Source organism: Galendromus occidentalis, unplaced genomic scaffold (genome assembly GCF_000255335.2).
Source record: "Galendromus occidentalis unplaced genomic scaffold, Mocc_1.1 scf7180000077182, whole genome shotgun sequence".
Taxonomy (NCBI): domain Eukaryota; kingdom Metazoa; phylum Arthropoda; class Arachnida; order Mesostigmata; family Phytoseiidae; genus Galendromus; species Galendromus occidentalis.
In genome coordinates this window covers 133,460-203,155 of record NW_003805170.1, presented here as the reverse complement: position 1 = coordinate 203,155, position 69,696 = coordinate 133,460, and the positions used below count along the sequence as shown (strand labels likewise).

General features: G+C 51.0%; 5 protein-coding genes across 5 annotated transcripts; 4 read left to right on the top strand and 1 right to left on the bottom strand.

Annotated features, from left to right (window-relative positions):
- Positions 1-18,726: 18,726 nt before the first annotated feature.
- On the top strand, positions 18,727-20,747 carry LOC108863986 (protein krueppel-like). Its single transcript, XM_029110950.1, has 7 exons — positions 18,727-18,919; positions 19,025-19,249; positions 19,359-19,558; positions 19,658-19,727; positions 19,875-20,076; positions 20,243-20,455; positions 20,570-20,747. The coding sequence occupies exons 1-7, from the start codon at positions 18,727-18,729 to the stop codon at positions 20,745-20,747; spliced, it is 1,281 nt and encodes a 426-aa protein (XP_028966783.1).
- A 20,111-nt stretch (positions 20,748-40,858) lies between these two features.
- On the top strand, positions 40,859-46,043 carry cu (NADP/NADPH phosphatase nocturnin). Its single transcript, XM_003741457.2, has 5 exons — positions 40,859-41,310; positions 44,389-44,639; positions 44,940-45,265; positions 45,391-45,605; positions 45,779-46,043. Exons 1-5 carry the CDS (start codon positions 41,099-41,101, stop codon positions 46,041-46,043), a joined length of 1,269 nt encoding a protein of 422 aa, XP_003741505.1. The 5' UTR covers positions 40,859-41,098.
- Positions 46,044-47,231: 1,188 nt separating this feature from the next.
- Positions 47,232-48,168, bottom strand: LOC100902118 (J domain-containing protein). Its single transcript, XM_003741456.1, has 3 exons — positions 47,986-48,168; positions 47,639-47,845; positions 47,232-47,429 (listed from the first exon to the last, which is right to left on the bottom strand). The coding sequence occupies exons 1-3, from the start codon at positions 48,076-48,078 to the stop codon at positions 47,232-47,234; spliced, it is 498 nt and encodes a 165-aa protein (XP_003741504.1). The 5' UTR covers positions 48,079-48,168.
- Positions 48,169-52,086: 3,918 nt separating this feature from the next.
- On the top strand, positions 52,087-53,479 carry LOC100901967 (uncharacterized). Its single transcript, XM_003741455.2, has 3 exons — positions 52,087-52,132; positions 52,880-53,029; positions 53,196-53,479. The coding sequence occupies exons 1-3, from the start codon at positions 52,103-52,105 to the stop codon at positions 53,385-53,387; spliced, it is 372 nt and encodes a 123-aa protein (XP_003741503.1). The 5' UTR covers positions 52,087-52,102; the 3' UTR covers positions 53,388-53,479.
- A 3,586-nt stretch (positions 53,480-57,065) lies between these two features.
- LOC100903693 (uncharacterized) lies at positions 57,066-66,708 on the top strand. The gene is made up of 3 exons (XM_029110948.1): positions 57,066-57,267; positions 64,255-64,932; positions 64,978-66,708. Exons 2-3 carry the CDS (start codon positions 64,472-64,474, stop codon positions 66,212-66,214), a joined length of 1,698 nt encoding a protein of 565 aa, XP_028966781.1. The 5' UTR covers positions 57,066-57,267; positions 64,255-64,471; the 3' UTR covers positions 66,215-66,708.
- The last annotated feature ends 2,988 nt before the right edge of the window (positions 66,709-69,696 follow it).

Here is a 69,696-nt window from a genome sequence, read left to right as displayed (position 1 = left end):
AAACTTCGTCCATACTTTTCCGGAGAAACTCCAGTATCAAGAAAAATGTTGATGTCCATAGAGCGCCAGGAATCTGCTCCAGAAGCGGGACGCGGTCTCCGGCTCTGAGAAGTCCCGCGCTCGGCGGGAGGGATTCCTTATGGTGTGCCCCCGATATGTGTCCACGAACCTACGTATATGCGATCACAGCCGTGACAAGCGCATCGCGCAAGCCAGATTGTTTGACGTGAAGGTTGCGGAGATCATCCTTGCGACGCTTCTTGTGTTGCTTTCCCATTCTGGATCTGTTGTTGTTGTTCTTGGCGTACGTACGTTTGTAAGCTAGAAATCAAGGAGAAGAAAGTAGCGGAAAGACAAAGAGTTCATGACCAGCTATCTCAGCAGCGAGGCAGCCGACGGTTTCCGTCGTTCATTCTTCCGCCACCAATGCAGAGAGATCGGCTCGGCAAATCACAATCGTTGCGTGGGCGGCACTTTCTACATGAGAAAGATGAGGATGCTCCACAATACTGTGACGTCTCGATATCGTTTTTTCTCGTTCATCTGGCCTCTGCTCCGTTTTACATAAACACACACAAAAACACAAAAGCTCACAGACTCCCGCAAATATAACAGCCACGTTCAAATGCGCAAACTTCTTCTCTGGAGCTGGTTTGCCGAAGGCCGAAGCGGACACAATCGTATATTGTGCGTTCGGATAATGTTCGCCGCCGCGATAGTAATGTGCCACTTCTCCTGTTCTCATCCCTGGTCTTCCCTCGCGTAGTGCCGGGGACTCGGCACATGGATCCTAACGAGGACATGGGGGTACGCGAAACTATAATCGCGACTCGGAGTCCCCGATGAGCTTTTTCAACAAAAAAAAACCCAATGTACAAACATATATCTTCCCCCCTCATAGCTTCACATCGGTTTTCTGGGCTTCATCCAAGTCTTAATCCGATCGTTCCGAAGGAGAGTTCAAATGAGACGTCGCGTCGCGAGTAAACGCATTAACCGCTGACATTTGAGGAGCGGATACTTAGTTCATGTTTCGGTTCGAGAGCTTTCTAAATCCCTCTGCGAGGAACCGTCGAGGCCTGCCTCTCCCGAAGCGTTGTGGGATGCTGCTCGACCAAAGTCCGAAATCCAGAACGAGACCGCATAAAATTCGAAGCGATTTTCTCTACATGATGCAAGCCGGTCAGTTTTTCTGTTCGGTCGTGATGTGCTTCCTATGCGACAGGATCTCATTTGCCAGAATCGCTTAGCGGTGTGAGGAACCTACATTTAGTGAAGTTAGTGTAACGGTCAAGAGCCATACCTGCGTGGTCGTCGTCGACGTCGCCGCTTTTGCTGTTTCGGGACGGACAAAGGGGGAAATTGACAGTTCTGTAGGTTGTTTGTAGAACGAAATTAAGCTGAACTAATTCATCTCATCCGAAAGACAATGTGTCGCGAACAATTCGCTCTTCATATCAGACGCGGAGCCAGCGGGTCCCGAGTGAAGTTCTTGCTCCGCAACTCAACTCCGAGGGCTGGAGAAACTAGCCATCAAGTTGCGATGAAACCCTCTGATTCGAACCGGCTCGAACATTTAGCCGTCGGAGCAGAAAGTTTGTTTGCTCAATAGTCATTGTCAGTCATGCGGCGTTGCGGTCCGATACGACTCCAGAAAAGAGGTAGAAACGAAGAGAGCTGGAAGAGAGACCATGAGACCGGATGGCTCAAAATCAGCAGCTGCAGCAGCATAAGTATCAGCTGAATCAGAAGTTGACGCATCCGAGAGTTCCTGGAGGGAATCGGCACTGGTCGTCGATTTTTTAGTTTGAAGAAAGAGATCGTGAAGAAGAGCCACACACACATAGGAAGTTTCGAACACCGCTATCGAATGGCGAAAATGTGTCTAAATTTTGCGAGCCACTGGTGTTTATCGGGTTGTTTAGCGTGTAAGCTGTTTTGTGTGAGCCTGTTGTGTGGATCCTTCGCGCAGCGGCAGCGCACCTTCTCCAGTTACTCTCCGAAGCGTATCTGACTTTCCGCGCGCGTAGGGATATTTCTCTTCTTCTTTCGTTTGTTCTGCCGATCGTTCGCTCGCGCTTCTTCTCAGGGAGCGACTGGTTTCGACTACGGGCTACCTCTATCCGTCTGTTTGTCCGTCTGTCTGTCCAGTTGGTTTGTTGCTCGGTTGGTCGAGAGCCTGTGAGTGTCCGTCTGGCCGACACAACTTAACTTGCTTAGCCAGCCAGTCAATCGAACGCTGGCGGCGGCATCTTTTTGCCCTTTCTAAGTTTTGACTAGACGAGCGCTTCTCGGTGGCCAACTGAACTCGACTGGACCGAACTATTGTGGGAGCATTCGAGCGGACTGGGAATCCATTAAAAAGCTCAAAACATCTCGCATGGTCGTCATTCTGCGCCCGCCGTGCGAATCACGCGTTCGGGATAAGATGATTCGAAATATGTCGAGAAGAACGAACTGCAACGGGAAGGATACATCTTGGAGATTTCCTCCAGAAAATGAACGGTGGAAAGCTAGTATCCACGTGAATGCTTGAGAGCGCGAAAGGTGTTGACCGTCGATCTCGATGGCTGCGGCGAGAAGAGGATCCCGAAGTCCCCACGGCAGTTCCGACGACTCGATTTCAGATTTCTCTGACCGAAAAACTCGACGAACGGTCGGTCTTCATTCCTTGGAACAATCACCCGGGGCGGAGACACCGGAGTCGTGAAGACCTGTGAACGAAATGTTGTCGACAGATTGAGATGCGACCGTGGTCGATTTTCCGCACAGCAAGCGCTGAATACTTTGACTCTGACTCCATTGCTCGCTGTTACATTCTATTCTTTATTATTTCCGACTTTTCCGTTTCATCGATCTGTCCACCGGTTCTTCGAGGAGCAGCTGCATAGTACGGTGGAACAACACGCGAGTACCTGTTTGATGCGAACAGAACAGGCATTTCAGAGAACCATCAACACGCGCTGGTGGGGGCGGCTCTGGCTCTGAATGTCCGACCCCGGGCAGAAGGCCCTTCGAAGACAAATGAAATTGGGGGAAGAGAATGGAATCATTTGATCGCCCGAGAAACGGCGTGCTCGAGTGAGGATCGGCGTCAACAGCTCCCCCACGAGGCTCGGGAGCGGATCGTGCGCTAAATATCGAAATGTCCGTATATTTCGCCTGATGCAATTCAAAATATTGATTTTGAGTATTTCCGACGCTCCTCTCTCCATAGCTAGGTCGGAGCGACTCGGGTCCCTGGTTGTCATCATCTGGTCTCACGAGGCAGGTCCGTCGATGACGATGCATTTGATTGGCGTCGCTCAGTAGCGGCTTTGCCTTTAATCCGCCGCCGTCAGCGCCCCAGAGTTCGAGTCGATCGAACCCAGAAGCTTCACAATTGGGTCATGAGGTGTAACCGAAATCTAACTCTGGATTTAGAAAGTGTTCAAGATTTATCTGCCTCCGCCATCCAAGCACACAACCATTGAGGCGGCGCAGGACCGAACGCACAGACCAGTTGACAACGTTGGAGGCGATCCTCTTTTTCTCTCGACTCCACCGTCGTTAGAGACATCGGAGGATTTCGAAGAAATGTTCAATTAGAATAAGGTTAAGCTTTTTATTGTCTGCCGCAATGACCCCAGTGACATCGACGGAACGAGAAGAAAAATCCCCGCAAGAATTGCCATACAAAATCAGATCACGCGGCAAGTCACAAAAACGACGATTGGATGGCGACCGGCGGCGAAGCGCTAGCCGCCCGAGGAATTCAACGGATCGAAGCCCAAGAACGATGTCCCTTGTGTCGTTGTTTCAGACTGCTAAAATCAGCACGGCTACAATGCTCCGAACTCCTCGAGCAGGAATGACCCGTAGACTGACCAAATGAAGGTATCAATGACGCTACGGAGAACGAAGTCAACAAAAAATATCTATGAGTAATTTCGGGAATACCCAGGAGTTCTCTTCTGTTGAAGCCGCGGAGGTTTCCCGAATCCTCCGCTGATACGTCGATTGATAGAACATTGGGAGAGTGCTCCGGGCGAGAAAGCCGAGAAGGTCATCTGGATCATGACGCGACAAATTATTAGAGCGATCGCCGCTTTATCGAAGACAAGGAGATTTGACCGGGTAGCCGATCCTGGGACCATCGGATGTAAGGAGAATTTTCACTCCTCGACATTTTGCATAGTCGACCTCTGGGGGCTCATCGAGATTAGGAGTTCACACCGGGGACGTGCGTACCGTTCTGTTGGCATCGGGATGTTGGGTACGACGCTGGCCGTGTCAAGACACCCTTTATCTTCAAAGCCATGAAATACTGAGGACAGCAACAATGTTTCTTGGGAATCTCGAAATAAGTCGGGTGGCTCTCGGTCCGGCGGGCTCCTCGCGTCCCCTTTAGGCGTCACCGGTGGCCGGCCGGTCAACCGTCGGCGTCGTGAGAAATGTCTAGGGTGCAAGTCACGCAACTTTTGAACTTTCTAGTTTGAATTCGAGCTAGCGAGCTTGATTCGACATGATGACTCTCTGGCTGGCTTCAGTTTTCCGATTCCGCCGCACCTTCCATTCCGCTATCAAATTGCATGATGCGCACTGTCGGTTTGGAGTTGCTTGCGGACGGAGGAATTAGCGACACTTTGAGCTAGTTCTCAACAATTCCCTTTTGGGTGGAACCGACGGTCACTGCTTCTTCTTCTCCTCCTTCTTCTCATTTTTCTTCTGCTTCTTGTCGTTCATTCTTTTCCCAAGGAAGCTTCCGACGCCGACAGTTGTCACGTACCGAAACTCGGAACGAAGCGAATATCATAGACACTTAGGAGGGGGGACTGGAAGTGTGAATCACTGGCTCCATTCATCGCGTTTCATGGGGCGGAGATCAGGGTCGATGCCTTCCCGATAACCCGGAGATTTACGAGTTTTCCCCCAAACTTCTGCTGGTCCTGAGTCGACCCTACAACTTCATTGGAAAAAAGGGGGGGGGCCAGTCGAGGGAAAGGAAAAGTGGCGATTCTTGCAAACCGTATGCGACGAGAGACCATGCGAATTATGAGAGCGGGCTATTGAATGGGATAGAGTAGCGCACTTCATTGGCACATAGTCTCTTCTCACGTAAGATGAACAGTCTCTCGAAGAGATTGCAAGCCGTAGAAGGGCAGAGATATCCTGTCTCTGGAAAGGTCGCCAATAGATAGGGGGTCGGCCGATATACATTCTGAAAATACTTCTGATTCCTCCGCTACGAAAGTCTGAGCAAAAAACAGAGTCGCTAGTCTCAAGACCGCTGGCAAAAACCACATCCGCACGCCCAGATATTGAGACACTCAAGCAATACAATTTGAAAGCAGGCAAAAAAAAGTGGGGAAAAATACGTGTATATAGAAAATGACAGAATATATAATCCCAGACCTTGAAATACTCATCGATCAACCCGGAGAGCCGAGCCATTAAAAAGACGATGGTCGTACCTGTGTGACTGGATGCGAGGATCTACATTTTCGGAATGCTGCCCCCATTCGCTTACTCACTAAATTTCCCCTCTTTTTCTGCCACGAGTTCAAAAAATAGATCTTCGACGATATTTATCCGGCTGCAGGGCTCCTCGCTAATCACCAAGGATCAAGCGAGAGCTGCTCAATCACACCGTCACATAAGCTCTTTCCTGGAAGTCGTCGGGATTTCAATCTGCTGATTGACTCATTGAGTGGAAGAACTATCACATAATCATATGCATAAGGAATCAGCGGACCGTTATCGACATGGCATCTTCCCGACTCGAGTTACGCTAAGGTTTACGGCTTTCGAATCTGATCTGAAGAAATGCATTCGCAGTGAGGAACACCTACAACAACCACCACTGCTGCTGCCGCCATCACCACCAACGACATCAACAACAGCTATGGGAGAAACCGAAGGACTTCGTGATAATTTTGAAGACTTATGCGACTTCGGCGACGCGTAGTCGGTCGGGGCTACAGACGAAGCGACAAAGTGGCTGAGCCGCTCCGTTTATTCGGCGGTCGCGATCGTCGTCGCCAGCGACGTCGCGCGCGCGCAGGAGTTCGCTGTTTGAGCGTCAGTTTCGCTTGCGATTCCGCCCCCTTACAGCGCATCTGCATAGCGGAAGATATCCGCGACAATCTGCTCCCAGGGCACCGTCATCCAGTCATCGCTTGCTCAGATTTCAACGAACCGAGCATTATGTTGCCGATTTGGTCTTGTTTGATCGGTTTTTCTGAAAAGTCACCGTTACACCGAGGGACAGAAATTAGGGATTGATGAACAGACCACCGGGATTCTCATCATCGGGATACACGAATGCTCTATCCTCTGCGAGGGATCATCGAAGACTCCGGGGATCCGAACCTGGTCTCGACGGCGTACCTGATTACGCGTTGCGCTTCCAAGTCGTCCCTAGACGATGATGATGGTGATGGAGACGACCTTGCTGTGAATGATACATTGATACTCGCGCCTGTGTTCTTCTCAGTCAGTCAGGCAGTCAGCCGGTCGTCGGTCGGTCTGTGTGTCTGTATATCGGTCTGTCGTCGCTTCGTTTGGTTCAAGGGTCACGGTGATACGCCGAAGAAGAGGAGGCCGGCGGAATCGCTGAACAATGACGATCAACAAAAAGCGTTCATACACACGACAACAACAAACATTAAACAATGCATCACTATTTCATGCTCAAACCGCAAGCAACACATGGAGTTACGCAGGAGCGTGGGGTGAGGGGCGGAATGAGAAACGAAAAATGAAACAAATAAAAAGTACAACCAGATACGGGACAAACGGAGAGACATATCGGGGTACGATAGCCGGCGGTTCGATATGCACTCATATATATACATACTGTGATTTCTGCGGGTGCTGCAACATTCGTTCACTTCAGTCCTGACGATGCTCGAGAAGTGAAGACTCGGAGCAAATGTGTTGATCGCTCAAAACAATGGCGACGCTTTGATCGACGACTGAGTCTTCGAGCCCGTGTTCTAGTCGAAAACCGTTGCCTTGGCCGTAAATGGCCGCGATCCGCGAATTATGGGGAGAAAATGAAAGACCATACAGAAAGAAAATGTATGCGCCTAATGGAAATCACAATGATGCTCGGAAGGCTCTAGAGCTCGCTCATGGCTCGTGTATGCGTGCTGTGGGGCTCGGAGCTAGCGAAACGAGCGAGTCCTCAGTGACACCCATGATGATGATGATGCTGCTTATAACAATAATGCGACCGTTAATCGTGAGTCATCAGGCAACAAAGAACGGTGTTCAAAAACGGTGTTATATCTTATAGCCGAGAATCCGACACTAAGCGCCTCGGTATCCTCGTAAGTGACCACCTCATTTGTTTTATACACACGATGCTTGTGGGGGATAGAGGGAGAGAGCTGCTCTTGGTCTTCCTTGATGGCTGTTTTTCTTTCGGTAATTAATGTGGACCGAACATCACGCCACCGTGTCATGAACGGAAGGACCACAAGAGCTGGGCAGGAGGACGGGAGAATATTTTAAACGACACCGTTTAGCTCGTGAGTCCGTAGGACACAAGACAGAGCATTCGGACAGAAATGAGCTGTTGCTACCTTTAACCTCGCTTGGCAATTTTTACCATTAAACATTTTTTGGATCGCTCCCTCCCGAAAGGCGATGATAGGGCGTCAGAGGAAGAAGGTGAGAATCAAAGCAAAGTCGAGACTGCCGTACCTGTCGCGTTCCCCGCATCGTCGATTTTCTCCAAGCCGAGCCCGGCAGAAGATCATGCTGGCTGAGTCTTGAGAGTCATGAAGAGATCAAAAGTGATTATCTTCGTGACGGAAAACAACCGTGAGCGGTCGTAATGGTTCGATGCCTCGTCGAGATATCGATCCGTGTATTTCAAGACATAAGATGAGCTCCCGGACTCGCTGATGTGTAAGTTCTAGGAATTGAGAGAAGTTCGCCTCCCCACAGGCGTAGAGGAGGGCGCTGGGCGCTGCAACGAGTGCGAGGTCATGATCAGGACCGTCTTGGGCTTTGACTCCAGAATATCTCGAGGGATTCAAGGGATCCTCAACCGCTCTCACCGCCGGAGCTTCGCTGTCTCAGAAGCGGGGCAAGATCGATACAGGTCGGACGCGCGGCTACCGTCGCGCTAAGTTTGGGCAACAGTCAAATGAGACGCTAGATGCCTGTTTGACCGACCCAGCGACCGCTTGGCCGGAGACTGGCCCGGCAAAGGGACTGTCCGTTCGGCCACAAAGCCAAAAACATAACAGCTGCCCTTGTCAGTGAAGTTTTATACGTTTTCCTCGCTCTTTTTTCCGCTTCATTCTGAGACTAAACGTGTTTTTCCGTCGTTCGCCTCCGCTACATTATGTACTATGCGTGCCTGCCTAGCTCCGAGTGTTTGCTTGTCCGAGTGTTTTTGAGTGTGCGAAACCGCGGTGGTGCCTCTCATTCGTTTTCTGACTGTCGTCTGGTCTGTCCGGGAATTTCTTCATTCCTCGATTCTGTCGCCTGTTGGTTTGTATTTCTGCGTGTGTGTGTGTTTTTGATTTTCCTTTTTCTTCTTGTCTCGAATTCGTTTTTGTCACCAGTGCTCCGACTTCCGCAGTAGTGGTCGGACAAGTCCAGAAATCTATCTATTAGTCAATGCCTTCCGTGGGCTGGTGGGTCGTATGCATCGCCTGTCTGACCCCCGTCATCGAAGCACTGATAGAGAATTTTTCGTTGTTTTGAAGAAAATCGTTGAAAAGTCAGTTCCGAAGTTCCGGATAGATGAGTTCATCAATCATTAATTAATGATGACGATCGTCGCTGAGGTGCGATCTTTCCAAACGTGAATTTTCGCTCTTGCACAGCGCGTTCGGCTTGATTTATTATCGATACTTTCCTTTTCTGTTTATGACAAAACCAAGTCAGGGTTATGGCAGAAGATAAGGCACGCTCTTTCTGCACTCCGGTGGACACAAGGGAAGTCGAAGAGTCGACAAGTGAAAAATCGCAAAGTGCCAGACGACACAAATAAATTTATCGGAAAAGCCACCTTCCAGCCACAAAGCGAATCAGCAGTGTCACGACGCGCGGCCCATTAAATGTCCTTTGCATTATTTTCAAAAGTGAGAATACACGATCGCCATACGTTATGCGAGCGTGTTCCTTTTTAAATCTTCATTTCGTCGTCTAACCTCTAGTTTGAAGTGACTGTACGCCGGCCACGTGGCCAATAGGTTTGCGCTGCTCAACTAGGTGACTGGATTTTTTCGCAAACCAGCCCGCTCGCCCCTGCGTTCACTCGAAGATATACGACTTGTCCATTGCATCGGTCGCAATGCTTTTTCGCGGGTACGTGCGCGCGGACAGTCGACGAGACACAGAGAAACGTTTGTGTTTGACCGGAACGCGGTGTCAGAATTGAATATACGTTTCGGTCCGTGTTGAGAATGAGGAATGAGCGAAATTTTTGACATCCATCTCCGAGGTCCGGGAAGGTAGTCCGTGCCGGATCGAGCGACTTTTCTCATTTCCCCGTCTCGACCGCACCACACAGAAATCTCTGATGAATAGAAGCGAGAGATTTGGAGTGCCATGGGATTCCGATTCTGAAGACTTCCTTCACAAACGGCCTAGTCGTCTCGAATCATGACGCGCCCAGTTTGTGCTGATCCACCTCTTTCCAATTTGTCAGACCCCCTCAGCCGACTGCACTAGACGTAAATTGATCAGTCGGCGAGCATCGGCTTCGATAAGTTTATCACAACTTTTTATCTCTTATTTTGTTCCCGCATGTTTCTTCCGGAATCTGGGGGAGACCTTCAACATACAGAACTTGGCAAGGGTGAGTGTGTTCGCCAGTCGAATGTCTACGGCACATTGTTGTTTGCGGCTCATGTTGCCGCTTATGTCAAGAGAGAAAGTCTTAATTATTCACGGGTGACCTTTTTGGGTGGGCGTGAAGATGAGCTCTCTTGTTGTCGGATCCTTGACTCTGAATGCTTTGTTATAGATACAGCGTCGGCTGTTCGATAGCTCTGAACTCCGAAGCGATGAATTGAACCGTGAAAGCAGCGACCGAATTCGGCGCTTCCTTGGGCATCAAATGAAACAAAAGAAGTTTTATCGGGAGAATTTGCGAAAGACCGCGAGCTATTGCATGGGAGCAAGTCGATCGCGAGTGACTGAAGTTCGATGTATGCGTCAAGAATTCGAGACATCGGGATTATCTTCGTGAAATGTCACAAACTTCGGACCATTGCGTGCGCTTGCCTCTGATTCTTCGAGCTTGTATAATACATCCGGCATTCAAGCGGATGGACGCTCGGTGGAATATAGTATTGGATTTCTGGTCCAGGTCCAGAACCATGTCGGAACCGCCTGGGATTTGATCGCCTTATCCGCTGGCCGGTCTCCAGATCTCCGGCCGCGGTTCGCTATCGCAGAGACTCACTTAGTCTCCCATGTAAAAATGATCGAATAGAATTTGCTGCACCCTTCCGATCATCTATTCATAAAGGCTCGGGAGAACGACCAAGGTAAGCTCGAGCGAATGAGCAAGATACTGAAGAGCAAACGGTAAGGGGGGGAGGGGGGATGGAACATCACGGTGCGACAGACTTAGTCCGCCAAGTCGTGAACCTCTATCCAAAACTCGCCAGCTGTAATTCCTCGAGTCTTCGGTAGTTTTGATACGATCGCGAAAGCCAATTTTCCAAAAGAGTCGCTCTGGCAGCCAGCAGCTCGGTAGGCTGGCTGGCGACCGGAGTCCTTTCATTGTTGCTGTCGTTGCTGTTATGTTTGTCTGGAGCGGCATCCGAAGTGATGTCGAAGCTCGCCGCGTGAAGCCGCAGGGGGTGAAACGAAGACACCGACTTGAAGGGCGTGATTAAGTGCTTATTCTCTTTTACGCATCTTTCGCATTGGAAGAAAGCTGACTGCTCCGCTGGCTAGCGCACAAAACCGCCATCCGAAGGAGGAGGAACGGCATACGGATCTGAAAGTGCGATCCTTGGGTGTCACCTTCGAAATCGGTGAGATATGTATTCCAATGATATGGTTTGTTCCTCGCTCATCGCTTCCTCGAAACCGATGGGAGAGTCGCGCGCGATACTGAGACATCAAAATGGGCGCATTCAACGGGGAGCTCAGATTCCAATCTGGGGGAGGTCTGGTGTCCAAGTTTGTCCTGTCTCTGAGCTCTCTTCATCGTAGTCACCCAGACATGAGGAAGGTCTTCTCGCGCGCGGTCAGAAGTCGTCTCTTCGGAATCGGAACGAAAAGCAGCCGCATGCGCTGTACGCTAGCCGGAGGTATTTTCTCCGTCCCATTTTTTTTTGATCGGACAACTTTTGATTGACCTTGCTCAAACTGTCTCCAATGTCGTCGCGGAGATAGACGTTTTTCCGCCCGTAATAACGCCGGCAGTTTTTTCACGCATTCTACCTCCCAGTCGCGAAGCGTCCAGTCAGGCGGACAGGCAGCCGTTCGATCGCCAGCTTCGACTCACCTTGCTCGCGGTGTCTCTGTGCATGTGTGTACTTTTTTTGTATACAATCTGTATCCGTATTTTTGTATTCGATTGTTTCTCTCCCTCTCCTCTCACTTTGTTTCTGTCGAAAGCCAACTGTCGTTATTGTGTACAGATGTCATTAGTTTTTGAGTTTCTCTCCAACTTTTTGTTTTTTGCGTGACTGCCAGCAAATCCTTCAACGCAACGTAAGGGTCGATATTTTTCAATCGAAGCCTATGCTAATCTGCGACTCCGGAATTCTGGTAATCGCTCATAACCGTATCATTAAAGTTAATGGGAGCATTCGAAGACTGAAATTCCGTGAGATCTCGAGTTCTGGGGGTTTCGAAGATTGATCCAATGCACAATGCTCGCGAAGAAGCTGATGGAACCAGACAGAATTTCCGCATAAATTCCGTGACTCTTTTCGAAGGCGGAGTTGCCCCTTCTTTCGTTAGACTTCCACTTTTTTCCGTTTTCACGTTTTAAACTCCCACTCTTCTCCCCCGTAATACAAAAAGCAGCTTCTATCGGAACTCAAGCTAAAAGTAAAACGGTATTCGCCCGGATCCGTTATGTCGGCTGATAGTCGATGCGCGCGCGCACTCTCAGACAATGGGACGCGGCGTTTAATTACGATGCGGATCGGGTATGGGCGAAAAAGATGAGAAAAACGGCGATGAATACTGAGCTTCAAAGCGTCGCGCGTGGCGGTGGCATTTGCGGTGGTGATGCACATGCTTGCGTGCCGCCCCCGTGAATCCCATAGTTCACTTTGCGGTCGATTACGTGGCGTACGTCGGTCGCATGGCGGACCATCGACGTTGCCGCCGATGATGATAGTTGTGGTAGTGATATCCTTAACGCCCAAGTGTTCCGCCCAGTTGGAACAAGAAGGCCATGGCGAGCTTGTTCTCTTGTTCATGTTCTTCCAGTCGAAGTCTTCTTGAAAAAGAAAGTAAACGATCGAGCATACATTTCATTCTTCCTCCTCCGAGATGTTTTGACCGAACGTCGACCCTTAAAACGCCTTTACGATCCTGGTGGATGCCCGTGGTCATTTTGTCGCAGGGCCGTGGCCGTCGAAGGTGGGACGCTCTTCAAGGCTCGGTCACGCGCCTAACGAAGTCTAATGATATCTGATAGAGTGGGAGGATGAGAAGAGGAGGACTGCGAGGACATGGGCCGCTTTCGAGGTGAAAAACGCAAATTCGGATCGCCATGGAGGTCCAAGTGGAATATTCGGGAGTATATTCAAAATCTTGAATGGGGGGGCTATATTCATTTCGGAAGAGCGATACAGAGACGGAAGAAGCGCCGCACTGCACCGTCAAGAAAAATCTGTCGTACCGCGCAAGACCATCGGTGCTGAATTACTGGAACTGTTGCTCATTCCGCCTTTACAGGGGGGTGGGAGTATATGAATGAGATTCCGTCCGCCGAACATCGGGCGATAGCGTTATACAGTCCCGTTGACATCTTTAGCGATGACGTATTCGTCAAACACTGCAGTCAGTAGAAATCCATCCAAAGTGGAGCTTCAAAGCCTCTCTCTGAACTCTACTCTGAACTGAGCTCTCATCAGGGAAGCCTTCCGTAGCCGAAAATTACGGGGAAAACACCCGTCCGCGCGGCAATGCGATATTCCCCGCGATCGATGCCGAGAACTTGGCAAAAACCTACCCCGAACTTGGAGGGGAATGTAGTGGATATTTACTGAAAACGGAGGTAATTCGTCCCTTGACGGGACGAGGCTTTTCCTCCCCGATCGGTTCGTGTCGACCGAGATAGATGAGTCCAGGATGTTCCCGCCGCACTCAAGCAACATATGCGAAGAGACTTCGAAAATTCCCATGGAATTCCCTCGGATCAAGCGTTTTTCACGCTCATGCGGTTTCTGACCGGCGAAGGTCGCCATGGTCGGCGAAACTGATCGGCTTCATTTGCGCATTAATTGAAATCGCTGGATTCGGCCCGTCACCGGGTCTTCGCGCCGCCGCAGGTCTGATAAAAAATGTCCGCACCAAAGACTTCCAGAAATGAGCCGTCCGACGTCCGACAACGGCGGAAAAATGCCCTGATTGCGCTGCTCGCCGCCGAGGAAGGCGACCCCCACGACCGATGGACCGTGATGGACCGTGGAGCGCGGCGCACGTGGTCGAAACCCGAGAGAGGGGCTTGACGGGCACAGAGTGCGTCGGTCGTCGAGGCCAAATACTAGTAACGCGGTCGGGCGGTACAGGTGGGGAATGCTCAGAGAGGGAGAAGCGGCTCGCGGGAGACTTCGAGACAACAGGGTTCTCGTCAGACAAATCCTGGAGGCAAATGGACATTCCCGCTTTCTGTCAGGATTCGCGCTGAATTCCGGAAATAAAACAACGGGAACGTCGCAGCGAGGCGTCCGGAGAGCGGGAGGTCTCAACCGACGCGGTATGAGGTGTCGTCATGGTTTCGACCGGTGGTTTCGAGCTACGCCAAGGGAGAAATATTGAATATTTCCTATTCGTCTGACGCAAAAACCGTACCAACAGAAGAATCGGCAGGACAGAAGGGAATAGAACGAGGAAGCGTTTGAACGTCGGGGGCGGGGTAAGAGACGGTGGGGGATGGGGAGAGCTCCAAGCGGGAGGGACGAACGAAAAACGCCGGAGGAGAGCGGAGAGCCATAAACGCAAAACTGAATTTTACAAAAATCCACCTTATTCGAGGACGACGACGCGGAGCGCCCGTCCCCCTCGCTCCCGATGCCCCCGTCGTCTTCCTCTTTTGGCGGTTTTTAGTTTTCCATAAAAATACTCTTTCTGCTGTGTGCTGCCATTCCTATACCCAGCGCATCGCCCCTTCCCGTCCTTCTACAGCTCCTCCAAGCCCGGCCCTTCCCCCTGTCCCCTCGAATCGTCCCTCGATCGCCCCGATCTCCCCCGAAGCTCCCCTCGATTCTCTCCGTTCACAAAACCCTGGCCGAAAGAAAAAGAGGATCGGGAGCGATGGAGGCTATCAAAAACTACAAAAATTCGCTTCACTTAAAAACTCCGCTTTGAGCTGCGCCTCCCCCCTCGAGTTCTTACTCTGAGGGGACCGGGCGCAGGGATGGAAAGGAAGGGAATCAAAGGGGGGAACTACCAAAAAATCGAACCAACCGCCGCGCTGGCTGGATGGATGGTTGGCTCTCGGTTCAGTCCTGAAAACGCTTTGGAAAAAACCTTCACCACTACCATCGTTGCCGCTAGTGGCGCTGGCGGAGAAAAAAAAACTTTTTTTTCAGCGTGGAGTTTTTTCAACTTTTAGTTTTTTGCCGTTCAGACAGGACGACAAGAAGCGGAAGAGCCTCCAGCGCACACGTTCGGCCGGCATGGTCGCTCGGTCGTTGACTGGATGGCTGGCTCTCTTTTCGTGCTAAAGGAGAGTCTTCCTGATTTTCCAAGATTTTTTTTCCAACATTTTTGCGTTCTGCCGTCCACCACCACTGGAACAAGCTCCAACGGTGACATCTGCAGCAGGCCTCTCAGGCTCCTCCAAAAGTCGAGACGGCGACATTGGAAGCTGAACGGCTACCGAGTGCGCCCGTAATCGAGGTCCTTCATAGCGTCGTGACAATAGGTGGAGGGATCGTATGAGAGGAGGGAACCGTTCCGTCTAATATGTTCACGGTTGCTGCTCGAGGAGTTTGTAGGAGTAACGAGTAACAATCTCGGGGGGAGTCGATTGCGCGAGCCCATCTCCCCTCTTCCCACGAACTCCCATTACAAGAAAATTCACGAGGGGCGATCTGGTTGCTGAGAAGATATCGCGAATATCATTGCCAAACGAAACGGAGGGAAGAGACGGTCGGGTTCTGAGGAGGAAATTCGGCTCGAGAAGTTGAAGAATCCAAACTGAGGGGCACGACGACGGGACACGGCGGGGGCGCTGCGGGGCGCGACGAACTCGCGGAGGAAGCGTCGGATCGACGGACAGACGAACTGCCTAGCAGGGAATGGGAAAGAGCGCAGAGGAGGGCGAACATCCAAGCGAGCTCGACCGACCGACCGGCCGGCGGGCGAGAGATGTTGGTAAAAACGAAGAGTGAAAAACGCTGAGGAAAAAACTTCAACTAAAAACCTTGCTTCTCTTGCTTTTTGTGTGTATGTGTTCGGACCGCGGCACGGCAGAGCACAGCACGGCGACGGGCTCGTTGCTCGATTTCTCTCTAAAATTCTCCCGCTCGTGCCGCCTGATCTCCTGACGCGAGTCGAGCGGGTGGGCAGGCAGGCGGGCGGGCTGGCTGGCTGGCCGAGGAGAAGGTCCATCGATGAAGAATTTTTCCTAGTTTTTATCAAATATGAGTAGTCGGATGGATATTTGAAATTTAAAAATTATTGCGACCGCTGGCGGTTTTAGGCACGAGAACTTTTGCATATCAAGCTTCTCTATGCGAAAAACTCCTGGAGACCCACCGCCGCCGCGAAGACCATCCAGCCTGCAGGTCGGTCCTTCTCGAGGCAGCCGGGGGGACTGACTGGGATCGGGGCTGGGATCTGACGAATAGTGCCAGCCTAACTATAAGTTTGAGACGAACATACCGGGGACAAAACAAGGGCTCCGGGGATCTACTGGGAGCAGGGTGGGAGAGATCTCTCAACCCAAAAACTCCACACGTTTTTTTCATCCGCAGACGAACTCCAAGGGAATCTCCGGCCACACCTGGAGACTTGTTTGCGGCCGATAGCTCTCCCGCTCGTGGAGTTTTCCAGTCCCACCAGCGGACCGAGTCCAACTTTGATTTTGTGCATTATAAATCGCAAGCAGCACACGCAGCGATAACGAGCTTGTATCTCGATTACGGTATATCGAGTGTTGGTGCGACTCGTCTTCCATTTCCTATCGCGGTCGGCCGGCTTCTACAATACTGTAACTTCCACTGGATTCCTTTTATCGAGGCGATCATGCTTGCGGATCATCGCCGTCTTATCTGGGGCAGAACCATGATTAGAAGGAATACTTCGCCGCATTTTGACTGTTTTCAATTGGCAACACTGATACCGTCGAAGCCGCGGATAGCGCGAGCAGACTTTCGCCGACCTCCCGGCTGACCCCTGTTTTTGTCACAGCTACACGAATCTGGATCTGTTACGGTTGATCTGAAATCGGTAAGCTCCGTCGCTATCGGGATCTACTTTTTCTCGATCGGCTCCGCGGCTCTGCAAATGGATGCAGCGCGGAAATTCCGGTGGAGACACCCAGCTCTGGATGGGGAAATAAAATACTTTGAATGGGCTCCTTGGGTCCCTACCGAAACTTGTTCGTGTTCGAACGCATCCGATCTCTACGGGAAATATAATCGGATTCCGTGGAGATAAAATCGTCGTTGACGATACAAACTCATCGACGCGCTGCGAAGCATCCGGTGTCAAACTATTCTTTACATCTGGTGATGCTCTGACTCGTTCTGAAACGGCGGAATTCATCTCCGGCAAGATCATCACAGCCTTGGAATCCAGAGCCGCGTATCACATCAATTCACATCAAATGAAAAATGATCGACGGGTGGTCGGGATCATTCCACGATTTCAATTAGATTGTCTACAAAAAAAACGCATGCGATCGACTGGGATCCCGGTTCCATTTGTTCGCTCACAAGTTTGCACGGCTGGCTAGCTGGCAAACGGTTTCGGCATGTAATAAATAAACTTGACCGGGAAGGCTGGTACGGACCGCGGAGCGATCATAAGGACGAACGCAGCAAGACCGAATGGGCAGATGTGAGTGGGAAAAAAGCGACCTTTTTGACATTTGTTGTTACTCTTCGCAAAGAACAAAGAAGGCTATTTGTTTGCCCAGTTGGAAACAACGAGCACTAATTCGTGATGCCGAATTTACAAGGAGTACTGTTCGCGAGTCGATCGTGTCGCAACGCCTGGCTGCCCGCCCGAAGATCGGCCCCCCGCTCACCATGTTCTGAGCTTTTGACATGTATCCGCGCTCGCGAATTCAGCCAGACCCCAATGGCTAAATCAAAAGCCAGCCGGAAGGGGATGGGTTCTCTCACGGCTTCCCTTAGAGGGATCTGGCGCGAGCCGAAGAGTTTTGTGGGGTCGGCGTGTTCTCAGCGGATCGACTCTGAGATTTACGTCAGTCCAGGCGTTCCCCCTGAGAACTCTCATCGATGGCTGATACTCTCGTTCATTTTGGTACGACGTCGTATCGAGGGCTCATGAGGGAAAAGTAGGCTCGACGCTAGACCGAGTAAAAATCAAAGAATCAACGCCGAACGGGTGAACGCCGAATAATTCGACCTCGTGACGAAGATCCCGATCGTATTGTAGGAAGTCGTACGTGACACCGCCTTATCTTGTTTCTACTACCCGCCGCTCTGCTGGTTATTTCTAAAACTATTTTATTGTGCTATTATAAGTCTCAGCCCGACTATCGATGGAGGCGCGGACGGCCGCGCGACATTCGCAGGGAGACAAGCAAAGGTCGCCGTTGGCATCGACGACATCCATGATTCGATGCTCCACTTTCCGCCGCGAAAGTCGTTCATCGTTTTGATACACTTTGACTTTTGACTGAGAAAGGGAGCGGGGGATAGGAGGAAGCGGAAGGATGGAAATAAATAATCAAATTTCGCGCGGAGGTGCGGAACGCGGTTCTTGGCACATTCCGTATACGTCTATCGATCCTCTACGCCACCGACGGAGATAAGGGATCTTCGTCAACGGCGACAGGGAGGCGAGGTATCCTACAACGGCAACCCAGTGACCCGGTGTTGGGTTGGACCTTTCCGAGGGTTATCAACAAAAAGAGAAGATGAAAAATAAGGCGATCAGCTTCTCTTAAACCTTCATCTTATTCGTTCATGAGGTCGACACATCTAGTAAGCTTGGCTACCGATGCGACGAAAAGTATCGAAGGGACAGGCCACGAATAGAAACCGAATATGTCCGATCGGGTGCTTCCTGAACTCGGTTCCGTGATTTCGTGGACCAATTCCGGGGTGGATTTTCCATTTCTCTCGTATTCGTTTCTGGCGTACGACGAAACGATGGAATAGTCGAATATCGCGCCGAGATGATTCGACGAAGAGCGTGACGCTGAAAACGCGTTCGCTGTGGGATCGAATGGAAAATACCGAGAAGTTATTACGATGAGCCATTTCCTCGAGCTCCGAAAATACAATGATGTTTTCTCTCCCGCAGATCTCGATGGCGGATGTGCCCTCGAATCTATCATGGCAACCGGCTTTCCCGCGACGATCGCCTCCGTTAGCCCTCCCGATGACGACCCAGAACCAGGCCCCTGAACGCAAGGTCCTCGAGTGTCCTCGCTGTTTCAAACAGATCATGGGCGCGAGCAACCTCATGGCCCATCTAAGAACCCACACCGGTGAAAAGCCCTTCACATGCGACATATGTCTCAAAGATTTCTCTCAACGAGGCAACCTAATCATGCACAAGCGACTCCATACAGGTAGGAGCAAAGTCGAGTTGAACTGGGTTGAGTCGCGTGGGACGGCCGTGGTTCTGGCCGCGATTTCGTTAAATACGTCCGAGTTAACGTAGACGATCTCCGCAGGAGAGCGTCCCTTCAAGTGTGAGGAGTGTGGTCGTACCTTCACTCAGAAAGGAAACCTGAAGGCACACATGCGCTGCCACACTGGAGAGACGCCGTACGAGTGCCAGTACTGCCCCGCACGTTTTTCGCAGCACAGCAGCCTCAAGTCACATCTCAGGAACCACTACAACGAACTCGAACAAATAATTCAGCAGCAGCACCAACATAAGCAGCAAGGGTCCCTGGGTTAGTACTTCTGTTCGAGATGATCGGCATTTCTCTCCTCCGACCCCATTCCTCTGTCGTCGATCCCATGAGGGAAACTCAAAGATTTCTCCTTTCGCGTGTTTCGCAGTGGTGACGGAGGTTACGAAGCTGTTGACCCATCCGCCGCAGAACCCCGCAGAAGAGCTTCAGCGACGCTTGGTGATCTCGGCTTTACAGCAGCACCAATTCCCTCCGCAGTTGGGCATTGGCCAACTGACCAACCCCCAGTCGGATGCCGACACGAATACCCACGATACTCAGAATATGATCGAAAAATCACTTTCAATAGTCATTGATTCACGAGGAGGAAACGGCGGAGCTGTAGGACGGGTTGGGGACGTTGATAAGCAGCGGGAAAACGACGACGACGACGATCACGACGAAAAGAGCGAGAGCGAAGGCGATCCTGACGCCGATGAAGATCTCGATCCATCCGAGGAACGTAGTGACCCACAATGTGAGTATCGATGGAACAAACATTGCGGTTCGGAACGTCTCTCACTCGGAAAGACGTTTCACTGAAAGGAGCTGAGAGGAGCATCTGCGCGATATCCTGTCGACTCCTGGGAATCCGCGGCTTCATCGGGATACCTCTCTGCTTCAGGCCGACGCCATGAAAGTCCAAGTCCACTGGGCAGTCCCGAAGAGATTCGAGACAAACGACAGCTCGACGAAGAAGATTCGTCTCAACTTCACAAGAAATTCCGAGGCGCCAACAGGAACTCGAGCTCACCACCAAATGAAGACTCGGAGAGTTTCAAACTCACCGAAAACCGCGATGCTCCCTCTAGTCACGATTCTCCCAGGTAAACGCAATGACTACCGTTGGATGACAATTGTTCTTCGACCTCGATATCGACGCTAGCAGATGTTCCCATGTCAGACGATACGGCTCCGAGCTAATCCCATACTACTGCTTTCTTTGATCCACAAAACTCACCAACTGAATTTTTCTTTCTTTCCGTGATAAAGGAAAGACAACGCAGACTCTACCTCCAGCCAAGACTATGCGATCCCCCTCGTAGTCAGCAAAAGCCCACCGAATTCATTGCTAGATTTCATCAATCATAACGGCACCAAACGGGTCAAATCCGAACCCGATTTCAATACATCCCAACTGCTCGGTTACCCGAGCGAGCTTTTCGCAGCTTCTTTCGCAACCGATGTTTCCATAGACATGTTCAGGTAAGGTGCTGACATTGATGGATCCATCATTAAATCATTGACGAAAGAGGAGTCGTTGAGTGAGTTGGTCTCCGCGCGGCCGAGACTCAAGCGACGGCTTGCTTGTCCTTTCAGATCTTCGTTGTGTTTAGCGAGATCCATGATCAGGGCGTACGGGCCTTCCCGCGCGGGAGACTTGAAGGAATTGGCGATACACGAAGAATGGCTCTCCGTATGGGCGTACACTACACCAAAATTACGTCGTCGGGTCCTAAATCGAATTATTGAGCTCTCCTACATAGTCACCAAGTAGAGCGAACAACGGGGAGTTTTTGATAACATTAAGAATCGGAGAATGGGGGGACGCTATTCGAAACATGCCATCATCGTAATCTCCCTGATGTCTCCCGCATGAGACTCGCGAAGGCTCGCGTAGAATATTTGTAGAGTTATCTCGGTAGTTGACCGGAAAGAATACCTCAAGAAGAATATTAATATAAAAATGAGATTCATGATAATAATCTTAGTGGCCCGATATGTAGATCGGTTTTCATTATTATCATCATCATCATCATCATCGAGCTTAGACTTGGAGTGTGATTTTGTGATACCGTACCGCAGCAATACGAGGATGACGACTTAGGATAACTCGCGGGATAACGACGCTGGATTCCCACGGATAGCGGAGTCTACGCTCGAAGAGTGGAACAGAGAGTGAATCTCCCCAAGAATGGAATCCGATTCGATTGACAAATCTGACTTCGGTCCAGTGAACCAATGACTCGAGAGTTCATTTGATACTGAATAGGAGACCTCTCTCGACGAGTGAATGAAGAGCGTACCGATAGATCGAGTGAGTGCCCTCTACCATCACAAACATCATTATGATTATCGTCATTACCATCATTACCATTTAATAAATGTTCACGTTGCTGGTTAGATTACTGTGCGGCGCTCTTGCTTGTATAAGGTAGTCGATAAGGTCTGGGGCCCCTGAGAAGACAGAGCGTTCTTCCTGCTGCTCGAGGATAACTTAACAAAAAGACATCAGATGTGGCTTAACGACCTCTGATGATTATCAAAATCAGGCTCGGACTCTGAGACAGTCGAAGCTCCAGAGGTTTGAAATAGGGCTCCGGGGACCGGATAAAATCCTCGCCAGAGCGATGCGAGCAGAGAAAGATTGGATCACCAGAAACTATTCAAGGACAGTATGAGAATTTGTCTCCCGGTGATTCTTTATCCGGAGGACACAGCCTCTCATGTCTGGCGAGGTCGAGAATCTCGCATTCTAGAGAAGTCTTCTTCTTCTCTTCCGCAGCGAAGTCGCTTCGGCCATCATCATGCAGCAGCTGAATGACACGCAAGCCGGCGGGGTCCGCGAGCTTGAATTTCTGAGGAATCAGGGGAGGGTTAATTCCGACCTGATCTCATCTCGATCTCCCGGAGACCTTGCCAACGATCTAAACAATGAGAATAAATGTAGCGAGTATTCACTACGTCGATGGACGCCTCACCCGCACGCCGACATTCCGGAGGACACACTCGCTCTTCGTACACAGATTCAGCTCGAGAGATCCACTCAGTAGATCAATGTCAATGGTGGCGCGCCAATTTCGGTCTTCAGGGGGCACAGGACTGGGATTCAAACATTTGAATTTTTTCTTCGGGCCTCTCTGATAAATTCGCCAATTTCCGTCAATCTCTTCCTTGATCTTGCTGCGGGGAATGCCGATTGCTCATTGAAGCTCGGAGTCGCCCATGATTCAGAGGCTATGAATGAATCACCGCCGTCCTCGGGGATGCAGACAACGTACCTTGAGTCCAGAATGTCCTGACTCCTCTCCGCAGAGCTACATTCGACCTGTATCGCTCGCTCATGCCCGAAAACTGCTTCTATCGAGAATAGCAGAGCTCCCCCATCGTAATCAATCATGTACAAATAATGAGAGGTGTTCGCGGTACTCACGAGGTCCGAGAACGTCACCTGAGAAGGGAAGAATGCTTCACGGAGCTGTGCGCGAAGAACGTCAACGGGGGCTGTGGTAGGATCTGCCGCCCTTCGAGATCCTCCAAGCCCCACGTCTCGTGGGCCCTCGCTATTACCTGCATCATGCCCTTCCGGGAAGGAGCGTACTCATCATCGTCGTCCAGGATTTCTCTCAATTTCGAGGCATTGATGCGAACAACTTTGGCCAGACCGGCTTCGGTTGACACGGTCTCAACGGTCGAACCTTGGCACCAGGTTGAATTGAGCGTCTTCAGGCTCCGGCGATGCCTTATAGCCAGCAACAGGTACGCGGCTACAAGCAGTAGAAGCAGAAATACACCAAGTCGTAGAAACCTTGAAGTTCGAGATCGCTTTTTTAGGTAGGTATTCATTCGCAGGGTGTCGCTCGGCAGGGAAGCCACTCACTGACTCGCAGGGCATCCGCAATATTTCGTCGAAGTGGCGGTCCCTTTCGCAGGTTTCCTATCGAGCTCGATGGACTTCACGGGAGGGGAGACGAGTTTTTCAGCTTGCCGGATGGGTGCGTCATCTTGAAGACCTGGTTCCCGAGGAGCTTCCGTACTCATGGAGGAATGAGAGGGAGCGGAGATCTTTCGAACTCGTCGTTTTCATTGGCTCGAGTCTCGTGGATTGTTCCCGGTGGATGACGTCACTATCAAGATTCGGGCGCCGCAGTGCCGAACCTCAGTGCTCCTCCTCTGCTATAAGTTCCGAGTATACTTCCGGATAAACAAATGCACATATTTTCGAATTTTGTTTACCTGACCGGAGCAGACTGGTGGAGCGAACAACCGACCAATAAAACTCCCGCCAACAACTGACACATACGACAATATCATGTATACAGTGGAATCTCGTCGCAACGGTCCTCGCGGGACCAGTGCAATCCGTTCTTCCTATGACGGTAGCCTCTAAACGCCGCCCTCACGCCCCGCCCCCTCTGCCACCGGATCGAGCCACATTCTGTCTTTGTGTTCGTTATAACGGTTTTTAAGGTGAGGAGACTTCGATCTCTGCTCGGCGGGGTGACTCGAGACGTTCAATGTTCAAATCCCATGTCACTCCGGACCCCTCAAACTCGGGATCCTCCCGACCGTCGAAATCGAACTCCACATAAATATGAAATTTTCTGGCGGAATGACTCCGGCGATAAAGGACGTTTTCAATTCCCAGATATCATCGGAGGAAAATATGCTCAGGATCTTCCAATTTTGTATCTCAACTTGTGTGGGAGTCAACAATGAGAGGAGACGGCGGTTCACTCTCCTATAGATTGGACGCGCTCTGCTCCGAACTAAACTCCCGGAACAGCCTTCTTATTGGGAACACCTGCTGCTCTTCAACTCTACAATTATTCAACCTCCCAAGTTTCGCAGAATTAGACCCCACATCAAGATTCGCTTGACGACGAGCGAACGGAGGCGTTCGTAGCTCCTGTTGTCCCGGAAACGTTCTCCGATCTCCCAAGCGCACAGATCGGGATGATGCTGAACGAAGAAAGCTCGATGAGGCACAAAAAACGGGAGAGACCATCTACGATCTCCGCCTGCCCCTTTTTTTTCGTAACGAGAGACGACGCCTCATCCTCAAGGTCTTCTCAACAATCTTCATTCATTGGGGAGGGAAACCTGTCTCAATCCGCTTTTCTGAAACTTAGTTCTGCTCTTCTTCGCTGTTCACAGAACCAATAAAAATGCTGCGACGAATCCACCACAATGATTGGTCAAGAAGCACACGGATGTGGAAAGGTAGGCCGTCGCTTGCTCGAGGATCCCGACCTTCTACCTAGGACCTAGGACTGACTCTTAGCGCTACGCGATCTCGATTAGCTGACCCTTGAACAATTCCAGACTCGGAGAGCGGGTGGGGGCGCCAAATGGATTGAGCGCTGGCAGGCACAGACGGCTGGTGAGCGGAGCTATCTAAGTGCCCGAAGCGCATGGTTACTCGACAACGCCAAGGAGGTCATGAACGAGCTAACGAAATGGAACCATTCCAGTGACCATGACGCAAAGAGGAGCTTCCTGCCTCTTTGTTCGGTGAGAGAAGTGTTTTCCGTATTCCGACCATAGAACCTCATTTGATCGAGGTGAAGATCAGTCGTCCCTTTCCCCGGCAATTTCAGAATTCTTTGCGAGTAATTAATCGTTGTCTCGTTCGTCCAACTATCCGGAAATTTCGACGAAGAAGAAAGTTCCGATTCGAGTCCAGGATGGTGATGATGATCTCCCTTATATCCGATCGCTATATCCTTGGATCATCACTCCAGGAGTTCTAATGGTTATCGTCATCTCAATTCGGCATGCGTATCCCCGATTCTACTTATAAACCGCTATTGCTACATCCAATCAGGGCATCGCCAATGTCTACGATTCTGAGACCACGGTCGCTCCGACTTACTGGAATATCAAGGGATTTACTGCGCCTCTGAATCGAGTGACTGTGTTCTCCCGGGCAAGAACACATGTTCGTCCTTTGAGATGAAGTTCCGATGAGCGAAAGGAAATCGTTGCCGAGCGCAATTTAAGGAAGACTGCTTTTGGAGGACTCTCGATCATTTTCATCCCGCCCACGGTTTCATGAGATTCGAACTGAGCGACCGAAACCTACTTATTCCGATGAGTTCCTCGGGGAGCAGCTTGTCGATGAAGCCTCTTCATACTGAGCATCTGCAGAGAACAACAGTTTCACAGGGTCCCTGCGAAGATCGAAGCTCGTTTGGCTCTTATGGTTATCGAACGTCGTTCATTGCGGCTAGTCACCGCAGTCAGGGAGTCGTGCCAATTTCCACGAATTCACCCGCTCGCCCGGCACCGCGGTCTCATACCTCGGAGAGGGGACATTGGCTGAAATCGCATTCGAAGAGGGTCGTCCAAGCCGGTGTCGGCTCACCGAAATGCAGTGTGTGTGATTTGAAGATTTCATCTCGTCCCTCATACAACAGAACAGTAAAGACGGATGTAGAAGTGCGTCATTATCATTTTCAGCCGAGACACGGATAGAGATTGGCTTGCTCAAGCTTAGCCGAACGTGGAAAATGTGAGCTTCGACGTGATGTTTTGATTGAGTTACCCCGGAAGCCTGATCGACGCGGAGGAATGTCGAAAATTCTTCAAGGACGCTCTCGCGCTCATTCTTGACTATTCGAAACCTCAATCGACGTCTCACTCGAGGACACGAACATGAACTACAGAAAGTTCGGAGTATGACGTATTGTCTCTGAACAGTCTCTGAACTGTGTCAAACTTATCGTTCACAGGAACGGTCCGGTGCGGACCGGGCAACGTAGCGATGAACTATTCGTACCTCGGCAGCGCAAGGCACACGGACGCCTGCTGCCGGGAGCACGATCTGTGTCCAATCAAACTAAACTCGTTCGAGCTAAAGAATAGCATTCAGTCCGGGATTCGGGGACTGCTACACTGTCACTGTGTCGAGCTTCTGCGCGACTGTCTCCTAGGAGCACAGCGCTACGAAAATCACGCAAGGGTGCTGCTGACTTCGTACTTTGACGTAAATGAGAACAGGTGTGTTTTCGGAGAGAATGGAAACCCGACAGTCGCGAAAATCAGACGAGCCCTTCGAGCTCAGAGAGGTCCAAGACCCCAGGTTATAGACATAGACCCTCTGACGGCTTCGGCTTCAGGAGGGCCGAGAAGAGGATTCTGTCGATTCAAGTCTCTCATGCAGAGGGAGAGCCGTCCTGAACCACTTGACGACAATCTGACAAGATATCAAACAAAATATCAAATGGCGATCGGCGCCTTAAGTCGCGAGCCGACGCAATTGAGAGAGACGTGATCAAAAGGCTCCTCATTCCTTCGAGAACTCGTCGTCGATTAAGACGATAGCCACGAAATTCCTCATGATTCGATTTCTCCGTGATGCCCTCTTACATGGAAGTCTCAAGTTCCTTTTCGTGGCAGGCGAGCTCGGTCGATTCTCAGGCCCTCAACGAGTTGAGAGGGAGCAATCCATCCAGAGTTTCCGATCATCATCTTGGTCAATCAGTGCATCGGAATGGTGGAAAATGACTTTCACGCACCCGGGACACTTCACACCGTGTTAATTCATTTATTCTGAGTTGTCGAGTTCGGAGCCCATCAAGTGATTCTCCACAGCGCTCATGTTCACATGGGACTTATGCTAGGTAGAATACAAGTCGGGAATTATATTTGAAAATTATCGTCTTCCTCCGAACAGCGCATTGTTCTCGGATCAGAGTTTTCTCCACAAATCACCGGAAAGGCATGCTTCTCATCGAATTCCGGCGGTACGTGAAAGCATGAGGCGGTACGTGAGGCGGGTCCTCTTTCCTGCTCTTCATGGTTCTCAGCACTTGACCACGGAATTGAAGCTTGCATCAGGCGAGCAGAGTTTCCTATTCCCATCGTAAAGATTGCAGCTTAGGAAAACGGTCGCTCTCTCGAAAACCCTGTCGCCTTTTCTTTCTGGCAGCACGATCTCGGTGATGTTGACCGCTCGCGTCCGGAATACGTCCTCGAGCTTGGAAGAGATCGCTTCAAGTATTTCTGAAGGGATGCGCTTGACCCCAGAATTCGCTCAGTGCACACGATCGAGTCAAGATATTTCGACTCACCCCGAAAGCGAAATTTTTCAAGTGACAACCGGAATTCTCAGCACAAATATTTGCTTCAACCATTCCGTATGCAGTCTTATCCCCATAGGTCCTCTCTTCGATATGAACCGTCACGTGAATATACCAGTCGGCTTCGACATCCAAGCTCGCGTTATCAGCCTCAAGGATGCCCTTCGATAGAGGCTCTCTCAGTAATCTCCGGAAGAGTTCCTCTTCCTGGCGGCTGAAATTCGATGAGTAACCGGCAAGCAGCTCTACCGAATGCGGCCTACACTCCCCGAGTCCCTCTCGCCGCTTATTCGAATAGAGATCTCCAAATGTCGAGACGAATCCAATCGATGGGGGAAATGTTGAGCTCTTACTCGTTGAAATTTTCCGCTCTGTGGAACTCCTTCATCTTCGTGGACTTGATGTCTACTGGTACATCAAGCCTGATCGAGAAAATGAACGCGTACAACGTCCGTTCATGGTAAAGGACGAAAATGTATGTGCGTCCGTCCTTTGTTTTGTAGATATCACGTCTTGTGACCTGAGATCGACGTAAAGCACAAGCGGTCAAGGGATGAACACCTTCGGAATTTCCTTTTTTGTTTCTGCGCATCGGGTCTAGTGGCTCATCATTCAGTCGGTCGAAATCGAGGGGTAATTCTCGGATCATTCTGACCTGTAGGATTCCAGTTCGACGCGTGCTCGTTTCATCGTTGAGGACCGATGAAAACCCCTCAGTGTCTATCTGGGGTTGCATTCCCGTCAATAATTTGGCAAGAATCCAAAATCGGTGATCCATCATTGATATCAGGTATTTGAAAGTTGAGAATTGGACGTACAAAATATCTCTGGCCATCCGCCGTATTATTCACCAAATGGGTGACTCGTCCCTTGGTGACTCGCGGACACCATTCGTCGAAGACAGCCTCTTTTTTCCGAATTCTCACAAAATAGTAGATCGCCCCGATCGTCATCACAAGGAAACACAGAGCGAGCAGCCTAAGGGTAGAGGGCTAGATGAGTTGCGTGATGGCGACATTCAACAGATGGCGAACCGAGAGAGAGCGGAAACTGCCAACACTTTCCTGCTGAATTTGCTCGACTGGGGATCGCTCGGACTGAAGAAGAAACAAGGAACATTTTGATTAACCCTAGTTTGCTCATCAGGCCTTCGAAACTCGTATCGGTCGAACTCTCATAGCAACGCACGAACCCCGACTCCGGCGCGCATTCGTCGAGGCTGCGTTGATCGGAGATTGTAGAACCACTGAGGCTCCTGATCTCGTCTCTCTTGCTTTTGGAGGTTTTTCTTTTCTTCTTCTTCTTCCGGGTGCTCCACTCCTCGGGGGAATCGTCATCATTGTCTGTGAAGAGATACGGAGTTTGATGCTCATTTGCCCTGTACATCTGACAGCGCTCGAACTAATGTGGTCTTCTCTTCGGCTATCCGGATGCTCTTCGCTGGAGCTGATGAAGAGCCTCCGTGCCCCGTCCGAGCTTCGAAAATGCCGTCGATTGATGCCTCAGGCGTATGGAGTGGTCCCACAGATATCGATCGAATCCGAACGTCTTCCTCGATTCCCGAGCCTAGTGATATTTCAGAGCTTCATTTTCTCATCAGAATTTTCATACCCTCGCAAAGCGAGAGTCGAATGTCGACTACATGGGATGAACCCAATGTTTCCCGTTGGACGAGAGATGTCGGGAGACAGACGGAGTGAAGATTTAAATTTGTTTCCTGGGAGCAGCTCGCGAGAAGAGCAGCCCTGAGGTATCCTTCACGTCAGGCGGGCCGATGATGGATGTGGAAAGTGATAGAAAGACGAAGGGCCTGTCGCGAAGTAGGTATCAGGCTCGATGGAATTAGTTATTCCCAAGTACAAGCTCAATTATAGCGTGCTTCACCCGAATGATAGATTCCCCAGGCCCGAGAGCGCAGGGGGACGGAAAGAGGACTCTCATCGGTTGTCTCCAATCGCCAAACAGTCAGTACTTATAATCAGTGAGGGCCTCGGGCTCGCTTCACGGTTGACTTCGTCGAGCTCGAAATCATCACTTGGATATAGAACATAACCATTCAGCCAAAGATAACATACGAAGTTTTTCTTCTGCGCTACATGGCTGTGGGCAACAGGATCTTTCATATCATGCTACGACGCAACTTTATTAAGAGATTCCATGGAAAATACCACTTGAGCACATCACAGGGAACGAACTCGACTCATTGAAGCGGCAAATCTGGAATTTCTCCGAGTAGGCGAAGCATGTCGCTGATTTGTCATATGGCTCTCTAACCAGGGGATAATGAAAATCGTAATCGAAACGCATCGCAGTGACCCGTATTCCGCCCTCGAATAATCCCGCGTCTTCACACTGAAAGTAGAATATCCGGCGTCATCTCTTGCCTTAGTCTCGGCTATTAGTTCGGTTATCGTTCGTGGACGTGATAATTCTGCGACCTCGAGCGTGATGTTCTCGATTCCACAATGAGCTTCCTGGCATAGCTTCAACTCGACCTTCCCTGCCGGAGCGTGAGCTCTGATGATCACTCGGAAGTCATACACCTCCCGCGAACTGATGTTGGAGGGACGAAGGTGTTGCGCATCCGAAGGGTATTGGTCAGCTTGGAATTTGAGAAGGATTTCGCTGTTGAGCAAATACTTGACCCCGTCCAATGGCTGCCTGGAGAAGAAAAATCGTTTCAGATCCTCAGATTGAAGTCCGGGCTTCTGTTTTCCAAGTTCGGCGAACCAGGAAAGACAAAACCTACTCAAAGATCAGACTCCTATTCACCGACTTGCGTATTTGGGTGGGATTCTTTGTATTATTCGCGATAGAAAGCATGAAAAAATACGAAAAGAGACTGCTGTCCACTACAAAAATGTAGTGAGTTCTTTTGTCCAGATTATGCGTTATGTAGCTGCGGTACTGGAATATAAATCATCGACAGTAATTCTCTCGACGCCGTGCGTAAGGAATGCAATGAGCTGCGCACGACCGAGCCAAGGGCACGATCGCACAGATATGTACCAACATTCAGAGTCTCTCACTTCAAGGAATCCAAATCTCTTCTCAGCGAATTTTTCGTAGTGCATCAAGGCGTCTAAGAAACTTGTGTTGATCGTGAGAGTTTCTCCAACTTGAGCGTCGATCCTTGCCTTCGTTTCCCTCGGATTGGGACACCAGTTTTGAACTTGACCCGTATATTCTTTCTCTTCCGGCATGTTCAGGATAGAGACGATCCCCAATAGCGCCAATAAAACGTTCAGGGCGATAGATCTGGAAAGCGATAGAACTCCGTTGGAATGCTTGATATCCGATGCCATCCATCAGGCGAACTCGTTGCGGAGATGTTCTGTACTCGAGCGAAAGTCTGTGGAGCGGCAGGATAAAAATCTGCTCCTGCAGAATGGGGAACCCACTTTTCGAGGCAGGAACCGCACCGTCTCCCTGGATCTTGATCGTCTAGCTCAGAAGTCTGGGTCTCATCAGCTAATTCAGACCATAAATTCGAGGAGTCGTTCGAGTCATTCGAGTCGCTTCTCGCGCCCTTGGCCGAAGAACCCGGGGTCCCGTTTGCGGAGCTCGGCAGCGCATGCTCATCTGTCATGTCGCATCGGCGTGCAGTGAGTACCGCGTCTCATCTCCAGGCCAGGAGGCGAGTGGGATGCGACATGATAGGGAACTTCGTCGTCAGACTGTGAAGAGTTTGGAAATCACTAGCAAATCTCACCACGACTTGGACACGGATCATCTTACTGTATAGCCCGTAATTCGGAAACAAAATATTGCCGCATCTGGATGATAGATCCCGCGCTCTCCGCAATTCTCGGGCTGGGTATTTGTCCATAAGACGGCTTTCCGGAGAAGGAGTGGATCAATCCGAGAGGTGGCGAAATTCTCGCGAAATCGATTAAGCTCTTGGTATTCAATCCTTTGGCCGATCCTCTTTTCGACGCTCGAGTCTCCCCGCGAGGCCGGACTGATCGTTCCTCTCAAACTGCTCCATACTTATCGGAGCGAAGCTCAATCAAGGACTTTTGTCATGAGCTCGGGGACGAGAAAGCTCCCCTTCGATGTCTGGTATGGGAGGTTCCGGATGGTGTTCGGTCAATCTGCTCGAGAGCAGGCTTTCGAATATCAGACAGTCGCGTTAGAAAGGTCGAGCGCTTCGCGCGAACATATCGTGCCCAGAACTTATATCCGACGACGTGGAAGGCCTCTGAATCAGGGGATTGCGACTCCGAGGAGGGTTTCCATTTTGAGGGATCGACTCGAGCATCGACTCTTCAGCATGTAAATATCTCCGAACCCGTAAACAGAACTTCCGCTACAGTTCGGAACCAAGGGTGAGGTCCCCTGCGGGGTCACCGCTACGAGTTTCCGAGCATGGAAATCCGCTCAATGGAAGGGAGATGTCCGCGATCAGGTGTTCATCTCATTGCCGACTCGAAGGCGTTTCCCGCAAGCTTCGTCCAAGACTCATCACTAGAGTTGCGATATGAGAGGACATTTCTTTCCCGAAAAAAGGACGATGTCCGCGCGGACATCGGGACGGAAAGCGGACATCAAAAGCGGACACTCTATCCCATGTTTTTTGCCCTTTCCATGGAATTTATCCGACTCTCCAACCATTTTCCTAATAAGCAACAATCGACTGAACTTCGATGCCCTAACGATCTCTCAGAGACAACTTGCTGAGTGAGAAGAAAATTTCCGACCCAGCCCCCGGCGCCTCTGGCTCACGCTTGTGCAGCCAAGACCTCGGTGCCCTCAACGAAAAAAGAAGCGCAGAAATTCAATCTTTATCATCGAATCTAGCGGTGTTTCCTCGAAAATTTCGGAAAGCGGACATTCCCGAGAAAACCCCAAAAAAGCGGTCAAAGCGGACAAAAGAGGACGTGTCCTCTCATATCGCAACTCTACTCATCACGGAAGCAAAGTCCCGACCGACTGATTCATGTATGCAAACCTGCCGAAAAGCGTGTTCTGGACATGCATGGTCTCACAGCGACGGGACTCACGATAGTCTGGACCTATTTCTGCTCGATATTCGTGACTCGTGACGAACTGATCGGTCACCGTTCGTACTCGCCGATATACTTTGATTCACAACCTGATTGAGAAACAGTTGTGTGGTTTCCAACACATGCCTGAAAGTGACCGCACACACGAGGAGGGGGGTTTCGGTTTCTGTTTCGTGACACATGCTCGAGGCGCGCCGGGACAGTGAGACAGTCATGGGACAATGCCTGTCTTGGGGATCGGTCGTCAAGCGTTTATCAAATATTCTCGATGCTATGGGTGTCTGCCTGTTTTAAAACGAGTTATCTCTTTCCGGATTAGAAAAACTGTCGAGAGCTGCGTATTCGTTGAGCAGGCTTCCAAAAAATGAAGGGAAAGAGAAGGCGTCGCGAGTTTTTCCCTATGATTCTCCTCATGGCTCCACTGATCTTGCCGCAGGTGGGTGACAGGTGACGCCTCGGAGACGGCATAATGTCCCCCTCTCATCATCGACAAGGGTTCGAAGGCGATATCTTGAAAAATTTCTTTCCGCAGTGGCTGCGATTCGGAAACTTTGAGGCTTCTGGTCGTCGTAATCGCTCATGGTGTTGACCCGCTGACAGCAATCACAGAATGTCCCAGCCGTTGAAGCATCGGTTCATTCCCGAGATACTCCGTTTGCTTGAAAACCGTCGGACTTCGCGCTTCACATGGAGAATATCAATGATTGCACCAAATCCGAGAACTCAAGTTCTGATTCGGGAGCGCTTCTTGTGGCAGAGGCAGGAGGCGCATGATCGGAACACTTCATAATATAGTTTTCCTTCCAGTCGAGTTCATTCTCCATTCCAGCATCTTTTTGTTGTCCTCTTCTCGGCCAAACATGGGTCGTCAGAGTTTGTTCACCGCGGAGAAGGACGGCCTTGAACGTGTTTTGAGCTTGCATCACAGTGTTTCGTAACGTTGTCATACAGGAGGTGTCGAAAAGCAATCGAAGCGTGGAAAAAAGTGATCGGGTTGGTCGGGATATCGCTGATAAACGGAAACTGACGTGTTCCGGTTCGGCTCAGTCAGCGGAGCCGGAACGGTCGCAAGGGTCCGATAGAGTACGTAGTCAAAAGCTCAAAGTTTCATCCAGATCTTTACCATAAATAACTAGAGAATCATCATTTTTGAGGAAACTCATTCGATAAATACCTACCTGGGAATCCTGTTTCTGTGCAGAGTTCCGGAACATTTGTGTACCGCAGCCAAGTGACGGAAGATGAGCGTGGTGAGCGCAGCGCATCATGCGCGGACGATAAAATTTATAGAACAGACCTATAAAATGGCGAGTCTGACAGAGGGGATCATCATTTCAAAGAGAGCACGGATCAGGAATAATCCGAATTTCCTTGTGGCCGGAAAGATCGAGAATCTCTGAAAACCAGGTACTGCACTTTGAAATCATCGGAACTTTCACGGATTGATCTGTCAGAAGTGCATCCATTCCCTCTCCGCCGAAACAACAGGTGTTCGCGTAGCCTATTCGGATTATTCTCGAAATGTCCTTCCGTGAGTGTTTTCGACAGTCTAGCCGACTCAGTCAGTCTGGTAATGGACCTTTCGAGAGTTCTACTGGTCTGTGACTTTGACGTTCTATGATAAAGGCACGTTTTGCGTCGATAAGTGATGATCGAGATCGGTACTATAGATTCTTGGAACGTGACGTTTCGAAGGGAAACCCTCGCAGCGCGGTGAGAAGGTTCACTGATAAAGAGGGCCTGTCGGAATCTCTCGATAAGATAGTTCGAAACGCGCGCCCGGCACGAAAGGGTCTTCCTGAAGGTCCCCGTTTGGGCTTCCGTAGAGTTCTGCATACGGAATCCTGATTTCGGAAGGGCCAGTTTCCCGCCTCGCGATCGAACTCTGTCCCACAAGTGCATTGTGCTCTCATAATCGGATAACGCATCGTCTCCGTTACGAAAGCGGGGAGATTCCCGCCAAGATTCACATAGGTCTACAGGATCAGGTGATCCGATACGCGAATCAAGTAAGCTGACAATTTGCGAAATCTATAGCTGGATCTACATCATCATGTCTTGATCCGAATGGCGAAGAGCTCATGCGGCTCACTCCTCTGAGTGGAAATTCCGCGCCGCTCCGTCACGAGCATCCCACTCATCGCTCCCTACAGTCTCCTTGGGGTTTCAAACGGAATGTGCGTGCAATTTCGCGTGATATCGCACATCTGGACTTCTTATGTTGGTCAACGATAGACGCGACAGATCTAGACCCGTTCTTCTCGATGAGACCATCCATGGATTCCACCTCGGAACTCGATGACCTATACAAGGGATTCTGGCGTAAATCTTGATGACTAGCATTGTGAGAAAAGCATCGAAGAAAGTGAATGAGACTGGACGGCAGAGTCAAAAGGTGCCGCGCATTCCCGGAATGCTCGTGCGATAGAGTCATCGCACTAGGGCATTGGCTAGGCTTGAGTCTTGCTTATTCGTGTCTCTGTTCCAGATATGAGCCTACTTCAACCTCCACTGCATCGAAGCGAAGAGTCTCATTTCCGATTCAAAGAAGACGTCAAACCGATATTTGACTTCGAATGGACCAATTGGATCGAACTTACGCAGTGAGTACGACAGATCGCTTTCTGGCAGAAGTTGTATAACTCTCTTCGGTGCGATATCTTCGTTTTTTGAATATTCAAATTTTCCGTGTGACCTCTCGATTGGTCCGAATCGCACAATCATTCACGAACCTATTCTTTCCGTGTTCATCTCGACGATTATCCAATACCTGAGAGATGTTTGCTACAGAGAATGAATAGCTCCTCAAGATTAGCATCTATACGCGTCCTATCGAGCATATCTGCGTCGTAAAAACTGGTTCTGCCTCCGGGGACTCAAGCGAGATCACTTGGTCTCCCGCGTGCTGACGAATCAATTGGGGGAATGAGGCGGAGAGCTGGCATCGCACTCCTGCGCGGCGGAATCGACGGCCCGACGGACTCCGAAGATCGCTGATTCGGTTCGAGCATTGAGATCATCATGAAGGCGTGTGAATTCTTGTCCTCGTCTGGGACTGGCCGCACGGCGTGATTTCATGCCCGCCACCCTCGGAGTCGCGCGCTTTGTAATTGCTATGATGCTTGGGGTCGTGACGCCGGTTCCGACCTCTCTTTTGGAGCATGCCTGACCGGATCGGTGATGCCTCTACCTGCAGCCATGCAGAGCTTTGGCAATTTATCGTATAATTCAGGGAAGCTGACGTCTTCGAATGATCAGCTCTGAGGAGCAACCTGTGCTGGTTTCCGGAATCGCAATGCCAAGGGAATATCCGGAAAGAAGTGACATTTTGGTCTCGACGTCTGACTCAGTGCCCGACACCCGAAAATCCGTTTCACACCTGGGCACAACGCAAATGTATGGGAAGAGAGTTCAGGCTCACTGTCGACTCTTTCAAGTTTGAGCACCCCGAGGTGTGAAACCTCGCTAATCTGAAGAACAGCTTCAATAACTTCGGCTTCCTCAACTCGGAATGCCATGTTGAAGCCCGTAGATGTCCCGCCGGCTCATCGTCAGAATCGTCTTGAGTCGATTCCGGAAGCTCTGTGCGTCGGGAGACTGACAGCTAGGAACGCTGATAGCACCATTCATGAAGCAGTTTCGATGACAAGTTCGCCTCAGAGACCCCTTCCTGGCTCAGCGGCCTCCTCCGAGTGACCTCTACATAGGGAAGAACCGCTGCCTGTCGGAAGCTATCGCGACAAGGAATCGACATCAGTCAACAAGGCATATTTTATGGCCGGTCTCGGGCACCTGGCTGGGGATGAGCCATCGAGAGGCGGGAAAGGGCGCGGGAGGGTTTTGTGTTTCGGGCTGCTCGAACCGATATCGCTGGGATATCTCCGAGCTGGATGCGGGGGTTTCCTCGAAGTGGTGAGTTTCGTTGCTGACCCACATCATCAATGAAGAATACATCGCGTGTCGCGCTTGTTGCTGTGATTCGCGTACCCACAGAGCACCATTTACCGACTCCTAAGCGTGAGCTCGAATTTCGGCGATTGCTCGAGTGGGAGCTCGACATCAACAGACCAGGGCTTACGGAATCGGGGGGTGTCAAGAGTATCATGCGAAATTGTTCTCATTCGTTCACAGCGGCGCAGCGGAACAGGGGCGCGGGCGCAGATCGCTTCCGACGCCTTGTTATTCGATAACTTTGCGGGGCGCCATTTTCGGGAGCAACAGTCAGAGACGAAATTGAGATTTACATGACAATTTCGAGTGTTAAAAGGGTTCAATGAAATTAATGTTGATTGAAATTCGGCAATACAATCCTTGGCGAGGGCGCCATTTCCGGCGGTGGTAAGCGAGAAACGCTCTAATGTTCAAAAACACGGGAACTGGCGCTGCTCGGTCCGCTCTTCAGTCATTCCGCTCCCGACTCGAGACTCAAGCGCGATCATTCGGTGTCAACTCAGCATTCGGCAATGTTGCGTTGTGGGAGAGCCGGAATGAGACTCTGCTCGATGGTCAGCTCAGGAAGGGTGGGAGTCCCATACCTACCAATTTCCGCGGGATTTCCGATTGCTCGATGTTCCAAAGCTGGATGTCTTCGCCTCGACGTCGTTAATGGAAAGTTCCGCGAGTTGATGCTACCCTCTCCGTTTGCAGTAGGGGGGAATGTGAGAGGGAATTCGTAAGATCACTCTGGCTTCTCAAGCTCAAGAGCATGAATTCGGAATTCCTCTGAACCTCGCAGGCTGTCAAAGCCCCGAAAAAGCTAGTTTGACAGCGTGATCCGCGCCGACGGCTCCAAGCCCCGCCAGAAAACGGCCATGCCTTCCTCGAGAGTCGCACGCTCCTCTCTGAGGTTCACTGCTCTAGTCTTGTATGCCATGGTCACCCGAACGCATGGATTTCCAGGAAATCCATCCCGTATTCGTGGGAGGACATTCCCGGAAAAGCTGAGCGAAGCCTTCTTGCATCAAGCCACCCGCCATCCGTAGGAGGAATACGATGAGAAAGGCTGTGAAGAAATGCCGGGCTTATCTCGAACGAGTTTCAAGGGTCCGCTCTCCTTGAGTTCGAGAATAACCTTGCGATGCAGTTTCGATTGGGCTAGTATCAAACACTCGCCTTGCAGCATGGCAACCGCTAGATGAGTTTTTCGCGTCCGAAACGAATCGTCGTCCATCCTCGGTCTTCATTCTTCCCAAATGCCTCGTCTATTCAGCCAGCGCCATCGCAGGGTTCAGGGGAAGCGAGCTGGGTAACGTGCCTCTTGGAGCTTCGGGTTGAATTCCAGAGCCCATATGAGCCTCCTATGAGGATTTTCCCGCGCGTAGACGATAGCTATTCTGTTCTGCGCCTCGAGCCCCTCTACGCCTTCCTGCGGAAGAAGGAAAGTTTCGGAGGCTTGGCGTGGTATGGCGCTACGGCAGCTCGACAATTCTTGGTCTGTGCAGCTTCGGATCGGCGGAAAGCAAAGGTGTCATAGCGACAGCGACACTTGCTCGAAGACCGAATCAAAATTTCGAGGTATTCCCGTCAGAGCGTGAAGCGCCGCAAACAAGTCCGCCTCCGGCAGAGAGCAGCTGAAAACTTTCGAGTCAGAGGCTGACCAACACCTGGAATCGTACAGCATGGGATTTGCTCAAGCTTCCGGTCTCGTTTACACGGGACTAACGAATTTCGCTCCGGTTACACGGAGCGAAACTCGAAGAGACAATCGAGGCTGCTGAAGGATTGCTCCGCACAAGACGATGGGAGCCCGAGCCTGCTGCCGGGCGCTACACCGAGACCTCGTGACTTATAGCCTCGTGCGTAAAAGCAGCCTTGAGGACTCCAGGGCTTGACATCAGAGCAGACCAACGCCAAGAACGGAGAGAAGGTCGTGATAAGGTCTTGGTGATGAGTTTCCTCCCAAGTTTGGCTAATTGTAAGTTTTGAGAGTTAAGAGTAGTGTGTTGCGTGGAAACCGCCGTGTAGATCTTTTACCATATCAGATCGATAAGCTACTTGTTAGTACTTCCTCCATGCGTGGCCGATGCAGGTCTCTGGTATGGAGTCGAATCACTGACAACGCAATGGAGAGGAGCTCAATGAGTGTGAGTGAGAAGTGGAAGAGCCTCGTAGCCGACGGCACCTGTCAAGGTGGGTTAAGGTCTTGCTAGAGAAAACCGCGGTGGCTAACGAGATTCCGTCCTCGGCCCGTTTTCAAGGACGTTAGCCCTTTTGCCGGCTCGGGGCTCTCTAGCACAGGAGAGAACAGCGGCAGAACAAAGTTGCGAGTCTGTTTGACCGAGACATTTCGAAGTCACTCAAATGGAACCGGCATCCTGAGTTCGAGCTGGTCGGTCCGTGAATCCTGCGATGCTCCATTTAACATGGGAGACCGAGCGCCCTCGAGGATCGACGTCTCGTTTTCTTGTCTTCTTCTCTCTCGAATCGAGGGAACATTCATCCTTGTAGCGCACTACTTCATTGGTCCGGGTCGGCAAGCGATTTTGATGGCAGCAGAAACCGAGAACTCGGACGCTGAAGAGTTATCCCATAATCTCCGAAGCTCTGAAGACTCTGTCACTGATGATGAATTCCTATTAGATTGTCGACGTTTTTTTCTGTCTACTTGAGAAAAATTATTGCATATGGATTTCGATCGTCGCTTGTCAACGAAGAACAATCAACTCGAGCATCCGATTCCGCGCAAGCGGATCATTGTTTCGCATCTGATCGCTTGATCTCGTGACACAGAGAACTCCGGAGGTTCCGTAAATAAATAAAACAGGCAGAGAGCGTCCACGGGAAGCACGGAGGAAGGCTGAAAGAGAGCAGATAGACACTCAGGGGGAAGCGAAGCAGGAAATACATAAACCATTCGCACAGGCAAGAAGCGACGAGCTCAACGGAGCGGATGTGAGAGACTCTTTGAGAGTTTCTCTGGACGGTTCTTGCGCCGCGGTACCGGTTTCAAACGACAGTGTCCGACAAGCAGACTCGGCGGTCACCTCAGCCTCGCAGAACTAGCCAAATGATGAGATCAACAGTTTGAGCTGATTTTCATCTCGGTGTGAAGTCCGTAGATTATCGAAAAGTGATTATATCACTTGGCACTACTCGATGTGGGTTGTTGGGTGGTCAAGGAGATGGACTCGAGTCAGGGAATGCGTTTCTCACGTGTTATCTTCCTTCGCTCCTCGTCCTGAACGCGGGTGCGCTCATCCTGAGACCTCCGCACCACGCCATCGTCGTTCCTCGAGATCACCATCGGGCTATGGTTTCCGAATTGGCGGGAATGACGCCAAATTCCCGCCCGCGGCTGACTCCCCAGTCCATGATCGAGAGGAATTACTGCGTGCATCGCAAAGTTTGGTCGAGGAGGAAGGAAGTGTCCGAGGGACTCTGGATGACCATAATGGAACATTGTATCCGTGAATAGGTCGCAGATTCGGCAGCAGATCTTTACAAGACGCCTGGAGAGATGGTGACGAGGAGCTCTCGACAAGTTCCGCCTATCCGCTGGCGTGCGATCCGTTGACAACGGCTTTGTCGATTTTTCTCTGCCGTTGTCTCACCATCCGGTTCCGACAATTCCGCCGGAGATATCTCAGGCGATAACAATAGATTGCCGAATGATAGCCGCACAACTTTGTGTCATCACCACATCATTTGAGCGACTGCTGGCATGTTCTCGGCAAACCATTGCCTACATTTTGGTGACGCGGCCCCACGGCATACCGACGCCTCTCACTTGCCCTGCCAAGCTGGTGTCAAGTCGTCGAGCAAAGAGCTCGACAGCAGATCTCGAACCGCGGTATATTTCCCGGAATTACTTCGGGATCCTGGCAGAGTGCCGCTCGCCGCAAGATAAATGATATGGAGAAACATGGAGCCGATCCGGTCGAGTCGACTTTTCTTGCGTTCGAGCCGCCCATAGATGAAGACTACTCCGATATGAGTGTTTAGATAGAGAGAACGCGGAGCTGGGAGGGTCGCCACGGGGGAGTCGCCCCGCGACCAGGATAGTATCTTTGAATCCGAATCCTAGCCGAATTGAATAGCAAGACTCCCTGGCTTCGAGCTGCTCCCGTGTATCACGTTCAGGATGCGTATACAAGCGACCCGTTCTTCGTTCATCAATTTTGAGCATTCCGCTTTTGAGAAGAAGATGGGACCAGGAGAATGCAGTAGACGTAATCCTCTTATCCGGCTCGGTGTCATGCTCAGCCTCAACTGAGCATCGAGGCAGGTTGCCGTTGCGGTATCCCTCTTCTCGAGAAGAGTTGAACCACCTAGGAGTCCCTCCATCCGTGTTAGTCACTGCCTCGTCTATTAAGGCTTTTGGGTTTACAATGACAGCCTTTGGTCGCCGTAGAATCGGACGTCTGCCCGCCTGCCGACTCTCCATGAGCTGTGCACATCGATTTCGATTTCTCCCCTGTTGAAACAAATAGCATGTTCCAGACTCTGATATTGATATCAGGTTTGGCCTGATGCGGCCACCGATTATCTTGCGGGGGGATATCAGAACGCAACGAAACGTTTGTTCGAATATTTTTGGCGTGGAGGGAATCGCGATCTGCGAGCGCGCGCATTTGGTCAACCGAGCGTCCCGATTCGTGGACAAGTGCGCACAAATGATCGCTATTCTGAGTGCGAGCGGCCAAGTGACGTTCAAACGTCTTTACGGTGCCGGTGTCGAGCGAGCATGCACCTTTACTCCTCTGGTATCATGTGACGGCGAGCGAGGGGGACAAAGTAGAATTTGGAACGGCCCACCCTCATTCTCGATCGCTGTCATTTGCCGGCCGGAAAGCCATTCGAGCGGTAGCAGCTCTCTCGAAACGGTGAGGGACTTCCAGAGGATATCAGCGCGTGCTCGAATGCGGCGCTGCATTTGGTGATACTATGGTCTGCCTGTTGAGCACTGAGCTTCTACTTCAACTTCTACCCGCTTCGTGTTTCGCCTACTTGTGACCCCGGTTCGAGGTTCACCCGCCTTTGAGTGCGTTTTGGAAACCGCAACAATTGAGAAACTACTCGGCGTCATTCTCCGCTTCGCGATGCAGCCGGCCCAGCGTTTCCTGAGGACGGCCCGAGTGGGAAACGTTCTCCTGTCGAAAGGACAACGTTCCCTGATTCCCGCCGTGTCCCGTCACGAGGGCTACTCGAATCAGAAGCAGCGAGCCCGAGCTTCGACCTCGGTGGCGTACCTCACGGCAGCCACCCCTCCGCCGGACCCGCACACCCTGACCGAGGCCTACGATGCCGTGAGGTGAGGAAAAGGGTGAAACTCGAGTCCGCTCGAGTGGAACGACTGCTTTTTTTAGCTCGTACGTAGGTTTATGCGTGACCGCTGCTAGAGCAGCTTACAGCCGTAAAATGGATCTTTGTCACTGCGGATGTACGTAGTAGTCGAGATCGATTCTCTTTTGTGCGCCTACATGAAGTTGTGTGGGTTCTTCGAACGCCTCTGTAGGTGTGGCTCGAATAGAATCTGTCGTCTCTCTCTCTCTGCATTCCTCCGATAGCCGGAGGCAGATTAATTCGTTTGCCGATGACATTCGCACCCGCGACATCTGGGATACGTCTAGTCCCGATCACCTGTGACGTTTTGCGGTGCGCTCCGGTGGTCGACCTTTGCGATTTTCCGACTCAGCGACTCATTCCAGTGGCCTCGGATCGGTCGGATCTAGATGCCAGTGATAGGATGTCGCTGTTGACCTTCGTAGGTCCCGACAGGTGGGGTTGTTGTTCGCGACACGGAATCGACATCGTTCCTCGTCGCTGAGGTGTTCTTCGTCTCTGAGTCGTTCTGCTACCCGACGTTGTTCCTCAGCGATGCAAAGCTGCTCGGGATAGCTCTGACGCGGATATCGGTCTTAACCGGTCTCATTGTGGCACTCAACTTGGGGACCATTACTCCGTATTTGTCTTCGTTCGGTGTTCGAGCGAATGATTCTCTTGCGTTCTCCGGTGAAGGAGGTCGAGCAGTCCATCGTCGGCCAGTGGTTTGACATGAGCTTTCGCCATGAATCACGATGATGCTGGTTTGGTAAGTTGAAGTAATGAAGTCTCGATCAATTACAATCCAAGGGATCGATCCTCTCTATGCCCCAAACAGCGATTTTGGCCGGAGGGATTTCGCGCCCGCTGGACTCGGAGTCTCCAGGCTATAGAGATACGGATATCAGTTTCCGTCACTTGTCAAAGGTTGATGGCTCACATCTCATAAAGCTACCCTCTTCTAATAGGCGTGGGAGGGTCGTGCTCTTGCCGTTTGCATCGACTATCATCGGCTCGAATAGATCTTGCGATGGTATATAGTTTTCTCAATGAATTCTCCCTCGCAAACATGTTCTCGAGCTTCGGTTCATGATGAGAGATTCCATGGGGCACTCACACAACTCTTCCCACTTCAAGGGATCTGCCACAGGATTCCCACTCTGCCTTCGAATGACGGGCACGGGAACGATTGCAGTCAATCCTTCTCCGAAGCTCTTTCTCACTTCAACTCGAGTCAAACAGTTAGGAATCCGGGGTTCGGCTTACTAAATTCCCGTAGTGGGCAATTCGATGAGCTTCTGACGGCATAGTGATTACAGCGAGATCTTTCCCGAAAGGCTGGCGTTCCATCCGGGAGGGGTGAAATTTCTTCCCCTGAGATCAAGAATCGAAAAGAATTCAATCTCGCTTTTCCTAACTCATGAATGTACTGGAGTAATTTTTGTCGGAAGCTTCCAAGAGTTCTCGATGGCTGGTCGCGGCGGCTGAAGCACTTGAGCGCCGTCTGGCGTTTGTCACCGCAACTACATAGTACAACACGATCGAACTCTGCAAAGAAGCGAATCGAGAGCGCCGTGGAACCGGCTGAATTCCGGACAATCCACGCCGCTTTCTTCCGTTAAAGGGGATTTCGCTGTTCGTTTCGTGCTCGAGGTGATTTGCTGAGACAGTGCGAAGGAAGATCCTGGATTCATGGTGAATGAGAGCCGAGAACCGCCCGGTGTCACCTAGATCTTCGGATGCAAGTCCACGGAAACCGGCTGTAGCTAAAGAAAAAACACGTGAATCAGCTGTTTCCCATCTCGTACATGCTGGAGACCACCTGGCAGTTAGGCAAGGAGGGCTGGGAGTGAAAAAACTGTGATGAGCGTACGAGCACTCGTGCCGCTCGGAAGTCAAACGGTCCGAAAAGCAATTTTTTCTACGATTTCGGAACGATCATCGATTCCTCTTGCCCTCGTCCCGTCCCCGATGCCGTTCCCATTCTCTACGCCAACAGCGTGTTCCGTCCGTGCTCTATCGCTCCGGGCGGTGATCTGCGACTTTTACAAGAGGTGAGCTTTGTTTAGAGGCTGCCTCCGCGAGCGAGCTGCGCGTACGCGAGCGACAGGCAGGCGACTCTCCGACGAGAGTTCGAGCTCCCTCGAGTGAGCGTCTCGAGTCGACACGAGCTTTGTTGTTGCACTCAATTTCTTTGTGGATAAAGGAGTCCAGCAATGAATCGAAAGCCCTTGGAAGCGCAGAATGTACAAGACACTCACGATGAACGCTGAGACAGCTCCAAGGAAATGATTGATGCTGTGGCCTTCATGTGAGTTACTGACATCGAGTCGCGGCATGATGCATGAGTCCTTGGTCGGCGCATCGGACTGTTCGCGGGAGCAGCGCTCGATGAGGCTCGAGTGGACGCTCAGGGCGTTCTGGCAACGAGAGTTCTAGCTTGACCTCCACGTTGGCTGAATGAGGATATTCCGAAGGACTCGGTAACTCGAGTATTCCAGTATCTGATACTCTAAATTATTGGAGTCGCCCGGGTACCTATTCTTTGCTCAGAACACTGAGTTGTCTAGTGACATCCGGGAGACTCTCGCCGAATGAACGACTGTGATCTGGAATCGAGTTCTTACGACAGGCGAAAAAGCACCCGTTGCGTGGAGTGTCGCATGAAAGGGGAGCCTATTGTACCCAGGTAGCGTCGAAAAACTGATTTGCCTAATTTTACAGTTAGAATTTGCTGGATACTTTCGTATCTGGCCAAGTCGGGCTCCTGGAGGGAAAGTTACCGAGCTCCTCTCGTTCGATCGTGATTTCGTCTGAAATCATGTTCTTGGGAAGGTTTCGCGCGTCAAGGAACAGCCCGAATGCCATCCATCGGATCTCCAATCCTGCCGTGTTGCGAACATCTTGCCGTTCAATAATTATTATATCGCATATCAATAAGGCGAAAAGACTGAGCTGTACCTCCCAAGGCTCTTCCTATATTCTCTCTGGAATGTCGGCGCTCTAGAATTTCAGAATGTCGGTTGATGCAGCCCGGAATATTTTAACGATTCCCCTTCGTCCCCAGGATGGGCAGTTTGGCTGGACGGGCAAAAATCCACAGCGAAGACAATGCCGATCAAGACGTCGAGGCTGAAGCTTCATCGATGGACGCCTCTCAACTGCCCTCGACTCGCCTTGGACTCCTTGAAAGATGTCGCAGTGAACTCTGCTCGCTGCCTCCAATGATCGGTCGGAGTTTCGTCGAGGCCGAGAACGCCGAACACATCGCTTCCCCGGACACAATCCGCATAATGCAGTGGAATATTCTCGCACAATGTGAGTGACCTTCGACTATCGCCACTAGAGCCGACGAGCTTATCGCCTCCCTAAAAATAATTGTTCTCCAAAAGCGAATCGCCCTCCACGGCTATATTTGATCGGATAGCGCTGCACAGAACGTTCCCAACAGAGAGAGAGATTCGATTGAGCGATCAAATTCTGACGGTGGAATTCCCGTCACGGAGAAATTTGGTTGCGGGAGAACGAGTGCTTATCCTGAGCGATTGGACCCGAATTAATCGACTCTCGAGTTGAATAAATGATCTGTTGCTGACTGACTATTTTATTCTTCCGCAGCGCTCGCCGAGAAGTCCGATAAATTCGTCTGTCCGGAGGAGGCTCTTCATTGGAATCACCGTCGATGGCGGATCCTTGAAGAAGTTCTCACCTACGGAGCAGATATTATTTGCCTTCAAGAGGTCGACCACTACAATTTCCTGAAAGCTACCCTGGGCAAAGTCGGCTTCCAGGGATGTTTCTTCCCCAAACCCGACAGCCCCTGCTGCTATAACAAAGGGAACAACGGTCCGGACGGCTGTGCGATCTTCTTCGATGCGAGCAAATATACGTTACTGAGAATCGAGCAGAAGGTGCTGGAAGTATTCCGCTGCCAGAGCAATCAGGTTCGTTTGAGAAAGTTTCACCGCCAGATATCCAACCAAACCTCCCTGCCGCTTATTCGCTCCAAGTATATAACATTCAATACTGATCCCGAGTTAGAGTTTATGACAGAGGGACTCTGCTGCAGGTGGTCGTGATGTGCACCTTCCAGCGTAAGCTCGATAATCGGAAGTTCTGTGTCGTGACGACACATCTCAAAGCCCGCGTGGGAGCGCTCCTGCCAACACTCCGCAACGAACAAGGCAAGGATCTACTGCAGTTCGTCAAAAACAATAATTCACAGAACTTGCCCGTCATTTACGCGGGCGACTTCAACGCCGAGCCTTCGGAACCGGTGTACAGGTGAGTCCTCACGCGTGATTATTTCTAGAGGATTAGAGCAGTCGGTAATAGAGATCGAAGGCAATATCAGGAGGCACAAGTATCATTCGCGCTTGCGACAGGAGATTGCCTCAATAATGCAAAAATCCTTAGACATCCTGCGATATGAGGAGTAAGAGTATTTTGCTCTTCAGGACCATGATCCAGTTGGGCGAAGTCAGTAGCAGCTATGCCATGGTGAACCCCGACGAGCGGGAGCCGGAGTACACCACTTGGAAAGTCCGAGAAGATGGGGAAGTGTGTCACACGATCGACTACATTTTCTACTCTCGGAACAATTTCACTCCTGAAAGGGTCCTGAGCATGCCTTCAGGAGAGCAGTTAGGAGAGGGAAGAGCACCTTCTCTTGCCTATCCGTCCGATCACTTCTCCTTGTGTTGTGATCTGAGACTCCTGTAGCCGCTTCCGGATGGAATCCCATCGGAAATCTGCTTTTAATATTGATCGGTTTAGTCGACCCCTGTTGGAGGAAAGATGCTAAAACGGCAAAGAACCCTGTCGATTTAAATTAAGATTGAGCTCTCAACGAAAACCTCCTGTATGATGGAACTCTCTACAAAAGCTCTCAGGCTCGCTCCTACCGGCGGGCGCAGACTGAGGGAGAAATCTTCTCATTTTTCCCATCGCTGTATGGAGTGAAGAAGTTTGTAAATTTGAGTGGTACTGTACATACTCGGTAACCTGGTGGGAGCCCAAGTCAAAGCCTGGATTCAAGTCAATGTGTGAACATGAAACCCGGAACAGTCAAACAATGTACGTCATGCCCGATTTTGATTAAACAGAAAAACTCTTAAAAGGAGCTCTTCTTGTTAGCGTGCCATACATCTTAGATGTCGGGAGCTACTGGACTCCTGAACTCGTCTTCCTAAAGGACTCGGAGGGAAGAACGGGTACATCTCAGAAGGTACTTCCTGGCAGAGAGACAATTAGAAGCTTTTTATTCTATAGTTCGAGACCTGTCGTTCCTTCCGGAAACGATAAGGAAGGCGCCATCTGACAGCAATATTTCCGACAATCGTTCGAATATCCCCAGTTTTCACAGACAACCAATCCTCCTACGCCCTACGACGCCTACACAACAGGAGACGGAGGCTCGCCTGGCGAGGTCCCGTGGATGTCCCTTGAGATCTCCCCTTAATATGTATATGACCTTCCATTGACTATCTCTACAAAGTTACGTCGGATTCCTTCGCCCGTAGGAAGGTCGGCCTGTCTACGTCGCTATCCGTCGGTGTTTCCGTCCACCATTATGCCCGGAAGCGACCTGGCGAAGTTCCAACGTCGATGAGCTATTTCGAGCACTAATCGCGACGCTTGTGTATTCCACGAACACCGCTGACTTTTCATGGTGAAATTTCTCTAACGACGAGGACAGTCAGTGCATCGAGGTCTCAATGTCAATCGTGAGGGCCAGAAGAAGAGCTAACCTGGTCCCTCGATCTATCCTCTGGGTGCTTCTACTTTGAATCACACATCATTCCGACTAGATACACGTGCTCCTGAGCTTCACTGGAAACTGTGTGCTGGACATGACGCAAGACGTCACGGAGCTCGCGGGCGGCGTTATCTCCAGGGTTAAGATCGGACCTAAATCTCGTAATTCCGGAACTTTTTGAGGAGTTCGTCGGCGGTCGCACCCTGCGCCCTCCAGTTGCTCAGCGAAGACTCCGCCCCAGTTAATGTTTGTCGCCTCGCGTAATCCATATCTTCTTTCTTTGATAGCGATGCGACGGAGCCGTCGGTGACCGACAGCTCTTTCGTGGCACGACTCGCCCAGTGGAACGACTGAAATCCGTTGAAAAAAATATCTGAATCACGACTTCATCGCGTGCCATTGGAAGCAGGAATATCTCTAGCACACTACGCAACTGCTCCGGATGATCGGGACGCCCCCTTCATGAACTTTCTACCGCTTGTTCGGGAGGACCGGTGACGGTCTTTGTTCCTGGGATGGGATATCTCAGCAGACGAGGAAAATGACTTGTACTACTCACAATATTGTTGACATTGGCGTATTGTTTGAATGGCACGGCGAGTCCAGAGCGTTTCCACCGGTCGTACTTGGTTCTCATCTCGGCGTCGAGCAGCACTTCCCGTGCTTCCTGCAACAGTTGAAACTGTTGCTTAGCAGCGTCGTCTCGGTTCCTGTCAGGATGCAGTTGAAGGGCTTTCTGCTTGTATTCTGCCTGGATCTGTTCTTCCTGAAACGATAGCGAATCGGAATGAAATCACGCTCACTGTTTCAAACCCTCCCCGTACGGGAACAAAAGACAACAAAAACTTCTGCGCACTGGGATGGGCGCAATCGTCCAGCCCGTGGGATTCCCGTCTCCGCGCTTACGTTAGCGGTTTCGTCGCATCCGATGATCTGGTAGTAATCGGTGTCTGCCTGTGGGTTGGATCCTTGGAGGATCTGGTCGAGCATCGCATTCATGCTTGGCGAAGCCTTAGATCCCACTCAAGTTGACGGAATCTTCGGACTTTTCTCCGCCGTGTCTTCTCGCGGAGCTGCTCACAGAGTGTGGAGAGATGCCGAGATTCCTTTGCCGGCTACTTTCCACAGGTGGTTCCAGCGAGCTCGATAGAGGGCGCTCCTCCGAAACATCAGTTCAGGATACAAGCTTGGAAGAGGTTCTTCGCGAACGATTCCAGGCGGGTCTCTTCAGGCGCGAATGTCCTGATTGAGTTCCCACATCGTCAATGCTTCTGCTCTCGAACCAGCGACCGAGGGAGTTGAAGGACGAATTCGAGGCCTTGACTCCGTTCCCGGACGAACATCGACCATGAGAGTGGAAGCGTGTATTTTTAGGCTTGCTCTGAGATCCGAGAAGAGTGATTGTCGACAAACGGTCGAGGTAATGAGATTCGATTTGCTTCCAGGCTCTCATCGGCTATGTCTATTTCCAATGCGCGAGAAAGTCGACTCCGTCTTCTGACCCGCGTCTCATGGAGAAATCTCGCTCCAGCCGAACGAGCTCCTTTCGAACCCTGAAGCTGAATCAAAACGCGGTCTTCCGAAACGAGCCGCGGGGTTTTTGCTTACAGGTGTTCCCGGAGACACCTGTGCCCGCCGGAACGTTCTGAATTTCCATCAGAAGCCTTGCTCTTTGGCGAGTCAGTGTCGGACCGCGCTCTTTCCTTTTCTCCAGAGCGGCTCTGCCATCCGGGGGGAACTCGGGGAGCAGAGATTATTTTTAGAAGCGACTTCGAACGCCTTGGGGAAATCCAGTAACCCACTTACTCTGGAGCGAGTGACATTGTTCGGGAACTTCGATGGAGAGGGCGCACGAACATCAAATAGATAGTGAAGCTGATTAAATGCAGCGTGCACAGCACTTGAACCCTCGGCTGAGGAGGAGGAACGCTCCCCCACCCGAGAGGCATTTCGGTACAGATTCTTAGCTAGGTGCGCGGATATACATTCGCCCAGACGGTATTCGCGGCGGAAAAAGCGGAAACTTGGATGGAACCTTGACAGGAGGAAGCACAGGAGACAATGCGGGGATGAGAGTAATTCAGCCCGACTGCGTGAATGATAAAATTCTCGGAGCTTCAAGCTTGATGTACAATTGTTCGAAGCAAAGTCAGCGGAGCTTGCTTTACGGTCCCAGTCTCTTCAAGTCGCGCGAGCTTCGCGATCACGCTCCGGGTATACGAATCGCTCCAGGAAGTCTAGATCTCCACATCTTGCGGTCGAGTTCGTCGTCCAGAGCGAGTCGAGAAGACTGACCGCGAGTAGCGTTCGAGCCTCAGCGATGAGCTTCTTGGAGTGTGGACGAGAAAGGTATCCGTATTTGGAAGCATCATGCCTGCTGTCCGACGTTTTTTTCGAGAGCAGGTAAGTATTGCTTACGTTCCGCCCCCCGAGAGCCGATCGCATGTCGCGAGGATGAACGCATGCTTCCGCCCTCGGGAGTGTCATCAGTCATCACTCCTAGATCGGCGAGGGATTATCATCAAATAACTCGCGCTGGAACCCATCGAGGGGAGTATTCCTTACCAGCAGTCGCGGAGAGCCCGCGGCCGTCGTCTCAGGGTGGAATTATAAAGGAGCATAGAGCTGCTGGGTTGCCTCGTCCCATTCGGCATCGGATTCGCACCGTTAGCTGGGGACCAGGATTGACTCTGGAATTCGGGTGCTCTCGTGCGAGGATATCCAGGGTGTAATCAAGGAATATAGCGCCCCGTATCGGACTATCTCCCGGGGGAGGTTCAAGATTCGAAGGAAGACGCAGCTCCGTGCAAGTTCCTATTGTGCTTACTCAATCGGACAACTCAGGTGGTCTCAACTCGTCTTCGGTCTGATCGCGGAGCAATTCCCGGAAATTCCTCGCATCAACGAGATCCAATAACATGACCGAGGGTCGTCTCACCGAGTCTAGAAACGCTTAGATTCCTTCGCCGGCAACCTTCAACAGGTGTCTCCGGCGGGTTTGATCGAGAAGGCGCTTCCCCTCACATCATCCAAGGATGCATGTTTGCACTAGATTATTCGCGTTAGTTCCCACGCTGGTCCGAACGAGTGTCGAATCCCCGATTGGATCCCCTGTCTGTAACTCTTTGATAGGGCAAGTCCAAGTGACAAAATATAGCAATTTCGGGTTGCTGCAAGATCCGAGAAAAGCAGCATCGACTCGGGAATCGCTGCCATGCGCAAGCGAGACCCCAATCGAACTTGTCTGTTCAGGATTTTCTATAAACTTCGCATCGATCCCGTCGTCAGTTTTGAAGAAAAACCAACAATCAAAAGTCTGCGAGGCCGTCCTGGTCACAGGCACACGTCGATGCGACTTTTAGTAGAAAACTCGCTCTCCAAGCGTTCACAAACCACCTGTGTCCGAAGGGAGGCTCTGCATCCCAAGGAGAATGTCTTCCCTCGAATGATTCCTTTATGGCGATGCTCTTCGCTACATCCCTCAAAGCGGTCTTGCTCTCCGGAAGGGATTCGAGAAGCAGAGTTTATTTTTGGAAGCGAATCCGACCCTTCCGAAGAAATCTAATAAAACAGGTAGTTTGTAGCAAGCGACATTGTTCGAGAAAGTGGATGTCGACGGAATAATGGAAGCACGAACATCGAATAGATAGTGAAGCTGATTAGATCCAACGAGCAGAGAGCTCCAATCTAGGTCAGAGAGGAAGAAAGAAACACCTTCGACCCTCAAGACTCTCCCAATGCAGATTGTGGGAACGGCACGTGGGGACAAGAACGACGAGGACCTGAATGGAAACACGAGATGCGGACGAAGGAAAGCCTAAGGAAGGACACACAAGTTCTGCCTGAATGAGTCTAGCTAATGATCTTCGCGCTAACGATCTTGAGAAGAAGCTCCCTGGATCGGAGCGCCCTCTTCAATAATTGCCTCTGGAAAACCCGGATCGAGTGCCAGAACTCCGTTTCTCGGGACTTGAAACCATTGCGAAAGCGCAGCCCGAGTCCCGAACATGCGGCTCAAGATGGAAAATCGAGATGTCTCATTTGTGGCTTCTCTCCCGACTCATGCAGCGAGAGAAATGTTTCCTCCGGCTTATCACGCTTGTCTGACCTGTTCGGGAACATCTTGAACGATGGTCGAGTCCGCCAGTCGAGCAAAAAGTTCCCCGAGTAGAAATAGTCTTAATGAGCTTTCAAGCCAAGCTTGTCGGTGGAAACCGAGGCAGCGTCCTAATGCAGTAAATCTGAATCCCCGCGACTAATCGTTTCTGACAGCGAAGCTTTTTTGCTGTCGGCAGAAACAACAATTCACATGCCGGGTTGAAATTTCCGGCTCGATGTCGCGCCTGCTCGCGGCGCCAGTAAACATGTTTTTTCCTTCCACGCCGAACGACTTTGCCCTCCGTCTCCATGCTCTCCGTGGTCGATATCCGGAGCGAAGACGATTCGTTTCCGACATCGGGGTTGGCGATTCTTGGAGTAGGAGACCCGACTTCGCTCACGTAGGACGAGACGGACACCTGGAGCAGCCAATCGGCTCCCCTCGCTCTTCCCCGGGAATCCCCGCGCGTCCTTTGCCCGAAGAATGAGCGGAAGAAAGTGTGCTCTGTACAGCGAACCATTTTCTGTCGCATTTGCCGTGCTGCGGCGCCCCTCTTCACGCGGTACGCGTCTCTTCGATCCTCGTGGGGAATACTCGAGAAAGTGGAGACGCTCAGGCGGCATGAGCCAGTGAAGTTCTGGATATTCTCGCTCTCGATCTATTGTGTGTTGGCTCAGAGACCTCGTTGAGCGTGGTCGCGCACTCGATGATCAACTCGATCGACTTCTCTCTGCTCTGTCTGGAGTGCGCTCAAGCACGGAGCGGTGGCGGCACTGAGAAAAGGCTCCAGTGGTACGAGCTGCATTCGCGACGGAGACAGACATTGGAGATCGCGGTTCTTAGTGATTTGCTTCCCTCACCCGGGACCATCATACCGCCAACGATTCTGGCCTCCTCGAAACACTTAAAGTGGAACCTTCAACCATGAACCATCTTCGCATCATCTTGGTGGTCGTGAGTGTTTTCGGCGATCTGAAGTTTTCACACTAGTAGGCGAAACGCGCTAAACCTATTGCGCCTCCGCTGATTGCTCCGCAGGGATGCGAATAGTTTCTGCTCGGGGAAATAATTCTGCATGCCCGCTCAATCAAACGCATTCCAGTGCATGCCTGGGGCTGCAAGCTCCGGACGGCAATCGGAAAAAATTCTCGATGCTCTATCCACTGGTCGATGCTCAGCGGAATGGAGTTGCGGACGCGCACGATTTGCGCCGTGGTCCCTTCCAACGGCACGGTGTCTCTTTGCTAGCGTCGTAGATCAATGCGACTTTCGGATCAATCGGGCATGATTGAAAAAGACAAGCGGTCGTTCAATCACAGCGTGTTTCTCCGCGTCTTTCGGCCGATAGCTGGAAGAGGGAGAAGAGCCTTGCCTCAGAGTGCATGGATCATAGGAACTTTGCAAGGTGCTCGCGGCCTCATTTTTCGACCTTCATTCATGCCGTCAAGGGAATATCTTCGGGGATGTCATCCTCACCTCTACGATCGGAATCCCCAAATCGTCATCGTTCCGCCATTGATGCTGGCAATCAAGGGCGCATCCACGCATCGAGTTGCTATCTCCTATGCAGCCTGAGACCGTCTGGGGGGACAATCATTCGCGAGAGAATTTTATCTCGCTCGAAGCGATATTCGTACGAAACTCACGAGATCATCGACTGGAGAAGAGAATACGCGATTCATGCCGACTGATCTCTTCCAGCTCGCAGTGGTGAGCCTCCTCCCCTGTATTCTGGGCCAAGCCTTCGGGAAAAATGTTCTGGGATCGTTGCTCTTGCACAGGCGTCACACAACGACGGCACCCACGAGCCGCGTGAAATTCGTCACTCAGAGACACACCGCACCGAGACGGGTAAGAAAGTTAGCGTGTAGGCGTGAATGCTCGGTTGTAAATGTATGATCTGAATTATTATCACCGAACCTTGGGGATCGAGGGCTAGATCGCGGGACTGAAGGTTCATCGTGTCTTGAAGACTGTCGACAATGTTCCAGAATTATGAAGTTATTTTCGATCTCAGGCTTCCACGACAAGAGCGTCCGATCTGAAAGCAGATGTCGAGACTCCCGACGCGAAGACGACTCCAGTGAATGCCCCGCGGTTGACACAGAGCACACCTTTAGGTCCTGCGGTCGACACAAGCAACAACTCACCCCAGGGCCGGATTCCGCGAATCACGAACAAGGTCCGCGGTGACCAGTCTCGGAGCTAGATATAATAAGCCGACTTGTCACGAGACTGCTACCACCCGCCTCAACTAGGATCTGACTCTGTCATGAACCGTCCTCTGTACAAAAATATATTATGTTCACTCGACAACCGATTGCTTCTAGGATCACTTCGGGCGTCCCGTCGAATACTGAGCAAGCAGGGAAAATAGGTGGCGGTTTGACGGCTGAATGCTGAGCTGGGACGTTCGGCCAACGCTTTCTCTGGCTCCTGACGTTGCCGTGAACTGTGATGATGATGAGTCTCCCTCCCATGACTAGGGAGGGAACTTCGCAAAATGAGTCCGAGGTAGAGCTCCTATAAAACCGGACATCCCGATTCTAGCTGTACGGTAGAGAATCATTTCATTGGCTCAAGTACATGCAACATCATGGTACGGCAATCGGTATTTTTTATGTCTCCCGAGGGAACGACTAATAAGACCCGATTACGACTTTTCGAAGGAGTCTGAAGAGTGCTCGTTATATCGAAATGCCCGGTTTTGAAGAAGCTCCAGTCCGAGCGCATCCCTGGGGATCGACAACCGTTCCTCACAGGGACGGCGTTCCTCGGGAATGACATATGTCGAATACTAGCGAGCACTGCGCTGTTGTGGGTACATACGAAGGCGAATCTATCCATCCATCTGCCAGAAAGGTCCGATCAAGCGTCGTCGCGTCGAGCACCGCTCATTTCCAAATGGGCATTTGAATCTACGTATCCTGGATGGATGGCCCACGATTCTTTTAGCGGACCGCATTCCATTTCGGAATTCCATAAGACTAATGCGTCAAAGGCTATCGTGAGCCTGCATGCATTCATATCACGCAACTGCCGTGCATTCATATCCGCAGCTCTAAATCACTTCGAGATAAGGATGATAATCAATCACAACAAGCGGAGCAGAATCAGATTCACACTATTGCGTCCAGCACCGAATTCGAATTTCTGCTCCTCGGTATTCCTGCTCATTGTTCATCTCTCGCTTCGCTTCTCGAATGATTCGTTTCCCCGCAGCGTACGACCCCTCGACTTTTCTTGTTTCCGAATTTTTCTGAGAAAATTTACGCCCCACGGACGACATCGAATCGAGCCCGGAGTCAAGATTCCTCGCACACCAGGGAATGCTCCCGGTCTATGACTAACTGTGAGTTCCTGTCCGATGGAAAAAGGAAACCGATCGCTCGTCTGGCGCGTGAGAAACCGGACGGCAAGCAATCCCTGTGTCCCCGCGCCCTGCAAGCCCGCAATTCCTTGAAGTGGAAGAAAATGCTCACCGTCGAACACCTGATGAGCATGTGGGCTCCGCGGTATCGATCATCATCGCGTCGAGTGGAAAAAGTATGATTAATTCGAATACTATACATAGTTTGAAGGTGTGAATAAATAATTAGATTCATCAATATGTATATGTGTATACGAAAATAATATAGAAATTATGGCTCGCTTCGGAACCGGGCACTGACATCATCTTATCACGTCAAATCTTCGATCAATGCATGGGACATGGGATCATAGGCACGATGCTGAATAAGGATGATGTCCTCGTAGAACAATTCATCCCACATGTTCCGTTGAATACCCGGTCCTCGAAAAAAAAACGGAACATCCTAGGAGCATACGACAATCCCGCGGCGACTCATTCTCCGGAGCAAAAAAATACCAGGGCGAACGTTCATCCATTTTTTGGCGGAAAATTTTTGATCCCTATCGGTCGTCGTCAGCAAGTGGCGCTCCATCTGACGCCAATGCGGCTTTTCCGATTCTTATCGATACAATTGTATTTCCGTAAACGTTCCATATTCGGGAAGTGTTGGTCGTCGGGATGATTTCTTGTTTTGTGTGGCGCCCCAACCTCCTTCTTCGCCATCACATCGAGCGGTTTCGACCATCGTTCTCCCAGCGACTTAGGGAAGCAATCAACCAGTCGGCTGCCAATGACCATCAGAGGCGAAAGGAAAGAGAAACTTCCACCTCGATTCCTCGGGCGTCCGGAACCATTTGAGACTCTCCTCGCTGAGGGCGACAATATTTACAACTGTTGTTTCACTGATACGATCTTGGTTTCGAAAGGGAGCGAGATAACTCAGAATCGAATAGGGGAGAACGAGTGTAGAGCTTTCGATCGTCGATTGCGTTGAGCGACGCCGTCGGTACTTGTCACTTGTCGCATCGGGCGGGGAGATTTCATCTCGTTCGTGTTTCGATGACTCTGTTCCTGAGCGTCAGGTGAAGCGTTACAACTCCGAGTTTCAGATAGTGAACGATCGAGCTCCGGAAGATTTCTTGTTAGTTTTCTCCCACGTTTGTTCTCTTGGTTCGTCAAGCAATCGAAGAAGACCTTGATCAGCACTTCCTGGTGAAGATCAGTTGCTTCGATGAATGCATCCTTCGGGTTCAAAGTCGATCGATGCGGAGGCCTGAGATCGCATTCTCCAGCCGGAAGCCAAGCAAGAATTAATTCCTGGAAAGCACAGAAAATAAATATCCAAATGAGGCTCCTGATCGCGCGCGGCTTGATTCTCGCTTCTTGAGGCTTCCGCATCTCTCGATTCTTCGCATCAAGATCTCGATCTCGCTCGTTCCGCACGAAGTGGATCCGCACTTCGGACATCTATTGAATGATTGACAATCGAGCCACGGCGGATAATTGGCCCGAGGTCTATACGGTCAGTAGGTCTAATCATCGAATGCACTGAGCTCAAGAATTTTTTTCATCAGTAACCGGTGCCATCTCTCGGGAGGACCGAACCCTTTTTTCGAATTCATCCGGAGCCAGAATGTGGGAGCTTCCATTCAGATTTCCTGAGCCACCCCGACTTGAGCTCGAGCCAGGATCCCAAGCTCTGAAGATCGAGAAGGAACTCGAACAACTAGCTCTCGTCAGATAGAGTGATAGAGTTCGTGTTCTTCTTCTCGTGGCTCTCATGAATCACCAAGAATTCCCGAAGCGCTCATCGCCCATTCCTATAGAAAAGGATCGCAGACGCATCACCCTCTCTCGCCAAATGAAGAGATCGGCTCCCGTGTTGAGTTTCTTCGCGAGTCCCCCATCGACTCGGTCTGTTGCTGACTCTGTTGCTCCATGGAGCTCAGCTGCCGCCGCTCTCGCAGCTGCTGCCTATGGTGCACGGTGTGTGGCGATGCTGGCGGTGGTGTTTGTCACGCGTCGCCAGTGGAGAGGATCTGCCTAAAGTCGGAGAGGGTTTCGTTCGCTCGTTCGTTCACTCGCTTGTGTTATGGCGCTGCGAGAGCAACCGTGAGTTACACGGAAAGTAGCGAAAGACCTGGCGGGGCGCAGTAGTAAAGCCGGTCGGCAAACAGAGAATCCAACTTCTAGTATCGAAGCCTCTAGGCGAGCGACTGTGATTAGTGAAAGAACTCCAACCAAAGGATAACAACAGTGACTCGAAGAGAAACAAAACTACTTGGATACTTCTGTGCACCCTACAATAGGTAAGCAAGTCCTCCTCCTCTGCGGTCGCTTGCGGCCAGCGGTGGATCCTGAGTCGCGCTCGCTCTGGACTTGAGTCGAATACTTCTGTTCGGAAAAGCTCGGTCGGCCGTCAACAGAGACATCTGTGACCTCTACGTGGAGCGGTTAGACAATCTGTTCGAAGGAACGATTCGAATAAAAACTTCTGTGAGAGCATCATGCCTGGCCTGCGGGAGTCGGCCGAATGCCAAGTGCAATTGTGCAAGCGAGCAGAGGCGATCTGGGAACGCGGCGAGGAACGTCGGGAACGCGAGAAAGTCGCCTCGGTATCCGGGTGACTGTCAGCATGAAAGCGGAGTTCAAATTCATGGGTGCGGTTGTTATGTCTACGAGAGGCCCCTAAAAATCCGCCGATTCACCGGTCCGCCCGGTGGTCTCAACCAGGAACGTAGGTAGTTTTCTACAGTAGACGAATAGATGAGAACCGACCGGACTCTCCCCCCAGAGCCGAATAGTCGGACGACGGATAGCTAACTTGCTGCGTGGTTGGCCGGCCGTCCGGCCGGCTGGCTCATTCGTTTGCCCGTCGGTCGAATGGATAGCTCTTTCAGAATTTTCGGCGCTCTGTTGTTGGAGACGATCTTGCGGTCAGATTGGGTTCAGAGCCTCGAACGCGTAAGATCTAGATCTTGAAACAGATGAGCTTAAGAACCTCAAACGCAGCGGAGCCACGTATCTGTCAGCGGCGGATCTTCGCGAGAAAAAAAACGAAATCGCGTCTCTCATCGGGAACAGGAGATCAAGCGATCGGTGACATCGAAAGATGCGATTGCTGACAGTTTACCGCTTTCGACCTATTGGATCTCCTCGGTCAGCCGGGATTTTCGGGGGAAAACGTGAACCCTCCAAAAGACGCCTAGAAACTCCTTGAATTCGTGAAAGAGGATTAGGAATGCGAGAGCCGTCTCAGTGGAGCGATAATGAGTTGGATATGTAAAGGCCTTGAGAGATTTCGAAACTCGAACCCTCAGGTTCCGAGTTGGAATTCGAGACCTTCCGTTCCCTTATATGGCTCCACAATTACTGTTCCGACAGGAGACTCACCCTCACGCCGAGATCACGGGCGTTATCGTGTAGAAGATTTCGCTGGGTGAACATTCTTCCGCCGCTCCGGGAGAAGTTCTCGAGGGGGAGAAGTGCGCTTCCGCTCTCCGAACCTGGATGTCTCGCTGGAACACATGGCTGGAACTCGTGATCGGCCGCTTCCTCTACTCCCGCAATATGTTGAGGAATTTCCGAACAAGAGACGAAATATTGTGCGAAGCTCGTGGCTTCTTTGTCCGTTCAGGCAATGAGTGCTTTGACGAATTGCCCCTGAGTAGTATCGGGTGTGTTTTTCTAACGAAGGGAACGGTGACTGAACGACCAATCGGTCCGTCAAGAGTGCACTACTCCCGTCTGGGTTTCGGGTTGAGCAGTCGTCCGACCGAGCGACTATCCGACGGGAACGACCGACCGACCGAGGGACTGACTGACTGACAGACTCTCGAGCAGAGACAAGACGGTCGTTCAGGCTGCCGGCAAGAAAGCTCGGAGACTCAGTCATCCTCGTTCATCTTCCCCTTACGGGCGATGTTGTGCCCGGCTAAATTTAGTGACTTCGGAAAGCCATCTCTGGACCGTTTGCACCATGTAACACCTGGTTCCGCCATGGACACTCTGCCAGACCACATGAGACGAGCGAGCTCGTCATCGGCAGCGGAGAAAAAGAAAATTCGAGATACTGACCAGCGTTTCGGCTCGACCGCTCAAATTATTGACCGATCTCGATTGGATTCAATCATTGTTACTGACGGCTTAGAGTCTTTGGAAACCGTCGCTCTTGGTCGACGCGACACACAATCTTACGTACAGCGAAATTGAGACAACACACGTACTTCATTGCTCGGGAGCGACCGCGATGAGTTTTCGCCGTAGAAGTGGAAGAAGTAACCTGTACCCGGTGACTATTCACAATCTTGTCTCTTTTGACTTTCGCGACCGCATACTAGCCTCTCGGGAAGTTTTCTGGACCGGATCGCATCGAATCGATACGAAAGAGACATGCTCCCTCGATGGGACCTCCCATCTATCCTGCTGTAGGATAACTGAGTACCCACCAGGAAATGAGAGTCGGGTTTTCGGATCTCGATCACCGGAAGAAATGCCTTTTCCAGATTCTCGGGATGCCTCTTTCAGCGGTCTCTTGATTTTTTTTCGCACATTAGCTCCGAGACCGAATCCAGGAGCCGAGTGGTGATCGATCGAACTCCTCGTAGGGGATCACTCTTGTTCTTCCCCTTTGAACTTGCACCTCACAAGTTTGCCCCGGTCTTTTTCTACTCATCGCATCGCTTCCATGTTTGATGGTATCGCGTTGGCATGTTCAAGCGTGAGACGAAGGCATGCCGCCTCTCTCTTTCTCAATAAATTCAATGCCTTATACCCCTTGGATTGGATAGCGAACACGACCAAAGTAGATGTGCCACGATTTGGGTTCCGTAATGTTTACGAAAACCATGAACACCGGCGCCCGTGGTTACAGCGGCGGCGGCAGCCGTCGCATGGGCAGGAGGCGCAGCGTGGACGAACTACTGTTTCTGGGTTACGACCTTTAGCCTCTAACGGTAAAAACTGCTCAAACGAGAATCTGCATAATCTTCGCATTTCGGGACAATGTCCGAGCGACTGGTTCCATCTGGATTATTCCGCTGTCGCTGATGCATTCAGTGCCTATGCTGCTGCAATCGTTTTGTCGGCACAAAATCAGGCCCAGTCCCGACTCCGCTCAACAGGTCAGCGACGGCTCATTTGCCGATTCGAGCCCTTCCGGAACTAGAAATCGCTCGTTCATTGATACGAAGCATGCCGAGTTCCTGGAAGTACGAATCGTATCGTAGGTATAGTTCACCGTTCTGTTGAGGATCTCGCGAGATTCGTTCGCAGATCGGTCGGCGTTATGCGATTCACGATCTGTGCGCGATATGCTCAAGCCGAATGAATTAATCGCGTTCTTCAGAAATCCGTCAATGTCTCAGAACTACGGAAAATACGTGGATTATTCACATTCGTGTTCGGCGGTCTGATGGAGTAGGTACTCATGTTCGATGTCATAACGAAGGTTCCGGTATGCAGATAGAGATTCCGCTGGGTTAGGAGAGATCGAATTATCAAGATCGTTTTGGTGAAAAAGTGTTTATTTATGGAAGTGCTAATTTTTTTCGGCGTGTCGAAGTAATTGAACGGACATTCACGAGCGAAGGTCCAGCCCGAGGTCGAAGAATTAAAAGCATCTACGTAATCTTCAACCTTGAACGCTGGAGGCGCATTCGCTGGTGAAGAGATAGTTCATGAAGACTCTTGTGTCGGTAGATGATTGGTGTCCCGCAACTTCATCGAGCGGGCAATCGACGCCGACCGACCAATTAATCCCCTCACTCAAAGCCGTGTTCGCTCGTTCTTGATGCTCGCGCTCTTGATTGGATCGTTCACGAATCTTCCGGAAACGGAAGGAGTCGAAAGGAGCCTGGCATGGCATCAGGCTGCGATTGAATATCGAGACTTGGATTCTCGCAGAGAATATGCACACTCATTTTTTTTCTAAACATCGATGAATACGCGCAATTGCCCAATTCGTGAACGGAAAAACTCCGAAACACAATTGACGCCGACGAAAGCACCGATTTCCGCCTCCCTGATGTCCATTCGTGCTCCTCTGACATCGAGTCGCATGTCTAGATGCCCGATCCTGGAACCAGAAAGCGAGCGCGAGTCATTTCGAGAGTCGTGAGTCACTTTGTCGACCATCAAGTGGAGCTGCAAAACGAGAGGGATCTTTTGAGGGATGCCCGCATCCCTGATATCTTCCTCATGAAATTCTGTGAGAAAATCTCGACTCTGCAGCGGAGCTGACTCGACAATTCTGTCTCCGTGTTACAATTCTGATGGTCGTGTCACTTTTTGATCGGTTCGCTGTCATATTAAGTCGTGTTTGTTGTCTCAGAATCGAGTGTGCGGAAGGGTGTCCGAAAAGTTCTCTGTTGACACTCGTGACTGTGGGCACAATTTGTAAACACGCTCCCGTGATTCGAACAAACAAATCTTTGATGGGTCCAAATGTCTGGAAATTCTCTCGCTTCGTTGCTCCTCCATTCTCCAACGAAGTTGAAGTTGGAAATGAGGAGCTTGGACGAGTCGACGATGGAGCCGCTCATAGACGAGGACAAGTCCATCCTGTCTGTGTGACAGCTAGCGATCCGTCGAGATGTTGTGCCATCGACAACGCCGTTTTTTCATTCCACTTTATATCTCCTTGGTCGACTTTTTTTTTCCCCGGACAAGAGCTTTCCCTCATTCATCGTTCCCCTTCGTAAAATTTGGGAAAACTACAAAGGTCCTTTCTGTGAGAGCTTTCGACCGGGACGATTCCCTTCCTCGTTCCGGCGCTTGTTCGACATTTGCTAGAGAAACGAGAACCGATAAAGAGAAATACTCGCCACAGAGGCATGTCGTTGTCGGAGGTGCGAGGCGTCGGAGTCGCGTTTACTCAGTGCTCGTCATCAGCGACCCGCTCGGGGTTCAGAAACGTTCTTAGAGCCGTGAGGGAGTGAGATTCTTGTTTGACAGAATCAACCGAGTTTCTCAGCGGATTATATTTGCTGGGAATCTTGTCTCGAGGGCTTTCCGATGACAGATCTCAGAATGTAGAAGCTAAGAGTGGATTGAAGTCGCTTGTTGCTCGAATGCGAATCCTTGACAGCATGAAAGTCGTGCCTCACCTAAAACAACATTGGGGCCCCGTGGGTGTTGGTTGTGCAGAACGGTGCCGGGAAGCCTTTTTTGAACCAGCTGCTGTAGCTCTGGTGGCGTGAGGCGGTGCGGTTTTAAATCCAATTCTTCCTTCGGTACGCTCGTTTTCGGTCACCGCACAAAAAGACCGAAATGTCTTCACATCACCCCGTTCGCTCATAGATCCGCAAGGTCGAGGCGGAATTTCAGATCAAAAATGAGGACGGACCAGTCCAGACAAAATTGATTGTGATATGGGTTGAACATAAGCAAGGGAACCTAAAAAGATGAGCCGAGGTCAATTATTCGACATGTGGGACAGATGAATCTACAAAAGCATCCCTTATCCGTCTTGTCTTCCTTCTCTATTCGGTCATCATTATCCCCGTTCCTCGGAATTAAGCCGAACAAGCCGCTTCATGTGAGGCGATCGGCTCTGTTCCTTGTGAGGGGAGTCGCTTGTTTCACACGTACCTACCTTCTGCTGCGGAAATGATCTGGGTTTCACAGACACCCCTTCATTCTGCACCAGATCTGAGAGAACACTCGGGTCGTCGTCTTCGGAATGCTCTCCTTCCCAGTTCTTTCGATCTCGATATGTGTATTCCATACCGTCAGATAGTCTCGTGTTTCCTGCTTGGAAACGCGTAGAGCCTCGAGAATGAATCCGCGAGAATACGTTTCGGACGCCGTGAGTCATCTGGGAAAACAGGCGACGACAGCCAAAAACATTCACGGCAATAAATCAGAAAAACGCTCAATCATGCCGCCTGCTCGTTCGCGGTCGGCGATCTATGTACGGAAACGATGCACTCGTGCTCGTGCAGAATCGCGGACCCACGCGCCCGGAGTCGGGTCCCTTGTGATCGATAGTTAAAGAGAGAGGAGAGTGTTGGTTAACTCAAGGTGAGGACTCATTGTCTGTGTGCGGTTCTTTATATTCTTTCCTCTCTCGCCAGCATCCTCAGAATACATAATTCTGTTGGCGTGCGTCATGCTGCTGTTGTGCGGTGCGTTGAATAGAAGCGCCGTAGAACGGCCTGGGAGCGTTTTCTGTGAGCAGAAAAAGACGACACCAACCGGCATATCAACGACCCGGCGAGCGGCAAACCAACTAGCGTAACCGAAAAAATTGGAGAATGATCGATGGAAGTCGGTCGAACATTCAAGCGAGAGCCACGGGTCGAAGAGCGAAAATCGCTGCGAAGATTTCTCGGTCTTTGTTTCCCTATCTTCCGGGAAGTTTCTCCGGTGAGCTTTCGCGGTGGACTGCTCTCGGTTCTCCGCTATATAATCGTCTGGATTTTCTGATGGGCTGTCTCCTTTTACTTATTCGGAGCGAGGCTCTCCCAGGATCGGTCTCCTTGGTATGCTCCCCCGATTATCCGGAATCGAGTTTTGTGAGCCTCATCAAGCGCGCCCAATCTCCTCATCAACGGCAATCCTCATCCATCGGCAACGCAAAGACGGCAGACGCTACAGCAGTCGCGAAAACAACTCCTCCCTCTCAGGAGAGTCTTGGGCATTCCAAGGTCGAATAGTTGGAATTCCGATTGTTTTACGCGCCTTTGGATCGCTCCAAGGCAGACGACTCTGCTAACAATGAGTCCAATGAGACCTCCTTCCGCGGTGCGTGTGGCGCGATTCACGTTAACAGATCGTTTTGTGAACTACTAAAGGCTTTCAAAATCGAGCCATCGACGAACTTTTCACTTTTATCTCATTCGAATTGCCTCATTCAGGCAACGCAAGTCCTCATGAGCGATTTCGATAGAAATAGGGAGCGAGAAATTCGAGCGGCTCGGACGAAATGCGTCGAAATCGTTTTCCACGAAATGCGCCATCGAAAAGGAGCGTTCTTATGCGGAACTCCTTGCTTTGTTTAGCTCGAGAAGATCCCTACTGCGTATCGCTGAGATGGATCCAGAGTATTTGTTCTCAAAGCCTGAGAATCACGAAACCTGAGCTCGAACTAATCTCGTGGAATGTGCTGACGCACTCGGGACAGGTCTTTACGGATGCCTTCGAAGGCGGATGACGTCGAGCTGATCTTACGGGTCGCATGGAACACTAGCTAGACTTCCTTGCGATCGAGCACAAGCGCCCAGATGTTGCGAGACAGTGGGTCGACTCGTTAGCGGGACGAGTGACACATGACCGGTGGACATCGCACTATTGCGTGTCAATTTGCATTGGAAAAGCTTTCCTGAACGAGTGACCCGCCGAGTGAATGCCTGACTGGACGGAAAGCTGAGCCGGACAATTCTTCGGCATGTCGAGTGAGTGGCTTGTTCGGAAGACAACTAATTCAGTTGAGGTCGATGACGTCGCTTACCGTATTTTCACACGGGAGCTCCGGGAGTGTTCCTTCAGTATTCCGTAGGAGCCACTTAGTCCGTCGAGTGCTTGAAGAATACGAAAATTCTGAACCACATATACTTGATATATCATCTCGGAATGCCGTTTGACGCATCTGGGTCTCTTAATGACCATCACTGCCAAAAAGGTTCTTCTGTGACGTGGGGGATCGTTTTGTTGAGCGTGAAAACTCTTCCGTCTAGGTGTCGTTCCGGCTGATTCTGATATCTTTATCTGTTTGTCTTTTCAGGTGTGGTTGACGGCCAGCAATCTCTTACATCTGTTTCGACAGATGCCATGAAGATTGCTTAGTGCCACCGACTCTTCCGTCGCGTTGTATGTTGCTGCATTAGTCTTCGGACTAACGACAGACAGGGAGGAGTAGATCGAGACGCTACCCGTAGTGCGAGTAGGGGATTGCGACGATCTTGTAGCCGACGAGAAAACCAAGAAACGAATCGACCAGCATGGATTACAACTACGACCGACCCGTTAGTCGTGCCCGTGGACGGCTAGTGGCTTCACGCCAAGCTTTCTTCGAGCAGGCGAGCAATCCCTCTCAGAAGAAAGATAGCTCTCGACCGTTAACGAGTCTCGTCGATGAGAAACTCGAGATGTTCACGAAATCCGCTCAGGAAGCCACCAGAAATCTTGCCAAATCAACTCCCGACTTGACAGCTCTCGAAGAGGATGCCAACATCCGTGTCAGCCAGCATCTGTCCAAGTCAAGGAGCAATCTGAACCAGACTTTCGACAGCTCGCTGTTCCGTGCGCCGAAAGCCGTCGACGAAGCCGATTTCCGCAGACCAAGCTCACCCAACAAGTCGTTCAGTTCCTACTTCACCGCCAAAAAGCCCCCCCTGCCGCCCAAGAAACCCTCATCACCACCGCCACCTGCACCCGTCGCAAAAGACACCAAAACACCTGCGTACTCTCTCGCGCCAGCTGCATCAACGAACCTCTCAGGATCGAGCCTGCGAGGGATCACTCCTCCCGCAGGAGTATCAAAAGCAGCTGCAACGACCGTTGGAAGCGTCCCGGGTGCAGGTGTTGCCCCGTCGGGCAAAATGTCAGAGTTCGATCGGATCGTGAACTCGATCAAATCAACGGATACCTACAAACGCTACAAGAACCATCCCGCCATGTCACAGCCTGATCTTCGAAGACGCAGCAAGAGTCTCGGTTTTCTCGAGCTTGACGAGGAAGACAACTGGGTTCTTCCAACGAAACCGGTCGTGGAACCAGTTTTCCCCGAGCTCAGTGAGAGGTCTGTGAGCACTACTCACTTGGCAAAGAAAACAGCTTCAAAAGGCGGATCCACCGGAGGAGCCGCCAACACGTCGTCGGATGACGAAGCCAGCGACTACGAAGACGTCCCGATTCCGTGCAACCGTCTCACCGCTGCCAAATCAGAATTCGAGCTCCGCGTCGAGAAATCCCTCAAGAACCTCAACGTACCCGATTGGTATACAAAGTCGAGCCGACCGTCGAGTCGAGCTTCCATTCTGTCCGGGCGCAACACGCCCGCCATGTCGAGCGAACGCTTTACGCGCAACCGGCCCGACTACGAATCGTTCCGGAGCGCCTACTCGGTGAGCAGCAGCACCGCTACCCCGAAACGTGAGACGGTTTCGCGAACGACGACCCCATCGTGGAGAAGCTTCAGTCGCCGAAGTCCCCCGACCCCCAGCAGCGAGTCCGAGCACCAGAGCATGGAGAAAACCCAGAACTGGATCAACTCCCAACATTCTGTCTTGACTACAACGACCACCACTGCCAGCACTAGAGAACCTTATGCCGGGTGGAGACGTGCTAAAGACCTCTCGGATACGGAGTTCTCTTCGTCTTTCGAGGAGAAACGCTGTGAAGGCAGCGAACGATACTCGTTCTTGCAGGCTGTCAACAATTCGGTCCTCTCCGAGGATCGCAGCTATTTGGAAACTAGCTTCGACTCGACCCCCACGACCGAGTATCACAACAAGGTTTGGATCGAGTCCTCGCTAATTTCCAGACCCGCGGTCAACGGCTACCGACAGACCGATTATCAGGAGATCTACAAGGGACAGAATTATCCTGGATACAGACCCGATTACGGAGTGTACGAGAAACGTCAGAATCGTCACCCAGACGTAATTTACAATAAGGAGAAGCCGCCCAGACCATCGACCCGGAATCCTTTCTCGGGTGGCTTGCTCGAGGCCGTGGTCTGAAAGCATTTGTGTAATACTTCGCACCGCTTCATTCTAAGCCTAGTCCAGCTTTATTCCGGCCGGCCCCATCAGGCTTTGTATTTCGTGCAGGAACTTCCCTAGGGAGACCGACTCGTCTATGGAAAACAGGCGTAAACCGTTCCGATAATTCCGACTGCTTCTGAATGAGACGAAGTATGAAATCCATCTGTGAACTCTTTCACACGGAGGAACTGACTCGAATGAGAGACAGATAAGAGGAACGGGGATGTTCTTCCATCCCCAGCTGACTGAATCGCTGGATAAGGGAGAGAGGGGAGGCAGCACGTGAACCTGCGAGCGAGCCGTATATGTAAATAAAGTGCCTACCTCAGTTCTCGCTTAGTTAGCTTCGTAGTTGCGGATACGAAGAACTGTTAGGGTCTCCGATGGAATTCGAGAGAGAGCAGACGCCGGACCCGTATAAGGAAACATCAGGCAATATACCTTTCAATAATATATATATACATACAGTTATATATAAAACATGAATAATTGTAGTTTGCCGATGATACGCGATCATACTACAATAGCAACAGACCGGGGAATAAAGCGGTGTGTTCAATAAAAGTCTTTTCTGCGTGATCGAATTTGGTTTTTTCTCCATTCGACTCCCTGACGGTCCCCTGTCGCAGGCGCTAGAGGTCGGATTCTAGAGCCGATAGGGAACGGATAGGAACCCCCTATCGAATGATGAGTCCTTCCCTCCAAGCGATCAGTGTCGACGAGGTAGATTTTCCGGGCTTATCGATGCGGTTCTGATTCGAAAAAGAAACTGTTCCCTCCGACATATCATGCCTTGAAGATGAGCTTCTTTGCTTCCTCGCTCCTAAGTGTGTTGTGTGAACACAGATGATCTCTCAATCGGTGCCTCAGTGTTTACAGCACAGTTTTCTGGAAGGAGAAAAGCTTTCCTCTGTGTTCACTTTCCATGGCACGACGTTTTCCCAGGCTCTAGGGGCGACTAGCGGAGCGCTATCGGAATCATGGGACACCTCACAGAAGAAGCTCTCGTAACTCTCGAGAGCTCGCGCACCCGAACCGCATGGGATCGATTGAGCGGGACCAGCGGCTCGTGCTGTCCGACTCTCGCAGCTGAACTATTTGGAAACAAATTATTGTGATTCCCAGAAGCTGCTCGTGGACTCTGATCATCGTTCTTGCTTCAGAGCTTCTGCGTGATTTCATTGTCAGATTCATGGAGCAGTGGAGATAGTTCGAGCTGAACTTCGGCCATGGAATTCCGCGGGTTGCACTCGCGATCAATCGGGGGTGGTCGCGCCCCAAGCCCCGATCTCCCATAATTGGAACCACTATCCCTCCTAACTCTCATACTCGCAAAGATTCACACCAAGCTTCGATCAGCGCGCCCGACAGAATCCTCTCCGCTGCCTTGGCTCTGATCACTGGAATTCCACTTGGGACCGGAGCGAGCTCATTGCGACCGGAGCGAGCTCATCGCGACCGGATCGCAACGCACGTGATTAAACGCACCCTTACCAACTGTTTGTTCGAAGTCTCATGGTTCGATAGTTTGTTCGCTAGTAGGACGGACGAGCGAGTTCCTACTTCCAACGATCTCGATGATCTGACTGCGGATCCTAATTATCCCGCTGAAACCATGGTTGCTAGTACTGTGGCATGCTAGCACGCCATCTAAGGCACCAGAGATGTGAAATCCCGGCATTGGTCGCTCATTAACGCCTCCCTCTCAATGAGTCGAAGGTCACGAGAAAGTACGTTCATTGAAAGCCAATCATTGACCATCTACGTCCTGATTCGCACTCTCCGAGTCAAGGGCATCTATGTAGTATCGAGCGAATCGTCGCCAATACACGGGATCGGCCGCTTGTTCTTACAGCTGTCGCACCACCATTCGTCAGCGTATCTGTATACCTCAAACCGATAAGTCGCTCGCTCGGTCAGGCCGTCGGGGCAGCGACAAGCCAATGTATTTGTCTATTTACTCGCTCCGGCAGTGGAGGCGTTGTCACGAATCTCTCCAATCGAACAGCCGAGCGATACACCGATAGGCCACCATCTCATCAGGAATTGCGTTTACTATTACGTGATTGACATTCAAAATCGAAAAGTTTCGACTGCTCAATAAGAGTCACTTCGCTGTACAAATAGTGTTCTGATGTTCACCCATTAAACGAGTTACAGGGCGAACTATACGATGGATCATGAGGAGCGACCCTTGCAGCCTGTCCATTAGGATCGATGCATTCGAAACTTTCTTTTCAGACAGCTGGCGTCTGTCTATACATAGGTGCGTTCAGAAGCTCTCTCCGACAAATATCACTGACGGCATTCAATTTCTGCTGAACGAGAGGCCGCCAAGGGCGTGTTTCTCGAGACGATGGAATGTGTGTAGCGAAATAAATCGACAGAGTTTTCCAGAATTACGTCAGACCGAAAACTTTCGTCATCTGATGCGAATGTAGTCAGATCTTTGAGACTCCCATACTTTACGAGAAGCAAGGTGTTTTCCGGAGTGCGAAATATCATGGGACGGAATTCGAACCTAGAACACGCGATGAAAGCGAGAGTCCCGATGTTTCCCATTTCCCACACTCAAAATTGAGATATTGGCTCCTTGGTGATTCTCTGGAGCCGATCGAAGAATCGAGAACGACGTCTGTTTTCCTCTAGACCTGCATCCGTATAATTGTATAATTAATTGAGAACTTGTCGAGACTCTTCACAGTCCGGAACATTCCTCAAATGGCGTTTGTGGGTCACACGAGTGGATCCGACCTTGGCCATCTGTCCCGACGCATCCCGCGAAAACACATTCTAAATTGAGAGGAATGGTCCTTACAGATGAAAATTGATCGTACTCCGCATGAGAATCGTCAATCACAATGGTATGAGTCGCATCGTTCCGTTTTCATCACCTTCGGAGCTCAATTCTTTCCCTTATAGATTCACGACCGATTTAGACTCGATCGAGGCGCTGGTCTCGAAAAACAGCCGGGGCGAAAACTCCGAAAAATCATGGATTCCTCTGGTAAGCTCATACGCCTTCTCCGCGAGCTCACTCCAGCAAATAACATAATCCCTTTCTGTCTCACAGTTTCCAAGACCGCTCGTTCGACCAGACTGACAGGCGTAGAAAGCAGGTATATACAACATAGGATGTCGGGAGAGGTCGTAGAATGGGGTGGCGCAAAGTCGACGCAGGAGCCGGTTCTGACAGCAACGCTGGAGGTCACGGTGACGTAGACGTCGACTCTGCGTTGACCACGGCGTGAGCCTTGGCATCAACGACGTAGCAGAGCGACTCGATTGGCTAAAAAACAAGAACATCACAGGCGTATGGTGTGAGAAGAGGCAGGCACGCAGGCAGCAGACCGGCTGTGGTTTCTATTCAAGGCTAACTTCCGGAATGCGGTCGAGACACGATGTCCGTGACAGTCCATGCGACAGCCGATAGAGGAAAGCGTGACACGGAATTCGAC

What these genes read in the sequence shown, in the direction of transcription:
- LOC108863986 (XM_029110950.1), top strand. Translation starts at nt 18,727, where the DNA reads ATGACGACCCAGAACCAGGCCCCTGAACGCAAGGTCCTCGAGTGTCCT. An exon ending in TAAGCAGCAAGGGTCCCTGG is followed by an intron (nt 19,250 to 19,358) that starts GTTAGTACTTCT and finishes CGTGTTTCGCAG; the next exon opens with TGGTGACGGAGGTTACGAAG. An exon ending in TCTAGTCACGATTCTCCCAG is followed by an intron (nt 20,077 to 20,242) that starts GTAAACGCAATG and finishes TCCGTGATAAAG; the next exon opens with GAAAGACAACGCAGACTCTA.
- cu (XM_003741457.2), top strand. Translation starts at nt 41,099, where the DNA reads ATGCAGCCGGCCCAGCGTTTCCTGAGGACGGCCCGAGTGGGAAACGTT. An exon ending in TCCGCTGCCAGAGCAATCAG is followed by an intron (nt 45,266 to 45,390) that starts GTTCGTTTGAGA and finishes ACTCTGCTGCAG; the next exon opens with GTGGTCGTGATGTGCACCTT. An exon ending in CCTTCGGAACCGGTGTACAG is followed by an intron (nt 45,606 to 45,778) that starts GTGAGTCCTCAC and finishes TTTGCTCTTCAG; the next exon opens with GACCATGATCCAGTTGGGCG.
- LOC100902118 (XM_003741456.1), bottom strand. Translation starts at nt 48,078, where the DNA reads ATGAATGCGATGCTCGACCAGATCCTCCAAGGATCCAACCCACAGGCA. An exon ending in GATGCGACGAAACCGCTAAC is followed by an intron (nt 47,846 to 47,985) that starts GTAAGCGCGGAG and finishes CTATCGTTTCAG; the next exon opens with GAAGAACAGATCCAGGCAGA. An exon ending in ACGCCAATGTCAACAATATT is followed by an intron (nt 47,430 to 47,638) that starts GTGAGTAGTACA and finishes AACGGATTTCAG; the next exon opens with TCGTTCCACTGGGCGAGTCG.
- LOC100901967 (XM_003741455.2), top strand. Translation starts at nt 52,103, where the DNA reads ATGAACCATCTTCGCATCATCTTGGTGGTC. An exon ending in TTCGCATCATCTTGGTGGTC is followed by an intron (nt 52,133 to 52,879) that starts GTGAGTGTTTTC and finishes GATCTCTTCCAG; the next exon opens with CTCGCAGTGGTGAGCCTCCT. An exon ending in GACACACCGCACCGAGACGG is followed by an intron (nt 53,030 to 53,195) that starts GTAAGAAAGTTA and finishes TTTCGATCTCAG; the next exon opens with GCTTCCACGACAAGAGCGTC.
- LOC100903693 (XM_029110948.1), top strand. Translation starts at nt 64,472, where the DNA reads ATGGATTACAACTACGACCGACCCGTTAGTCGTGCCCGTGGACGGCTA. An exon ending in AAAGACACCAAAACACCTGC is followed by an intron (nt 64,933 to 64,977) that starts GTACTCTCTCGC and finishes CTCAGGATCGAG; the next exon opens with CCTGCGAGGGATCACTCCTC.